The sequence below is a fragment of the Cornus florida genome, unplaced genomic scaffold, assembly GCF_030987335.1.
Source record: "Cornus florida cultivar Cherokee Brave unplaced genomic scaffold, ASM3098733v1 CherokeeBrave_3.0.0_Hap2_Chr06, whole genome shotgun sequence".
Lineage (NCBI taxonomy): Eukaryota > Viridiplantae > Streptophyta > Magnoliopsida > Cornales > Cornaceae > Cornus > Cornus florida.
The window spans coordinates 55990122-56062210 of NW_026775576.1; the positions used below are offsets into that span (position 1 = coordinate 55990122).

At 34.5% G+C, this 72089-nt stretch overlaps 3 protein-coding genes and 1 non-coding gene across 11 annotated transcripts; 3 read left to right on the forward strand and 1 right to left on the reverse strand.

The window, feature by feature from the left end:
* The first annotated feature begins 12914 nt into the window (after positions 1-12914).
* LOC132311566 (RINT1-like protein MAG2L) lies at positions 12915-18701 on the forward strand. 2 transcript variants are annotated; one of them, XM_059809521.1, is made up of 4 exons: positions 12915-13518; positions 13633-13731; positions 16179-16297; positions 16416-18701. In XM_059809521.1, the coding sequence occupies exons 1-4, from the start codon at positions 13203-13205 to the stop codon at positions 18363-18365; spliced, it is 2484 nt and encodes an 827-aa protein (XP_059665504.1). In that variant the 5' UTR covers positions 12915-13202; the 3' UTR covers positions 18366-18701. The 2 variants fall into 2 exon arrangements, with proteins under 2 accessions (XP_059665504.1, XP_059665505.1); XM_059809522.1 differs by lacking the exon at positions 12915-13518 and having other exon boundaries at positions 13657-13731; positions 16145-16297.
* Positions 18702-24108: 5407 nt separating this feature from the next.
* LOC132311567 (cyclin-dependent kinase C-2-like) lies at positions 24109-34659 on the forward strand. Of its 7 annotated transcripts, none has more exons than XM_059809530.1 (13): positions 24109-24302; positions 24470-24633; positions 28081-28162; positions 28322-28412; positions 28537-28566; positions 28775-28884; positions 28963-29035; positions 29121-29241; positions 29357-29474; positions 32068-32207; positions 32311-32359; positions 33664-33734; positions 33862-34659. In XM_059809530.1, the coding sequence occupies exons 2-13, from the start codon at positions 24524-24526 to the stop codon at positions 34409-34411; spliced, it is 1545 nt and encodes a 514-aa protein (XP_059665513.1). In that variant the 5' UTR covers positions 24109-24302; positions 24470-24523; the 3' UTR covers positions 34412-34659. The 7 variants fall into 7 exon arrangements, with proteins under 7 accessions (XP_059665513.1, XP_059665508.1, XP_059665510.1 ...); XM_059809525.1 differs by having other exon boundaries at positions 24494-24633; positions 32302-32359; XM_059809527.1 differs by having other exon boundaries at positions 24502-24633; positions 32302-32359.
* A 6029-nt stretch (positions 34660-40688) lies between these two features.
* On the forward strand, positions 40689-46821 carry LOC132311569 (disease resistance protein RUN1-like). Its single transcript, XM_059809534.1, has 6 exons — positions 40689-41580; positions 43066-44158; positions 44321-44605; positions 44706-45659; positions 45769-46396; positions 46554-46821. The coding sequence occupies exons 1-5, from the start codon at positions 41075-41077 to the stop codon at positions 46258-46260; spliced, it is 3330 nt and encodes a 1109-aa protein (XP_059665517.1). The 5' UTR covers positions 40689-41074; the 3' UTR covers positions 46261-46396; positions 46554-46821.
* A 19904-nt stretch (positions 46822-66725) lies between these two features.
* On the reverse strand, positions 66726-66832 carry LOC132315469 (small nucleolar RNA R71). Its single transcript, XR_009483661.1, has one exon. It is a non-coding gene; the product is annotated as a small nucleolar RNA R71 (small nucleolar RNA).
* Positions 66833-72089: the final 5257 nt, after the last annotated feature.

The following is a 72089-nucleotide window of genomic DNA, read 5'->3' on the forward strand; positions in this document are numbered from 1 at the left end:
AATATTGTTTCTATAATGATTTATGTTGTTAAATATTTCTAATTGATCATTTTATTCTATTCATATGTCTATATATGGTAGAATAGATGTTCATATGTTTATTTCTAGATTTTGTGTTATTGATGGATGTCTATGTGTATTGATGCTATGAATCTAGAAATTGTCAAGGCATAATGCTTAAATAGAATACTCTTGTAATTTGTTTGATGGTTCATACTCATTTCTTGATGGATTGTGCCTCTACCTTAGTTTAGTTAGTTTAATTTTCATGCCTCTAACTTAGTTGTAGTGTAGTTGCCTTATTTTCCTAGATAGGAGGACAATCCATGCTTGTTGTTTAATGTTCCATACTTATGAATGCAAATAGTATAATTCTTTAGCTTGTTAATATGTTTGATTATGAGCTTAAAGGAAGAAATAATGGCTTAGTTTGATATATTGTGCTATTCACTAGGTTGTCTAGACAATGTATACTAAATTAGCCATCCATGCTTGTTGATTCAATCAATCACACCTCTTTGTATTGCAACACATGTTTCCCCTCATTCATTACATATTGAGTGTTTAGAAAGGTGATATTTAGTGGTGACCTCTAAATCCGAAGACCTCTCACTCTTGTTCTCTACCCTTTATTGATTTTAATTGTTTTGTATTGAATTTATTTACATTATAGCTTAATTAACCAAACAAACAATATTTTGATCATTCGACCTACTAATCCAACCTTGTTTCCATATTAACATTGCCTCCAATCCCTTGAGACGATCCCTACTCACCCTAACTATATTAATAGTTAGAGGTAGTAGTGACATTTTATAAATTTAAACTTGGCCACACTTTTTATTGCAATTTGGGATGCACTGCAACATCGCGCACTAGGATGTTACGTTTGTTTGGTCTTTAATACAAAAGAAATGAGTCTTATTAGTCTTTAAACCAAATTCAATGCTTTTGTGACTTTTCATAAATCATGTTAAGGAATAGATGTGTATATGTCTTTCATTGCATTGGTTCGGAGGATAGAAAAAAAAGAATAAAGTTAATTTATCCTCATAATTGAATATATATATATATATATATATATATGATAACCCCTTCATATGGTAAAAGAGAAAGCACCCGATGAATCTCATCATTTTATATCTTTCTGGATAGTTTTTTTTCACTCATATAATGAAGAAGGGATTAGACTGGCAAATGCACTTTTTGTCCATACTAGGGCTCGAACACCTTCCATTCCTTCCTTTTTAATGATGAAGATATTATATTATTGGACTAGTCGTTGTGTTTATATATATATAATTCAATGTTATAAAAATAAAATAAAAACCCTCTTTGTGAGTTTTAAGAGTAATTTATAATTGGGTAGAAGGTAGGGAGAGTTAAGAGTGATCTATAATAACTTTTTTGAAATAATATATCATGGGACACAAAAACTGAATTGAGTTCTAGATGCCCCATCATTCAATCCTCATTTCAACAACGAGATATAGATTCCAGGAATTTAGATAAATAATTGTCCTTTTTATAACCTTTTGCAGTTAGAAAGATAATTTCTACTCGTGGTAATATTAGGCATCCATTTTGAATTATTTTGGTTTTGGTTTACGAGCTTTTGGAATGGATCAAAAGAACAAAACAAAAATTTATTAATACATTTATATTATTGGGTTGAGCATATGACAGCCTAGTTTGATTTGAGCATGCATATGGACTTAATATGAGGAAATGATTTGAGCATGCATATGGACTGGATGGTTCCCTTTTACCTTTTGTGTTGTCTTGAGTTATTGAAGTAATATATATTATTTTTGTTGTTATTAATCTGTTAGATGAATATGAGTGTTGAGAATGTGGAACAATGTGGTAATTATCTCACAATTGAAGGAAAAGGGGTGGCCGAAGTTACGAATGATGAAAAATTGTTATGGGATGACTCACTCATTGAAAAATTCATGAATATTATAGAGGACAAGTTAGGGCTGGTAATCGTACTGCCACAACATTTAATGCAAATGGTTGGAATAATATAGTAAAAGAAATGAAGGTTTAAAGAAGGAGAAAATTTGACAAAACCCAACTTCGGAATAAGTTTAACCAATTGAGGAAAATTTATATCGAGTTTAAGAAATTGTTGTCGAAGACTGGCGTGGGATATAACGATGAGATAAGCATGGTTATAGTTGAGAATGAGGGATAGGACAGGTTGAGTAAGGTTAGTAATTTAATTATTAATCCTAAATAAATAATAACATGTCGTATATTCTTTGTTATGAGGTTAATATTGTAACAAAATTTGTAGGTTGTTAGAGGTGCAAATAAGTTTCGCAGGCATGGATGTAAGCATTTTTACAAGATGTCAACTATATCTAGGGACACATATGCAACAGGGATGCATGCCCACCCCTCCACTATAGCACTCCCCGCAATCATTTTGCCCACTCCCAATGATGAAGATGATGAGGAAGAGGATTGTCAGGTCAATCCCCCACCTATACATAAAGATAAGAAAGCCAAAAGAGATGGTTTATCTTCCAGTATGGCTGCACTCTTATCAAACATGAATGAGAATTCTGCGAGGAGAACTGAGAGAATTGAAACTGTAATAAAGAAAGAAGTTAAAGCATTTTCTACTTCTACACGTGTATCTTCATGTGAGAAAAGAGATGATGAAGTTCTCTCTCCCTCTAAAAAGGATAGAGATGATGAAATGTTTGACGCTTGTATACTCCTTTTACAAAAAATACCTGGAATTGAGATGGCCAATTCACTAAGGTATCAAAGTTGTTACATGAGTCTGAGAAGTGACATAAATTTTTTCTTACGTTACCCGAGGAGATGAGAATTGGTTGGGTGCTGAATGTTTGAGTCTTTCTTTATGGATGATTGTGTTTTGTTGTTTGTTTAATTTATTACTATCTCACATTTGGATGACTGTAATAACTTAAATACTTTTATTTCTTGGACGACTGTTACTATTGCTATTATTTAAATATTTTTCTTATTAAGTTAAATGTTTTGCTTATTAACTTAAATGTTTTGTTTATTACTTAAATGTTTTACTTATTAACTCAAATGCTTTGTATTTAAATATTTTGTTTATTATTTAATTGCTTTACTTATTTACTTAAATACTTTGCTTGTATTAAATCTTTAAATAGGGCAATGGATATCTAGAACCATATAAGAAGAATAATTCAATTATATGGCGATGAGGAGGACAATGAGAGTGTCTTAATATTTGCTGCTCTTTTAGAAGAGTAGAACTTCTATCAAAAGAGCCGTTGTAGGGATTCCATTTTATAAGGGGAAGCGTATGTTATGAAGATTTTAAACGGACATAGAGAAAGATGTTATGAAAATTTTTGGATGTACCCTGAAGTTTTTAGAACATTGTGTAGTACCTTAAAAGGTATAGGGCTGAAGGATTCTAAATTTTTAACTGTATATGAACAAGCGGCAATCTTTTTGCTCACTTTATCTCATAATCAAAGGAATCGTGTTGTAGCAGAGAGATTTTAACACTTCACTGAAACCATTTCCGGACACTTCCATGCTGTGTTGCATGCAATATGTCAGTTGGGCACCTATATCATTGCCCCTCCTGATTTTTCTGTGATTCCGAATAAGATTAGAGAGTCTTCTAGATTTTACCATTACTTCAAGAATTGTGTGGGAGCTATAAATGGAACCCACATTCCTGCAACTCTGCTAGCAGGTACACAACTTCCATTTCGTGGTAGAAAGAGTTATACCACATAAAATGTAATAGTTGTATGTGACTTTGACATGAGGTTCACATAAGTGCCAGCTGGGTGGGAAGGCTCTGTTAATGATTCGAGAATCCTAAAGGAGTGTATTGATAATGAGGCAATGAATTTTTCAGCTCCACCACCAGGTAATATTATCTTACAAATTCACTTAATGTATGGTTAATTTATCATAGTATATATATATCTTTATATATTCTAAACATGGCAGGTAAGTATTATTTTGGTAGATTTAGGGTATACCAATAAGCTTGATTATTTAGCCCTATTTCAAGGTCATACTTACCATTTTTAGGAATATCGTAGGAGTAAACCACCCCGTGGTTTGGAGGAGGTGTTCAATTATAGGCATTCATTTTTGAGAAATATAATTGAGTGATGCTTTGAGTTGTTGAAGATGAGATTCGTTATTTCAAGGGCACCTTCTTATAAGTTTTCAACACAAGTATTAGTTGTAATGGCTTGTTGCACATTACATAACTTTATTAAAAATCAGCATCAGCCTGATGATTTATTTGATGGTGATGATCCTCCTTAAAGTGATGGTGAAGACGATGAGATTGTTGAGCATGTGCCTTCGGCTCAACTTCGAGAAATGGATCAGTTGCGTAATACTATTGCTGATCGAATATGGAATTCTCTTGGGCACTCTTGATCCTCCTGAAAGTGATGGTATGTTTTTTCTTTTATATGTAATATATTTGTTGCTATTGTGGGCTTGTAATATATATATGTAATATATATCATTTTTGCTGTTACTAATATTGCCTGCTATTTTGTTGTCACTATTACTGGCTGATGTTATTATTAATATATTTCAACTTAAATGCTATCATTGCATATATGAAGTGTGTTGATGCTCTCTTGAAGATGATATGTGCTGTGAAGAAGATGATGTGTTGTTGCCATTGTCATATACTTTATGAACATATTATCAATTTTTAGTGACAACTATATATTGTTAATGCTTTGTTCCAAACATTTTATGTAGAACTTAAACTTATTTAATTTGTTGGTTGAATATTTAAGCACTTGTAAATAGTATACACTCTATTCCAATTATGCTTTCAATTGGGTTTGTTTTTATTTTTAATATTGCGTTGGACTATACAGGTAACAAGATAATAAAATTGAAGTAGGTTATTGCAAACAACTTGTAAATAGGTTATTGCAAAAAAAATTTAGGGCTTTTATAGCCACTTATTATACGGTTATATATGAAAAACTATTGATAATATTTGAATTATTAAAATATATTTTCTAGACATTTTTTTAAATAAATTATAAAATTTAATGATTATTTATAAAATTTAATGACTATTTCATAAAATGTGACATTGAGTTCAAGTTTGGACAAAAAAAATTACAAATGTTGAATCTCATGTAGTATAGTAAAATGTGATTAGAAATGTTTTTATTTTTAATGTTGTGTTGGACTATATAGGTAATAGGATAATAAAATTGAAGTAGGTTATTGCAAACAAAAATTAATATATATATATATATATATATATTTATTTATTTATATTTATATAAATAATAAATATATATGTTTGTGTGTTCAAATTTCTCCATATCTATTAAAAATATGATAACTATTTATATAGAAATAAATTTATAAAAACAAATTAAAAACAATGATAACCAAACATGTTTTTTTGTTTCTGTTTTATTATTATTATTTTTTTGGCAACAGTTAGAATGACCAAATATGTTTTGTTTTCAAAATTTTTGAAACGCATGACCTACCAAACATATTTTACATGTTTTTGTTTTCGACATTTCCACAACAAAATATCGTTCCCAAACGTACTTCCGAATTTTTTCCAAAACACTCCTACAACAAAAACATTGTTTTTGTTTTAGCAAAAAATATAACGACAAAAACAAAGCGCATGTCAAACGAGCCCTTAGTTTTGAATTTCTGCACATAATGTAATACTTCAAGCCATTTGGAGTAAATATGAATACCGAACACGCCCAAATCAATTAATTTGACTGTGCACTAATTATTTATTATTTGGCCCAACTATAATCTTTTTTGATGATTTCAGAATATATAGATGACTTATATAAAGGAGTTTGAGAGAGAATTAGCTGAATAAAGAAGGAATTGGCCATATAATTTGTACTTTTAATGATAGTATAAATTATATATCAAAACAAACAAAGTTGTAATGGATCAAAAATTATTTCAATTCTCTCCATTTTTTGTGCCAAATAATAATAATAATAATAATTTAAAAATACCACACGCGCACACACTTCACCTAGAGGTTTGAGTATACTTCTTTTTTTTTAAAAAAAAAAATGTGAGAATTTTACAGAAGTCTCTGTTACAAAGTTGTAATGGGCGTTTTCTGCATTTTCTTTACCAACAAAAAACAAACACACTTCGCCTAAAGGCAATCACGGACCTAGTTAAGGGCCCCACTGGATTTTTTTCTATTTGCATTATTGTTTATACTTTTTGTTAAAATTTTGAAAATATCCCCTCTCAATTTGTAAATTTTTTAAATATACCCTCTATCAATTGATAAAATTATCACACTTCAAATTCTTGCCCCTACTAATTTTTTTTATCTAAAAGATAATCATCTCTTTTTCACTATCTACTACCCGTCGCATTCATTACTCAATTTTTTAATTCTTTAACAATGTCCCCCTCAAAAAAATTCTTAGGTCCGTCACTACCTAAAGGTTTGAGTGTACTTGAAATCTCTCTAAAAATTGAAAAAATGTGAAAATTTTATCCTGATAAAAATTTCTTGGATTGAAGTAATAATCACTGATTAAAAATAGACAAAAAGAAAAATTAACAATCCTTCTTATTAATTGAAGCCGCTCATGGGAAATACACACAGGCTTGCATGAGACTTCACATGCATAGTGCAAAAAACAATTTTTTGAGCTGAAAATTAAGGACAGAAAAAAAAAGTTAAATACATTTTTTTAAAAAAATACGTACTTTATATAAAAATAAACAGAGTTGTAATGGATTAATTTCAATTCTCTCCATTTTCTCTACTGAAACAAAACAGACCAACTAAGAAAAAAAAAAATCTTCACCTTGAGGGTTGAGTATACAACACTCTCTAAAACTGGAAAATTACCAAAACTTTAAGCTTCTTATGGGAAATATACATGGAGTGCATGCGACTTCACATGTTTGAGCCAAAAATTAAGGACAAAAGACAAAGTGAAATGTTATTTTAAACCGTTTTTATGAAAACAAACAGAGTTATAATGGACTATAAATTGTTCCAATTCTCTCTATATATTTTCTCTATTGAAACAAAATAGACAAAAATGGACAAGTCCGATATTTCAGAGTTTGGGATGTGTTAGATGTATTCAACCTAAATACTAGTCCAATGTATGAAAATTCTATTATTGTGGGTGTGAAGAGGACCGATGTATGCAGCCAATTACTTCTGCATTAATGCTTCTGCCCCAAAAAATAAAAGATAAAAATAATAATACTTTACCTGTAGGTTTGAGTGTATTTCAAAACTCTTTAAAAGTAGAGTAACAATCCAAAAAAAAAAAAAAAGAAAGAAAAAAAACAGAAGAAGAAAAAAAAGAAAGAGTTAACGTACAATCCCTCTTAATTTAAGCCTCTCATACGAAATACACACGGAGGCTTGCATGCCACTTCACATGCACAAACTAGGAACAAAATTTAGAGCTGAAAATTATGGAAAAAAAACAAAGTGATCACATAAATCTTGTACCTTAGCTAATAAATAAATCCAAAACTTGAAGAAAGGTTTGTATCTATCTTCTACAATCTCACCCTTAAGCATCTATGTCGGAGTTTTCTGACACATCCCCACTAAATCTGGAAATTATTGAAGACATTGAGCTGTAACCCCAAACATATCTTCATATATCAGAGCGAAAAAAGGTTATCAAGTTGCATACAAACAAAAAAGCTGAAGATTAGGTTACATGCATACGTACAAACAAGCATAATTACATACATACTTACATAATAGTAGTGTATATATGTGGTGTGTATATATGTTCAAAACCAATCCAATGGTCGGTTCAATATAATACCTAGCTTTCATGATTTCCAAAAGTTAGAAGCAAATGCGTACTCACCAACAACATTAACCTTAACAAGGCTGGCTCAAATATTCAACCTCTCATTTAAGAACGAGAGATCATACGATTTGAGCTACGGAATATGTATATATATATATGTGTGTGTGTGTGTCTATGTGTGTGAGTGTGTGTGTTATTGTCAACTTTTGTTAATTTAACTTTTTTTAAGGAGACGTATAATTAATGCACTCATTCCTTTTGAAATTACTAAATTGTGCATTTAAGTTTAGATATGTATATTACTAAGTTATTTTTGAAAACTTAAGGGTAATTGTGGAAAGATTGCATTTGTTTTGCTTTCATTTTTCAAAGGAGACAACTAATTTCAAACAACCCTAAAAGGAAAGATGGACTATTAATATCCACTTTTGCTAATTTAACTATTGTATATTCCCTTTTGAAATTACTAAGTTGTCCTTTTAAGTTTGCATGTATATTATTAAGTTAGAGATTTTTGAAAACTGTAAGAGTAATTGTGGAAAGATGGCATTTGTTTTGCTCACTTTTCAAATCGGGCAACGAATTTGGGACAACCCTAAAAGGAAGGATGAGCTACTAATGTCCACTTTTGTTAATCTAAGGGGACATGCAATTAATGCATTGTCCCATATTGAAATTACTAAGATGTCCTTTTAAGTTTGAATATGTATATTACTAAGTTGAGAGATGGCATTTGTTTTGCTCACTTTTCAAGCCGACAACGAATTTGGGACAACCCTACAAGGAAGGATGAGCTACTAATGTCCACTTTTGTTAATCTAAGGGGACATGTAATTAATACATTGTCCCCTTTTAAAATTACTAAGATGTCTTTTTAAGTTTAAATATGTATATTACTAAGTTGAGAGATTTTTTAAAACTTTAAGCCTAATTATGGAAGATAGCCTCTGTTTTGCTTTGACTTTTCAAATAGGGCAACTATTTTTTTTTTTGTTTGTTTGAAAGGTAAAGTTAAATTTATTAAGGGTAAACTACATTGACCTCCCCTGAGGTTTGACCTAATTGCAACTAAACTTGAGATTTGCTATTTTTTTGCAAAGACCCCCAATGTCAGATTTTGTTATGAATTTACTCCTCTACCCTCATTATTATATTATTAAAAATAATCAAAATATCTAGAAATAACAAATGACTTTTTTGCCCCCAAGCACTTACCCATTATTCCTCTTTCCTCTCCTTCGCCACCAGTTTTCACATTACTGAATTTTTAGGGCTCTTCACCGAATTTCTTATTGTTGAAGCTCTCAGGCTCTCGGTTTGTCTTCATGTTGCTAGAATTCTCGTTGAGGAAGTGCTTGCAGGTCAAGAGGTTGTGGAAGCAGCGGCGACGGACTAGACGGCGGAAATTGGGCGGCGATGGTCTGGACGATGGCGGAGCAGCACTGGTTGGGTCCGATTGCGTGGGTGTGGTCGCGTGAGTGTGGTCAGGGACGGTGATGGAGAGAGGGACGCGCCATCTGTTTCGAGACTCAAAGTGCGTGTAGTCGTGTGAGATGTTAGGGACGATGATGGAGAGAGGGACATGACGCGGATTTCCCTGAGAGTAATGGTTCTGTCGGCGGCTGCGCGTGGTTGTGATGGTGGTGCTGTTGCCCATGGTCGTATATGCAAACCCATGAAGAAAAAGTCTCGATTTGGGGCTTTTCTTCGCCGGAACTGGAACAGGAATCAGAGAGAATTAAAGATGGGTGGGTGGGTGGGTGGTGTGGGTGGTGCTTCACCGGAAAAATCAAGCTAAAACTCCAAGATTGATCAATCAAACCTCAAATCCATCCATATTGATTGATATGCACAAAATCAATATTTGTTTTCAAAATTAATCAAAATCAAACCCTAAAATTAATGCAATATATCATTACATTGGTACAATATTGAATATAAATGCATATACATATATGCCAGCTAATGAGAAAAAGTTAAGAGGAAAGAAGACTAGTTTGCTGTTTGTAGGCTTGTAGACAGTTTGACCATTTGAGAGGTAGTCTCATGAGCATGTCATTACACAAAGATACGCTATTATGTTTTTTCTGGGGTTTGGTTTTGTATTGACATTTTGTGGATTGTATTGTGAAGGAATGGCTACCAGGAGATATGGGGTATCTGATTGTGGGTTTAGTTTCTCTGTGGGTTTGTTTGGCAGTGACGGCGACTACCGGTGGAGTGGTGGTTGCTCTTGTTTTTAAGCATGATTTTTTTTGTTTGTTAGTCTTTTATACCTAGTTGATGGGCATTTTAGTCACTTCAACCAAATTTTCTAACAAAAATTATGAAATTTTGTACGGCGGGGAGGTCTTTGCAAAAAATTGCAAACCTTAGGGGGACTTGTTGCAAAAAAATGATAAAGTTCAGATTTAATTGCAATTAGGTCAAATCTGTAATTTGCCTATTTATTAATGCAATAGAACAAGCACCGTGATATAGGGCAACTAATTTTGGACAACTTTAAAAGGAATGATGTAGATGTACTTACTAATATAGGATAGATGGAGTATATTTTATTTATTTATTTGTACTTGTATTGGATCATTTAAAGTCGGAGAACGATTCCATAGGGGGAGCATACAAGAACTCGGTTTTTAATACAATCTATTATAAAATTTATAAATAACCTGGTCCACTTTGTTAGTCCTTTATCAACTCAAAATAATGATGATCAATCAAGCACTAAATACAATATTCTAAACCTTATTTTTCATCAGGGAATCCCAAAAACATATTTTTTGTGCTTATGCTATCTTTCATTTATTTCTTTGTCAAAAATTGTTTACTAAATAATGTTCTTAAAAACACGGTACAATTATAAAAGGTACTAATACTTCCATGTTTCTTAGTAATATTTAAAAATTATTTTTAGATTGTAATAATTTTCTTAATTCAATTTTTTGACTAGATAGGCACTTGAATTTGATGATATGTTTGGCAGGAGGAATGAATAAATGGATGAAAATAAGATAAGGAACAAGGATGAATGAAAATTGATTGGGTGAAAAAGAAGTTAATGAATAATTTGGATATAAATTAATACATTTAACTAAGATTACTATTAGTTTTTTGAGTTTATTTGACAACTATCAACTTTTTCCATTTTCTTCCACTGTTGGATAGAAGCAAAATGATAATCTTTTTCACCAAGTTAGGTGAATTAAAAAGCAGTATAAATATACATATATACTTAGAGCATACCTCAAGGCCCATACAAAATCAGGCCAACAAGCCCAATAGGCAAAGAGTGGAGGTCCCAATTACTTTAGCAAGGACCTACAGTCCATTCACAGCCAAAAAATTCAAAACAATCTAAAAACGGTCCAAATCAAAAGAGGCCCAATATGGTCCATTCATCCAAACACATAACTACCAAACAATCACACATAGAATAGGGCAGGAATCATCAACAAGAACAGAGAGAGCAATTATGGAGCTGGCTAGGTGAAGGAGAACAAATGGTTTGTGTGCGGAGGCTCAAAAAAGGAATTTGAGGAGGCTCCGTGATTGGAATTTGTCGTTGCAAAGGGAATCTCCTTTGCAATGGTCCCCTCGAGCAGTGGGTGAAACGTTGGAATTCTGGTGTTAAAATGGTCACATGCAACACATGTGATACACATACTTATTATTTTGATGAAATTGCCATTGTGCATGTCAATACTGTACAATTAATTTTATAAAATGAAAAGTTGAGGGTGTTTTTATCAAAATAATCAGTCCATGCGACGCTTAAGAGCAGAGCTTGCTAGGCTAGAGAACAAACCCCCACCAAAACAAAAACCCAAAAACCTTTTAAAAAGTTAATATAAATGACCTACAAGGACTTAAAGGTGCGTAAGCCCAAACATGGCTCCCAAAATTCACACACTGCTGCTCTCATTGGGCCTAAACTAAATTACTTTAGTTTCTTAAGCCCATTAATAATTATAAATCATCCATATAGTGTGTACACATCATATATATATATATATATATATATATATATATATGTATATATATTCATAATTGTGTACACATCATATTACTTTTTCTTTGTGTTTAAAAATAAAGTTAGAAGTTTCTAACTTTTATTTCTTTATGAAACCAGAACTAGTGAAAGTCTCAAACCTAAGAACAAGAACAAACTTTACAAAAAGCTTCATACTATGTTACTTTTCTTTGTTTTTCTAGTTGATATTTGATCTTTTAAAATTATTTATAGGGTTAAGTGTAAAAAAAAAACTCCTAAATTATTGTCCTTTTACAAATAACCCTCCTGAACTATTGATTTATTGCAATTAAAGACAAATCTATCATAAAAGACTATTTTACCTTTTCTCATTAAATTATTTTTATTGTCTTTTTTCTTATGTAAATTTAGGAAAAAAAAATTATGTAAATATAAATTATACTATTTACCTTAATTTTATTATTAGTATCAGTTTATCATAAAAATAAAAAAAATAGATAAATAAATTTGTAACTACCATTTTCTAAATTGATTAACTTATTATTAAAATTTTATTATTTATAATAAAACGTATTATAACCAATTTAACCATTTTTATTGTAAAAATATATCATCGTTTTCATACAATATATTGATAAAAATTAATAAAATACTTTTGAAAAAAATACCTTCTTTTCATGTAATATATTCATTAAAAATTTAAAAAATAATTAAACTTTTTATAAATTTAATACAAATTTTTTTATTTAAATAATTAATTTAAAAAATTAAAGATAAATTTATGCAAATTTAATGAAAAATACTTCATCAAATTAGTATGAATTTTTTCATAATTTATTTAGATAACAAAAATATATTAAATGTAATTCAATAAGAAGAGGTATTATGGCCATTTAATAAAATATAGTATAGTTCTTGTGGTCTATTGCAACAAAATGAGATAGTTTAAAGAGTTTTATGTACAAAATATAATTCAAGGAGATTATTTACAAATTCAAACATAAATTAAAAGTTTTTTATTTTTATTTTTATTTTTTGGTACTTTGCCCTTATTTATAAAATCTTTCATTACAAGTGTTCCTTTAACTAAGTCACATAAAATAGTTGCGGGAGAGAATGTGAAAGCTGCAAAAATTCAAGTGGGAGACAACTACAGCGAAACCAACAGCTTTTTTAATCCCAAAAGGCACCATGTTCTGTGTGATTCAAATACAAAAAAAAATCAGGAAAAAAAATATATATATAGAAAATTGAGAGAATTCAAATTGAAGCCCTCCAAATGTTCCCAAACGACGACGCATCACAGGTTCAGTCGAATCTGTCACCATCCTGCGTTGAATTTCTAAGGCCATTCACTTGCAAAACCCCCAAAACACGATTGATTCACAACAATGGCGGAACCTTGTAATCCGAGTGACGGAACTGTGTTGCCGAATCACATGGAGCTCTCTTCCTCCCAGTTAGGATTTCTGGATGACCATTTCAGCACCTGCAATGATCTATCATCATCATCATCAACCATGGCTTCCGATCTCGCCGCGATGTTGAACCAAATATGCGCTGAATTGGACTCAGATCTCCAGAGCCTACAGAGAAACCTCACAAAACTCACAGTCTCATGGATTTATCGGTCCTTTGCTGCCAAAACCGCTCTCCATAAGCTCAATCTCAACTTGCACAACCTAACCATCCACACAACATCACAATGTCAGTAATATATATATATATATATATATATATATATATATGCACACACATATATATATTAGAATTTAGAATTTCTGGGTTTGTTTAATTTTCTTTCTTTTGTTTATACTTCAGATGGGATTGGCTTGAAGAAAACCCAGAAGATATTAGGCGAGGATTTGCCTCGGTTAATGAAGGAAATGCTGCAAATTGAGAATATTCGCAATTATGCAGGTCAGTCTTATTCTGTGTAGGCTATAGTTGTTTGTTTTGAAGTAGTATGTTTAATTAATTGTTTTTTCTTCTGTAATTTTTTGTTAGCTTGTTGAAAACAATGCGATTTGTGTTGATTTCTATCCATAGAACTTAACTAGGATGATAGGAACTTGATTCAAGATTATTATGATCATTTTCTGAAAGTCTTGACTGAGGACAGTAAAGCTTATTCCTTGTTACAATGGGTTGGGTTGGTTAAAATATAATTTGAATTGTCATTTTTCTCTCTCTAGAGCTGCACCTTCCATTAGTTTTAAGCTATATTATTATCTTTAATACAACCTCAAAGCGTCTGTGTTTGCGCTTTTCGCCTAATTCTTGTAATCCTCCACTCCAGTTGTAATCCTCCATTCTTGTAATCCTCAAAGCATCAGTGTTGATGGTGTAGGACTAAACCATATTAGCTAACTCTAAATCCTCTCTGTTTGTCCTTAATTGGTAATTTGGTACTATATTTATCTTCGTAATTATGTTTTCATTTGCATTTCTTATCATGCTTACTCGTTGATGTAGGATAGCACTTTGAAACTTAGAATAGTGTGACCTATGATTGTTTTCATTTACTTTGAAACTTACTTATAGAAGTAAGACATTAGGCACGGCATAAGCAGAGATACCGTGATGAATGCTTATTAATGACCTTGGTGAATGGTCAAAAGGGGCTTATGTTGAGACTGGTGTTTTAGCATATATCTACTAACAAACAACATTTAATGCATGAAATGAACCTTGAAGTAGTAATCTCTCATCCAACCTTAATATATCTTATGGGCCTCCACAATAAATGACGAATTACTGGTGGAAGGAATTTGGTGCTTATCAAGCATGTATGGCAATGGAAAACATCCTCAAACATTACAAATCAATGGAAAAGCATGGGACTGACCAGCAAAAGTAAGTGAACATAACCGCTCATGTAATGATTAAAAATGAAAAATATCTGATTATGAGTTTTGACTCTGGTGTTGTAAGTTTGCCGTTCTATTTGCAAGTTGGAGCAATCAAAATATTTTATTTTTTATTTTTCCCTGAATGGAGCAATCAAAATTGGTGTGTTGTCGTTAAGCTATCATACGTAGAATGCCTGTTCCCAAGAGTTTCATAGGTTGTGACTTGGGTTGTTGCGCCTTTAGGGCATGGTTGGATTCCCAATGTTTGTCTTTATTATTTAAATTTGTGGATTAGGTGAGTTATCCTTTTGGACTGTGACAGTTATTTTGCTGTATGCCTATGAGTGTGTATTGACTTGGCTGATTGGTGGACCAATCAAATGAAAAATATGGTCAAGAAGCTGATATGGGTTTCAAGATGGATATTTGGTATTATGTGGTTTATTAATTTTTCCTTGACATACCAATACTGTATGTCCACTCATTACCATAGAATAAGATCTATTTCGTGTGAAATAATATAGTCTAAACTAGAATGGCCTAGCTGATCATTTATGCACTGTAACAAATTTTTTTGAATTGTTCCTGAATTTTCTATGGCTTTCCTTAATCTTCATCAAGACAGCACATACCAAAATTCTGTAATATCATTCACTGATCCTCTAGTTGTCCACAGTTGTCCAACCTTTAAATATCATTCTTGTATTATTTATAAATACACCTGGCACTTTTAAAAATACTAGAATATAACATGTTTTTCCACTTTAAAATGCTTTTCCTTTTCCATTTTCAAACTCGTTTCCGTGTCTTCTGCAAAGATCCCTAGTATTTTATAGCTGACTCTCAGATATTAAAGTACATAATGCAGAATAATTCTGAATTAGCCAGCTGTGTTGTGCATCCTTGCTTGTATGGAAGTTACATATTCCTACTGCCACTTGTTGAGTGCTCAGTTTTTCTTTTTCTTCTTTTCTCTTAAAAAATATTCGATTATGTTTCTTCTCTGCATATATTACCAATTAACTCGTAGATTACAAATCACTTTGGTGCTGAGTAATCCTGATTTTCCAATTTGTCAGATGTGCTTCCATGTGCATTATCAAAATGTGTGGATCTTCTGTTGGCACTTCTCCTTTGTTGGACAAACATGCATCTATTTTGCAATGATTGTTTACTCTTCAAACAGGAAAATGATTGCTGTGCTCAATAATTGTTCTTTGATCCATATGTTGTGATTTCTGCCCTTGATACTAGTTATTTCTGCCCTTCTACTAGTTATTTCTTTGATTAAATTTAAGATGTAGATGTTATGCCGATCCCTTGTGTAAAAAAAATGATTTGGTGAGACGGAAATAAAGATATAAAATTTCTACCAAGATAACTGGAAATTCCAACCAACAAGTAAAAAATATTTAAAATAGAATTGAAGATATGCATGTATTTAATATTTAATATTGACTTTTTATTCCTTTGCCTACCAGAATGCAACCTATATTTATCCGTCTAATCTTTCAGAGACTACACTGAAGGTGGAAGCTCTGGTTGGAGATCTTGAAGATGCAGTTTTTTCTGTTATGAAGAGACAAAATCGAAATATTTTCTCAGCAATTCTTTCAAACTCATCAATTTCAACTGTAATGACTCTGTTCAAGTGTTTCTTTTTACTTCTTTTTTTCCTGTATTTTGAATGCTTGTTGGAATATTCCACTGATAGGTAAGAGCCCAACCTGGAAATGCATTCTTGGTGTGCAGGACCTTGGAGCCAGGCAGGAAAAGTTGCTTCAAGCTCTAAAAGCCATGAATGATATTGAGGAAGTATTGGTAACTGTTGTGAAAATCCATCCTGATTGGCTTTGTCTTATGAAGTCTGTTGATACTAGAGTAGATAAAACTTTAGCTGTTCTTCGGCCACAAGTTCTTGCAGACCACCGAGCTCTGCTTGCATCTTTGGGATGGCCACCTAAAATTTTGGCATCAAAAATAGAAAGTGGAAAGATCCAAGACCTTCCGAATCCACTAGTTTTAATGCAAGCAGACAAAAGTAAGACTTACTCGGAGAGCTTTTTAGCCCTTTGTGCTTTGCAGCATCTACAATCACGAAGGGACGAGCGTCAACTTAATATTTTGAGACACAAGGAGCGTGATATAGGGCTTTGGGCCATTGATGAATTAGTATCTCCAATTGCATCTCGCACTGAATACCACTTCTCAAAGTGGCTTGATCAGCCTGAGTTAATGTTTGCTCTTGTCTATAAGATTACGCGGGATTTCATTCTAGGAGTGGATGATGTTCTGCAACCTCTGATTGATAGAGCAAGATTGGTGAGCTATAGTGCTAAAGAAGCTTGGGTGCATGGAATGATACAAATGCTTTCTGGATTTCTGGAGAAAAGAGTTTTCTCAGTTCTTGCTGAAAGGTACAAGGAAAATCAAGCGAGGCAGGAGGTTATTTCTTCATGGCTTCATTTGATTGACCTTATCATTAAATTTGATAAACAGATGCAATCACTTATGGTTACCGAAGCTCAACTCTTTGGGGGGTCTGAAGGATTCTCAAGAGGCATTTCGGTTTTCTCAATATTTTGTGATAGGCCTGATTGGCTCAAGATTTGGGCCAAAATAGAGCTCAAGGATGCCTGTAAGAAACTAAAAGTAGAGTCAAAAGATAAGAGAGCATGGCTAGTTGATAATAGACATGGAACTGAATTGCATATTGCTGGAACAATTGAAGAATTTCTTCTCTACTCAAGGGAAGACCATAAAGCTCCCTTAATTGCGGAATCTGCCCTTAAAATTGCCTGGGAAATGATTGAACGAAGCCAGACTTTACCTACCATATTACCACGAAGCCAATTTATTAGATTAACTTCAGCTCGATTTCTCTGGTACTTCTTTGATGTCTTGCTTTGGCACTGCAAGGGAACTGAATTTCATTCTGACGTTCTTGATGATGACTCCTTAACAAGAGTATGCATATCGGTCAATGCTGCTAGATATTGTGAATCTAAACTGCAAGAGTGGAGCGATGATGTGAGCTTTTTGGAGATGAGAATTACTGAAAATGTTTCAAACTGCCCTACAGAAGATGATGCAAGTGATAACCGTTGCTTCTTTGAAGAAGAAATCAAGATCTTGTCTGAGCTGGAGACTAGTTGGCTGATGGAGATAATTACTGATCTTCTTCAACAGTTTGAGACTCTTTCTTGGGAATACGTCCAAATTAATGAACATGGTGGTCGAGAGCAAAGAGAAGTTGAAGCCGTGAATTTCACCATATCTGTTGAATTTGTCGAAGCATTGGATACCATTAGAAGTCATCTTAATGTTATCAGGACGAGTCTCAATCCAAAGGACTTCTCGGATCTATGGAGAAGTGTTGCAAATGGACTTGACCATTTCATTTTTCGGAGCATTCTCATGAGTGATAATAGATTCTCTGACCAAGGGATCAATCAGTTTGGTGCTGATATGCAAGCGTTGTTCGTGATTTTCCAGCCTTTTTGTGCTCGGCCTGAAGCGTTTTTTCCTTGTATAAGAGATTCACTTAAGCTTTTAAAAATGGATAAGGAGGATGTAAGACATTTGAAGGTAATTTTACTCGGAGATGAGGACAGAATGAATTATTTGCGTTGTAGTGGAATTTCACACGTTTCTTTTGATCAAGCTTGGAGGATTTTGAGGAATAGCAAGTTCAAAATTTGATCTAAATGAAAGGTAAGAAATAGTGTTTGATATAAATTTCAAAGTTCAGTTTGTTTTGGCTCAACTATGTATGACAACTGTCTCTCCAGTTATAGTCACCGGTGGCTCATATAGCTAGATATAACTATATGTGTGTGTGTGTGTGTGTGTGTATATATATATATAATGCAGCAATGGAGACTATGCAATGTCAAAATGGTTGAGAAGGCATGCTTGAATCCATATGCAGCCACTCTGGTCATTACTGGATAATTGCTATTTCTTTTTCAATAAAATGTAGCATTGAATTACAAACATGAAATGGATACAAATGCAGAGAAGAAGTAAATTGGTTTATGTCCTGTACTTGGGTTTCAATTTTTTTTTTTTTTTTTTTAATGTTTCTCACAGCATGAGAGAGAGTCAACAACACCTACTTAGGCTCTTTTCCTGTGGGTGATATTTTTCTATAAAGCATTTATTTATTTTTAACATCGAGGTACTTTTTAATCTGGTAACCTTTGGTACACGATGTTGCAAGGTAAAAATCAAATATAAATAATTACTTGCAAACCACAAATGAATTATGATTTCAGATATTGTATAGCAGATATTTTAAGCTCAAAAACAATGACAATTGCAGTGTATCCTTAGGGTGATTCTTTCAGTGCATTCACAATTCAGGTAATTAAAACAAAATTCAGAAATTCAAAATTTTTCTTCGAATGAAATAGTGCCTTTATTTTTTCAAAAATAATTTTCCTTTTGATAGCATAAAAGTTATTTTCTTAAATGATGCAATAAAAATGTGGCTCCAATCTTGAGAAAACATTACAAAGGTTCACCTCTCATTTGGGAAGAAGAGTTCGTACTGTGTTTATATTTATTGCTTTTATGAAAATATTTATTATTTCTAAGACAAAAGTTAAATGTTGTTGTACAAAATCGATGCCAAGTAATGTACACATATAATATACTCATATATCAATATGTTAAATGGTAAGAGCAACTCCAATTGGCTGCTATTTTCAAAATATAGTATGTGGGTTTAAAATGGGTTTTCTAATGACATGTTAAATGTGCTGCCAAAATATAACTTTGCCAAATATTGTGCAAAATATAACACAATATATAGTTATTGCCAAATCTGCTATTGCATTCTTCCTACTCTCTTATCTCTTGCATGAGCTGCCAATTTGGTGTTGGACTTGTGTATATATATATATGTCAATTGTGCTTGTATATATATATATATATATATTTATATATGTCAGTGTTGTGTTTATATAAATGCATATGTCTGTTGTGTGTATATATATGTGTGTTGTGCTTGTGTGTGTGTGTGTGTGTTAGTGTTTTTTATTTATTTATTTTTAATAAGGCAAATAAGCTAAAAAAAAAAAAAAACCAAAGGTTGTTGAAAATTATAGTTGAAAAATAATGGTTGTTGTATAAAAAAATAGCATTTTAGATGAAATGCACCATTGGAGCAGAATTGCTAGTATAGCATTTTGACACTGTAACTCCTCTCAAAATATAGATTTGGCATGTAAAAATGACATTTTGCATTGGAGATGGTCTAAGAGCAAGTCCAATGGTGCTTTTTCGAGCGAGCTCAACCCAATTTTGTCGACCCAGGTAACCTGCGGGCCCTCCTTCATTTATTTAAAAAAAAAAAGGAGGTCCACCAGTTAGTGTAGCAGGAGATTTTGTTTTAAGGGTCTGTTTGGCTAAGAAAAATTGCCAAAAAACACTTTTTTGGTGTTTTTTTTTTTTCTCCAAACAAAACTGAAGTAAAGAAACCTTCAGGCACGGTTTAGCGGACATAAATAGGCATTTTTGGCACAAAAAAGTAAAAAAAGGACAAACTCAAATATATGTATTTTTATTTTTTCTGCACAAGTACTGCAATTACAGCCATTAAGGCACTGTTTGGCCAATACAAACAGTGCCTTAAAGGCTATATTGCCCGAAAAAATTATTTTTCAATTGAATTAAATTTTTTTTTTTTAAATTTACCTTTGCTTTCATCTATATAATAAATACATTATACATCAACCCATAATGAATATTTTATTGTTTAATTTTTTTAAACACATATATATAATTTACTAAACAATTTAATTATTTTTCTAAAAAAAAACATTACATAATAAATATTCTATTATATATAATTTCATAACATATTAAAAACAAAAAAGGGAAAATAAATCAAACGTTTTCTTAACCAAAGCGGTTCCACAAATTTTCAATTAAATCTTTCCTCAATTGTGTATTTTTGTTGCGAATCTGAACTTGGTAAGAGTAGATGTGTGCCGCTAAGACCGATGGGTTTTGAATTAAAGTGGGGAATCGAGATTGTCTCCTTCGATGGCGGAGTCCATCTTTCAACATCGGCATGACGCTCATCTTCAATGATTGTGTTATGAAGGACGATTAACATTTTCATTACGAGACACAAATCCCCTTTCTCCAAAAACACACTTATTCTTGCATTATTACCCGCTTGATGTGCGAGGCCCCAAAACCTTGTTACACATATTTTCATCAGATCTCTTGTCTTTGAACAAAATTTTTTCCCTTTCCAATAGTTAGGTGCGAGAAGGTTTGTATCAAATTCCCTACTTAGGGTATATATCATTAGACAGGTAATTCACCCTTCTATGGTGATGCGCATTCACCACAAAATTAATCGGAGGCATTTGGCTAGTTACGATACTGTTGAATACTAGGGAATGATCTAACACATTAATGTTATTGTAGGAACATAATATTCCAAATAATGTATGTCAGATCCATAAATCTTTTAAGGCTACGACCTCTAATATGAGCGCAGGCTTATGGGAAGCATCCCTTTTGCATGTCATGCCGTGACACTGGGCAATTCTTTCACTCCCAGTGCATACAATCGATAGAACCAAACATACCCGGAAATCCTTCCTTCTCCCCTTATTGAAGCAATTATGTTATGACAGTTTTGGTGGGTGGGTGCATGTACTCCTCCCCATGCATACCAACAACAGCCTTGTAAAATGTCATTAGGCTTTCAATGGCAATGCTCTTGCTGATTTTAATATACTCGTTACAATGATCGGCTACATAACCATATGCAAGTATACGTATTACAGTTGTCATCATAAGCTTTAAAATTATTCAAGATATGAAGAAATAGTTTTTGTCACATCTTTAATCATCTCTGGAAGAACTCGGGTGGATATGTGCAATTCTCGTCAAAGTCGTCTTTCATTAGCCGGCAATGGCTTCCCTCTCGTTCATAATGAATGTACCACCTCGTATGCGGTTTAAAGACTTGTTCTACTATCTCTGGCTTCACTAAATTAAAAAGGGAATTAAAGGCGTCTTGATTATGTTGAATCAATGTGGCAACAGGGTTATCTGATGAGTAGGATGACGAAGAAAATGAAGAATTAAAGTTTGACAAAGAAAAAGATTTGTGATGAGAAAAACCATTGAAATTTTGAGATGGAAGGAAATGGAGAGTGATATTTTATTAGAAAGATAAAGATGAATGCAATGATGAGATGAGTAAATGATTGTTTATATAAGTTGGAAAGTATTGTCGTTAGAAGTATAGCCGTTGGGAAAAAGTAAAAAAAAAATGCATTAATAATTTTATAAATATTAAAATGTTAATAATTTTGGAGAGTGAAAATGCACCATTGGAGCACATGTGAACAAAGTTCGCAGTTGTGGTATCGGTCACAATCGCGGTATAATAGAATCGAATTTGTATCGACGTTACGTAACAGAATCAGTTACTACAGTTCGTGATTTTTTTTTTTTTTTCAAACTTGCACATAGTAACCACAATGCACCTATACGCTACTTTTTACAACATAATTCAATAAACATGGTGTTTTTTTTTTTAATTTTATTGAATTTTTAAAAATCATTTACCAAAATAAATGACTTAATTTTGAATTTTAAGTTGTTGCCATTATTAATTTTTTTTTTTTGAAAATATTTTTATTTCAATGTTTTTTTTTAGTACCTTTAATAATAACAACTTTTGTTAAGCTTCAGAGTTCAGCCCCGACCTTCCTTCAATATATAGATGCTTTTCGAAAAGCCTTCAAGCTGCACACACTTTTGAATTAGGCTGTGAAAATTGAATGAAGCTAGTTTAAATATATTTGTAACTGTTTTATGTAAAAAAGGAGTTTCTGATCCAGCGAATGGTTGTTTCTCCTTGTTGCCTAAGGCAGCTGGGTTAGGCTCTTCCCACCCCGTAACTTAAAAAACATCCGGTTCATCCAAATATTGGCCGGGCCACTTTTTTTTTTTTTTTTTGTATAAAACACATTTTCGGCCTTCGGGAGTGGGTCGGTTCGAGCTTGACCCGTTATTTAAAATACACCAGATTCATCCTATTAGCCGGTTCAGGCCGGATCACTTGTAAATTTGTACACAATCCGGTATATAGGGGTGTAACAGAATCGGAGACCCGAAAAATAGTCCCGAATTAGTTCGGTGAACCATGCATGCGCTCTTAAAAATGATGATATTTCTCTTGGTAAGCAAATAATCATTTTATGTTACTAGTACAAATGCAAGTGCTATCAGTCAATTTTAATACAAGTATATTAAAAAATAAAATTAGAATAAAAATATAATATTAAAATTAATAATATATTTATAAAAAATAAAATTAAAAAATTGAAGTTCCTAAATAGTAATGCTATATAAAATAGTAAAAAAAAATTATAAAAAATATAATATAATTATCAAACCTTTAAGGAATGTAAATTTATCATTATTTTTTCCTTCCTTTTTCATTTTTCTTAAATTCTGTTTAAAACACAATACTACTATTTATTAAACCTTCCTTCCTTTCTAATATAATTATCAAACTTTTGAGAAAAGTAAAATCATCATTATTATTTTTTCTTTCTCTTTCTTTTTTATTTTCTTTCTTAAATTCCGTTTCCACTGTAATTCTATTTTTTTTTTTTTTTTCATAATTGTTTCCACTATAATTCTATATAAAACACAATACTACATTTTATTAAAGCTTCTTTCTTTTTTATGATATGTGATAGAAACTCTTTTAAAAAAAAAATGTATTCAAATATTATACTACATAATCAAGTATACAGGAAAAGATAATTCAAGAGTATAGTTGATATGAAATTCTCTATAGGTTTCATTTATTGAATTTCAATATTTTCAATTATTATATTACTAGTATTAGTATTTCATTTTTTGATTAGATTTCCAATCGAATTAGTCGAATAATTTTAAATTGAAAACGTAATTGGTATTTTATTTTAGTTAAAATTAAAATTAGTTATTTTAGTTATAATAAATTAAAAGTAGTAGAAAAATTTTGAATTAGAAACCCAATTAAATTAGTAGAATAGTTTTAAATTGAAATTTATTTTAGTTAAACTTAAAATTAGGAGAATAATTTTAATACATAAAATAAAAAATTCAAATTAGTAAAAAAATTTGAAATTGAAAATCCAACTGATTGAGTGGAAGAATTTGAAATTGAAAACTTAATTGGTATTTTATTTTAGTCAAAAGTATATATATTTTTGTATATGCTATTATTTGTTTTTTACTAGCTTATTTTTATTTAGGAAAAACATAAACTTGTTATAGTAATTGGTGGAAACAATTTCAGAAGAAAAAGAAAAAAAAAAAAAAAAACCAATCTGACATAATAGAATAATATTTAATTGTCATTGCTCTTTTTACTCCGTAATTTGAATAGGAATATCATTTAAACTTTTTACTTAGTGACCACGTATAATTCTAAACCAGAGAAGACCCGTGTGTGTAATAATACACACTGTCACACAGTGGAACCCCGATCAAAGCCAGGTTTTCGCGTCTTGTCGGTCTTGAAGCTTCAATAGTCGGCGACGATACACTGATTCTCTCTATTCTTTCAATTTTCTAAGCCCTTGCAATAGTTATTTCTATATTTTCCAGGTTGGTTTCTCCTAATTGCTCTTCCTTCTTAATGAACCCTAGTTTTCTCTCTCTACTCTTATTTTGGAACAAATTGCTTGTTTCTGCTATTCGATTCGATCTCGTTGTTGAATTTTTCTTTCCTTTTTTGACACGATTTTATCTGATATATATCTGCATATAAAAAGTGAAGCAGTAATTGCTTATTATAGTTTGATAGAAGAAACAGAAAAAGCTGAGGAATGGCGATAGCTGGTCCAGGTCAACTCAACATCGCTGAATCCCCTTCTTGGGGATCTAGAAGTGTCGATTGTTTCGAGAAGCTGGAACAGATTGGCGAAGGAACTTATGGGTAATTCACATCAACAGTCATTGCATATGGTATTATGTATATGCTTCAAACTAGGATTAGTGTGTGACCCTTATTCCTGATTTTGTATCTGTGACTATTGTGTTCTGAATGTTCAAGTAGCCATATAAGTAGCAATTGAGAAAGTCCCAATTTCTGGATTTGTTATGTTGGCCCAATTTGCTATCGGGTTTTGATCCTCTTTCCGGGGCATTGGAGGTGATGCTTGAGAAAAAAAGCACAAATTTTAGTACACCTGCAGTTTACTGTAGGAAATAAGTTAATTGTGTTTTTATCTCAAACTGGGATAATGGAGATATGTATTCTGAATTCTATATTTATGAGTGTTTTTTTTTTTTTATAATTGAATTTAATTTTTTATTAATGCTTCCCCTTTTGTCTAAAAAAGGGTTGAAAAGTCTGCAAGAGATCATCATAAAAAAACTAAAAAACTCAAGCAAGTGATTGTAATTTTAGAACTGAAATATTTTGTTCTGTTTGTGTTGTAGTCTTTTAAGGTGCAATGGTGGTTGACTATGTTATGTTTTCTTTGAGTTTAAGAATTAAGAGTCAACTGACTTTACCTGGACATAGTTATTCTGATTTTTTGTCATAAACTTTAAGCACGAAGGGATTTGGAAGCCGACTTGGGGTTTGACATGAGATGGGGGAAATCATGGTCTGGTTTGTAGTACATCGTTAAGAGCAATTGAAATACAGAGCCATATCTATGTTTATAGTAAGTATACATAGCTTGCGTTATTAGATTTTTTGTTTGTAACATACTCAGAGGCTGTGCTACATTTATACTCTTCAAGTGTTGGCACACAGATGGTCCACCATTATCTTTCGTCCATCAAAGCGTGGATAATGAGGCTTGTTGTCAAATTGGCAACACTTTGGAAGTTAAGCAACTTATCTATATGTTGATGACATTTGTATTCCTTCAGCTTGTGTTGCCTATGTGATCTTCTTAGATTGTCCAGCATTGCCATAATCAGATTCTACGTCATGATAATTCTTATTTGAAACACAATCAAAGTGGGAGTATTCTTCTCCCGATCCTTTTTAGCTTTTTCAACAATTCTTTAGGGCCTTAATCCCCAGGGGTGTTTCTGCCAAGTGATTGGCCTCTTTTCCACTTTTATTTCTAAAAATGTTTGCACATGTATGCTCCACCAGCAATTTTGGTCCACTGATGTGTGGATATTGAGACTTATCTTACATTTTGGCAACACTTCGAAGTCGACCATCTTACATTTTGGAAACACTTCGAAGTCGACCATCTTATCTAGATGTTAATGACATTGTCACATTCCTTCATCTTGTTCTGCTCATGTGACCTTCTTAGATGGGCCAGCAGTGCCATCACGGTCATCACCAGATGCAGCATCAATATTTTGCCCCATGTCCTTACTCTCATTGCTAGAACTGGAGATCACCTTCTGTTGATCTTTACTGTAAAGCTGTCTCCTCCTCCTGTTAGTACCTTGCATGCGTTAGTTTTGTTTCAAGTTTGAACCATCAGATAGTGGAGATTGTCTTTCACAAATTCATTTACCAAATATGTTTTTGTTCTTCAAAATATATTAACTCTATAGGTTTTACGCCTGTAGGCTATAATAGACCTGAGAAAATAAAAATGTCACCATAATTTCATAACCAACTGATTGGCTAATCTGGAGATCAGCCAAAAAGCCCAATATGTCTTTTATTTTGTTATTTAATTATTCATCTATTTAGCAAGTGAATGAGTGTGTTATTAAGATACTTTACTGCAATGGTTATTAGGCAAGTCAATCCTCAATAAGAAAAATAGATGAACTGATTTACATTTTATCTTGGTACAAATGATTTATATTCTTCAGTATCTATATAAAAATAAAACACTACAATCAGGAAGACTAATTTCACATGTACTTCGATATATGTCCTAGCCAAGCTCTTCTCTGGGTACGTAAAAGGTTTTAGCAAACGAGCAGGTCTTTGATCAGATTGATCGTTCGCTCCGCTCTTTTTCTTAGAACACCTGGGCAGAAACCCTCAATGTGGTACTTGGTAATTTGAAAACTTACATAAAACAGAATTTGTATCTTGATACTGAGAACTAATATGTGTCTTCTATTGCTCTCTCATTGTTTTATTCTTTTCTTTTTTCCCCAATTTTGGTTCTCCTCTTGTATGGGAACAATGTTTTATAAGCCTGATCTTTCGAGAAAACTTGTAGCTATCTGAAACCCTATATAATGGAAATAAACTGTCACTTATTATATTCAATCTTTCAATGTAAAACAACATTTTTAATACAACTCTTCCAGCTGTTATGTATAGAGGTATCCTAGTTCTAGTCTCTGACATCCTCATACCTCTAGTTCAAGTGTATCCATACCATAATTGTGAGTTGTGCCCTATCCGTTGCCTTGTGAATTGTATACCTTGTTGGTCATGGCGTCTTATCATATCTATAAACTTTGAAGATCACTTGATGTTGGACACACTAAACTAACTTATTATTAATGTTTTCACAGTCAAATAATCGGGTGGCTTCTTCACGGTCTTGATTGGATAGGTTTTTTCTGTCAGTAGACTAGTTTGAGCAATCCTCCAACTTATCTTAATTCCTTTTGCCTGGGAGATTTTTATCATGCTTTGCTTATGTTGAATAGTGAGGGGCTGCAAAGGGGTAAATGGCTTTTCAGATTGGAAAATGTAGGGATGAAGCTGGATGAGAATTTATGCCAAGTTGAAGCTGGTGTGAGGGAAAGAGAAAGGCTAAGATAAGAGAGGGATTAGGTTGTGAGCAAAAGACATGATGGCTAATAATTTTAAAAATTATATGGTTTACCCATTTGGAAAAGATACAGGTTAGGTTGTCCTTTTTGTTTTAGGTTAGGTAAAACCGCAAGACAAGTCATTGAACCATATGACCTTTAGATAAGAGTCATAAGACTTACCAGCAAACCGATTTATGTAGTTGATTTTATTTTTTTCCCTTTTTGGATAGGAGAACATTGCTGCTTCTAATGTCCCTGTGGATAACTCTTATTTGATAACCTCCATGAAGGTAGGCAAACCCTTCTGCTGCTCCTACAATGATATCGAACTTCTGGTTCTAGTTGACAGCTTGAATCTTGTTCTTATCCGCATAAGAGAAAAGGAATTACTAGGCGCCCTTTGGACTCGTGGCTATAATGTAAACCCCAGATATCCGCAATCACCTGCAAACCACCGATATCGCGTAAACCAGGACTTGAACTTGATACCTCAAGAAAGTAACCCTGAGATCCAGCCATCCAACCCACCCATGTTTTATGTATTTGAATTTAGTAGGTGCTTTGTAAAGCTTTGTTGAGTATCTGAGAAACTTATTGGTTTCGAATTATGTGGCCATATATTACATTTGATGTAAGTGGGACCTCATTGTTTTTGGTTGCATTTTTGTGCTTGCAGTCAGGTGTACATGGCAAGAGAAATTAAAACAGGGGAAATTGTTGCTTTGAAGAAAATTCGAATGGACAATGAAAGAGAAGGGGTAAAGTTTCTTTCCACGTACTTCGCTTTTGATTCTAATAGCCATTGTGACTTTTGTTCTTAATGGCAGAAAATCTTGAAGGATCGGTTGAAATTTATTTTTATAATAGCAATATTCAAATTCTTATTCTAGAATAAATTTGACTTGTTGGCTCTGCAGTTCCCTATAACAGCCATACGTGAAATCAAAATTTTGAAGAAATTGCATCATGAGAATGTAATTAAGCTGAAAGAGATTGTAACTTCTCCAGGTAATGTTTTGAACTTTAAATTTATTTTTCATTTCTAATATTTTCCTGGTATTATGTTCACTGAACAACAGCTCATGTGCTTATTGTTTTGTCTAAATATTTTGAGCTTTGGATTGTTTTCTAGGTCCTGAGAGGGATGATCAAGGGAGATCAGGTGAGTACTTTGTTGTGCAGATTTAGTGTATTATTTTCATCTTTTTATTTTTTTCTAAAAAAAATAAATAAAATTGTTGGAACAGTGTCATTTATGTATAGTTGATTTCATGAACTTTGAAATTCTTTGAAGTATTACACTGTTCATTGGTTCATAGTCACTTTAAAGCAGATAATTCTCTTACATGTGCATCGTGCTTGAACTGCAGATGGTAATAAGTACAAGGGCGGCATATACATGGTTTTTGAATACATGGACCATGATTTGACTGGGCTCGCTGATCGTCCAGGGATGAGATTTTCAGTTCCGCAGATTAAGGTAACACACATGTGAACAAAATGCAATAATATCTAATTACTGATCACCATCATCACCGACTTCTTTTTCTTCTTTCAGTGCTACATGAGACAACTTCTGACAGGGCTTCACTATTGTCATGTAAATCAAGTACTTCACCGCGATATCAAAGGTTAATATAAAAGGAAGTCCTTATCATTAGAGCTTGGTTTTATTTATATGAAGCTATGGTGACCTGTCCAATACTTGTGCTGCAGGGTCTAATCTTCTAATAGACAACGAGGGAAATTTGAAGCTTGCAGATTTTGGCCTTGCCCGGTCATTCTCAAACGATCATAATGGGAATCTTACAAATCGTGTCATAACTCTATGGTACAGGTAAACTTTTCATATCAGCTTCCCAATAAAATAATACTCAGCTCAACACAGCAAAGTTGATGACTATCTCTACTAAAAATGATTTGATTGATTTTGAATCATAATTGTTCAACAGACCACCAGAGTTACTTCTTGGGACCACAAAGTATGGTCCAGCTGTTGATATGTGGTCGGTTGGTTGTATATTTGCTGAGCTTCTACATGGAAAACCAATATTTCCTGGAAAAGATGAGGTAATTTGTTATTGATGGACTAATGTTGGCAAGTGTGCCGAACTATGATATAAGACTTATGAACATGGGAAAGTTATGTTGTGAGACCATAACAAAGGACTACTGTTGTTTAAGCATTTGTGGACCCTATGTGGAACTCGCATTAAATTCCAGAATCCTAGTGATGGTTCCAGATTGTGATGTTTGCACTGGATATTTTTCCCTGACATCGAGCCAGACTTGGCGATATATTGTTTTTGAGAAAGCATATTTTTGCTTGAATGATTTATGGATGATTATTGTAGCTTTGATTATCTGTGTTACTTCTCTTACATATATTTAAGTGCACATGTCACATCATTTGGTGTGAGTGGTATGGATCCATAGAAGGTTCAACCTTTTTTGAAAGGAAAAAAAAACTTTTCGTCAGAATTGAAAATTTAAACTGATTGTATACCTTAGTAGCATTTGTACTCACAAGGTCTTGTTGCGGAAGTGCAGCGAGAACTTGAACCCTCCATCCACTTTGGGAGGCAGAGGAGATACCATTAGGCTTAAACGCCCTTGGTGCGAGGACTGTTTTTTATGTTTGTAGTGAGCCTCCTAGAGTTCTACTCTGGTTAGGTAGAGGCAGAATGGGGTGTTTGTGCTCCTTTCTCTTCCCTTCTCATTATGTTATCTTTTGGTATAACATTGGAGACTTTAAAAATGATGTGAAACTGAGTATGGTGTTTTTGACTTGAGATTGATTTTGTTTCATGATCATTCTGTTTCTTTATCACCTTAATTTTAAGTGTCTTCTTCACAAACTTTATACTCATATAGTTTGCCTCTTAATTTGAAACGATCATGGTATTGCTGAAGTACCACAACCTGCAACTCAAATACATGGCTGTGAGATTTGATTTTTGTCTGTTCAATTTCTTAGTGATCCTCTCTTAGTCACTTGGTCAGCTAGGCTGTCCACTCATTTAGCTAAGTGGATATGCAGTTAGTTCTGTGCAGTCTTTTGGTCAATTTAGGAATGTAAGATTTCCCAGTTTGAAAAATGCCACTCTAGCCGATCTGACGTTGATTTTCATAGGGAAAATAGCGTCGTGTCCATATGTCAGCCGATATGGAGTGTTTCCAGTAGTCCTTATAGAATACTATAGGCCCATAAAGCCTCAATATGGAGATATTTTAGAAACAATGCAAAATAGAAATGGGTCTTCAGGATTATGAAAGAAACAAAAGCATAAAAGCGTCTCAAATTGAGGTGTTTTACCTCGTTTGAACCAGAATGTACCTACTGTTTGATCTTGTTGCAATTTTCACCTTGAGGATTTGTATAGCATCTCACACACAAAACAGAAGATCCTTTGAAATTCTTTTTTATTAATCATTCCTTTCAAAGAGGCACCCCTCCCTCCGCTCCCCACGGGTGGTCCTTCAAAAGTGGAAATGAATCACAATTAAGGACGTTACTTTGTGGCAAGAACTTAGGGTCCAAGTGATCAAGGAGCTTACTTAGTGTTAAGTAAGCAAGGAGGTCTACACGGCCTATTTATGGAAGTAATTATTAGTTGAATGAGGATTTAAATCTTTTTTTCCCGGTAAGGTAAGTATTTAAATCTTTCATTGAAAATTACAGAATTACCGCCTTTACCAAAAGTAATATATTATCTGATACTTGTTTCTAAAGTTCATGCAGTTAAAAAAATGAAGATCATTCAATCTTTATATATGAGGCAACCATGGTGTGGCAATGGAACAATCAATGCAATCCCCACTCAAAATTTCATGAATTTCATATTTATTGTCTTTGTTATTGCCACTGGCCCAAAACAATTCTGTTGCTGTTACTTTGGAAATTTGAATTGCAACCTTATATACTCCCTCCGTCCCATAATAAGTGTCCACCTTTCCATATTTAGCTGTCCCAATATAATTATTCCAATTCAGAAGTCAATGTACTATATTTTACAACATTTCCAATTTACCCTTCTTGCATTGAACTTATAAAAATAAAACATCATCACATCACGTGGACCCACCATGGATAGATTTGGTAATTCATTCACAACCAATACAATAAAAAAATATTAAAACCACTTCTTGAAAAGTTAATCTCCCAAAAAGGGACACTTAAAATGGGACAGAGGGAGTATTACTTATTTGAAATTGAAAAGATTGCCTTCTTTTTTTTCCCCTTCCCGTTTTGTCCTTTCTTTTCTATGGCTGTGGATTGTGCTATAGGTGATTCCACTAGGGTGTTTAGACTTTTAATATTGTTAGACGATCTTGACAAGCGTTATTTAGTTATTTGACTTCCACCTTCAGTAAATTATAGATTTGTTCTGTATAGTACACACACTGGTCTCATTATCTTCTGAACCCTAATTTGACAGTCTGGGATTTTAGGTTGTTATGGAAGGTTTATCCATCTCATGGAGGCTTTATTTGGCAATGCCATTTCTTTTGTTAGTGGTTCTGCTGGAACTTATACACCATATAAAAAAAAAAAATTGAAAAGAAAAATATATCTATGTTGATTTCATTCTTTGTTAATATTTATAGTGGAAACATAGTATGCATTACTTTAATCTTTTTTTTCCTCCTTAATTATTTATAGCCAGAGCAATTAAATAAGATCTTTGATCTGTGTGGAACCCCTGACGAGGTTAATTGGCCTGGGGTTTCTAAGATTCCTTGGTATAACAATTTCAAGCCAACAAGACCAATGAAGAGACGTCTCAGGGAGGTTTTCAGACAGTAAGTAACACGTGGTGTTCATAGATGCATTATTCATAATTTTCACTATTGTTAGATGCTTCTTTAATCTGTTAATTGACATTTTTTCTTTTAGCTTTGACAGGCATGCTTTGGAGTTGCTTGAGAGGATGCTGACTCTTGATCCATCTCAGGTGTCACTTTGACAGATATGCTTGTCTTGAATTTTCTAATATTTGTTGGTTTTTTTTTTTAGGTGTGTGTGTGTGTGTGTTACGTGGGTTTGGTGTTGGGAGGTTTTCCTGGTCTCTATATTATCTCTTCATTTATCTACTTTGGGAATCTAATCCATATGAGCTTGTCCTAAACCTTCAACATGGATTTGTGGGCAGACCTTTGTGGATGTTACTGGGCTACGAAGTCCTTGGACAAATGCTGATTTATTAAGTCCCTGCACTGAATGTCAATTTTGCTTCTGCTTAATATTTCTGAATTTTGATCTCCAAATTTGTTTTCTGGTTTATTTCGTTAAATGTATAGCAGTAATTGCTGTTGTCATTTAAACTTAGTTATACGCATTAACTGCCATTTATACTCATGTTAGGATGTTATAGTATGGTGTGAAGAATTATATAATTTTTCTTAAAGTTCCATTTTGGAGGTTCGTTTTAACTATTGTGGGACCTTGTGGATGACTATGTTTCAGTTAATTGGATAGATATTTATGCTATTGGTATTGTTTTTGGTAGATTGATTATAGGTCAACATTCTGGCAAATACTGAGCACGTTTTTGTATAACAAATAATACATTCACTGGTTCAGCCAAACAGTTCTCTCTCTCCCTACTCAGATGTTGGTTCAAATTTGACCAAACAGTTATATCATGAGTAGTCTTCCCTCTGATGAACAATTTTGACAACCTTTATTGAATTATACACATCTGTAAGAAATATGAATAATATAATTGGTTAAGCTAATTAAATGTCACCTCTTTTTCAATACTCATTGAATGATTCTTGTGCTGGTAGTTATAAGATTATTTTCTGTGGAGGATTTATTGCGACTATTATAAGAGATATTTTTTATATATGGAGGATTTATTGTGACTATTATAAGAGATATTTTTTATATATATCTTAGTTGAACTTAATAAAAGCCTTCTGCCATCTATTTGAGGCCGGCTACATGAATCTTGTTTCACCATTTGGTCTTCATTTCACACTGTCAAGCCAATCTTAATTGATTCTCTCATAGTCTCATTTTATCTCTGTTGGATATTTAAACCGACCACAAATTCATTTTTCATTTTTCGCTTCTTGTCTTGCCACACATTCATCTCAAAGTTCATATTAGCCTGCATAAATAAATATATATGATATGAAAATGTGTTTATATTCATGTACATGCATACCATTTTCGTGCCTCAAAATTTATAGATTTATCTATTCGGATTACATTGTTGTAATCCCTATTATGGTATTTTTATTTATTTTGTAGAGAATATCAGCTAAGGATGCTCTTGATGCTGAATATTTCTGGACTGATCCATTACCTTGTGATCCCAAGAGGTTTGAAAACCATGGTCCCTTTTCTTCTTTTTTGTTGGGTTCTCCCAATCTTACTCTTCTTAGATCATCGTATGCCTAAATCACTTTATTGTCCTGCTTAATATTTAATGTACCCATGCCATATCAGTTTGCCAAAATATGAATCTTCGCACGAGTTCCAAACGAAGAAAAAGCGCCAGCAGCAGCGGCAACATGAAGAAACAGCAAAACGTCAGAAACTACAGCACCAACAGCAGCATGCTCGTCTTCCACCAATTCAGCAGTCTGGACAAGGACATGCCCAGATGCGGCCAGGACCGAACCCACCCATGCATGGTTCGCAACCGCCTGTAGCTGCAGGCCTTAGCCACCATTACGGGAAGCCTCGTGGACCCTCTGGAGGGCCAAGCAGATACCCTCCAAGTGGAAACCCTACCGGGGGATACAACCACCCAAATCGTGGTCAAGGTGGTGGAGGAGGATACAGCAGTGGGCCATATCCACCGCAAGGACGGGGACCCCCATATGGTTCTACTGGTATGGGCGGTGCTGGTCCTCGGGGAGGAGGAGGTGGTAGCGGTTATGCAGTTAATGCTCCAAATTATCCTCAAGGTGGTCCATATGGCGGTTCAGGTGCTGGTCGTGGCAATAACATGGCGGGTGGGAACCGAAATCAACAGTATGGTTGGCAGCAGTGATGGAATTAATCATATGTTACTTCTCGGATTATTTGCTTAAGATGAGATTGAATATTGGTAGGATTGGAAAAACACAAACAATTGATATATATGTATACTTTTTATTTCTTGTAGGCATGCTAAGTTTTGCCCTAATGGTTATTGCCAGAAAGAATGGCTTGTAGGCCTGTGTAAAATTTGTTTATGTAGAAGGTTACTCTTGTTGGGGGGATATACAATCTGAGCATGGTTTATATTTTGTATATTCATATCTTGTGTGTGCTGTGTGTCTGAAATATTAAGTTGTTTCATTTTTTAAATTAAGAACCTGGCAAATATTAGCGAGAATTGTTTTTTTATTGTCAGTTAAGTAAACTGAAGGGTTATACCTAAGTTATAATGTCAAATAATTGAATATATTCTTTATTATTGTAAATTATGCTTCTGGCGTACTAAACTAGGGTTTGTGACACCAAAACATAACTAAACATTTCATGACTTCTGACCCTTACAAGCCAGAAGAGGCTTTTGTAAAAGCCATTCCAAACAGGGCCTTGTTTTTGGTTTAAACATTTTCCTTCGCACTTTCAAAACAAGGCCTTCCAAACAGGGCCTTGTTTTTGGTTTAAACATTTTCCTTCGCACTTTCAAAACAAGGGACATTAGACATTTTTTTTCTCTCTCTCTCTCTCTCTAGATGGCTCAAGCATCGCGACAGTACGAATGATAGGCAAGTGTGTTGAATTTATTTTTCAATCATCAACTATAATGGGTTTATCTTCACAGGTCACTCTGAGATTCTTTCCCTAATTCACATATACATAATGAGTATAATTTATTCTGAATCGTCTCCACACACACACACACACACACACACACACACACGACATGAGTTTTTTGGTTTTGTTTCAAGCCTTAGTTGGACCCCAGTTCAGCTTATTGGCTTTGTATGTCACATATAATATGTTTGAATATACGAGTTTAATTTATTCTGAATCGTCTAATACACACACATACACATAGTATGAGTTTTTTTTGGTTTTGTTTCAAAGCTTAATTGGACCCAGTTCAGCTTATATGTGAGTTTTTTTTGGTTTGTTTCAAAACTTAATTGGAACCCAGTTCAGCTTAATGACTTCATATGTAATTGTGGAAAGAAAATTGATGTATACTACCATTCAACATTTTGTTTTCGTTTTTTCCATTTTTCTCAGCAACCAAACAGATTCCAAAATAATTGGATAAGGAAATACCTAGTTTAGTATCAACTAATGAATGGATTTGATTTTAAATAGGATTGATCACGGATTGTATCGGTTCGGTTTGGGGGTAAAGTTCAATTCAATCCCGTCCCTGTGGATTGGTGAAATTTGAAACCGAACCGAACCGATCCGATCCGTGGGGACCTTCAATCCGAACCGATCCGATCTATAAAATAACGGATCGGATCGGTTCGGTTTATACGGATAGGGCTTTTCAAACAGCCTAATTTTAAATTTGGGTTAATTACACTCACACTCCCTGAGGTTTACCATATTAACAGATAAATATAAGTGAATCTATTTTTGAACAAGGACATCCCCTCTAAAAAATTTGACCCAAACAGGCCCTTAAAAAGTGGAAAAAAACCATATTACCCTTCAATAAAATATTAATTTTAATATGAAATATCATCATTTTTAAATGACGAAATTACCCTTGTTAGGTTTCTCTCTCTACCTTTTCATTCAAAACCCAGAACTTTCTTCCTCTATCTACCCTCTCACCTTCATCAAAAATCCACGACCACCCACTGCAACTTCCACCACTACAATATTAATCACATGTCTGGATTTACTTTCCAGAAATAAATTGATTTGGGAATCAAACACACATACATATATACATACACACACATCCCCATCATGTATCTCCAATCCAATTCAAACCCATCTACGTCAAGCTCTTCAACAATCCTCCTATACTGGTGAAAAAAATAGCATTCAATTACTCTTCTTCTCCGTTGATCCTCCTCCACACATGCTAACCCGAAACCCTAAAATCAAACCAATAAAACCTAATCAAACCCTTTGGCATTGCGGTGATGGTGGATGAGGTGGTCCGACGACGGCGGCTATTATGGACAAGGTGGTATGACGGCGGCGAGGAATGGAGGGTCTCGTCGCCCGCTCACGGCCGGTAGCGCCTCCACCATCGCCTCGTCTGGTTTGCTATTTTCAAGATTTTGAAACTGCTCCAAAGAAGAGCACTTTGTGTGTGTGTTTTTTATTATTTATTATTTATTTATTTTATATTTTTTATTTTTTAAGAAAGATGTGGGTCTCTCTTCAAAATATATATACATGTGTTCTGAAGCTTTTTTATTTATTTATAATATAAAAAACCCAAGAAGAACAATATATGAAAACAATTTTAATTTCCATTTATATTACATAAGGGATCTGCTTCCAAAATTATTCAATTTCTCTATCCATACTCGTTGTTGGATTAAATTGGTTTTATATCTTGTTCTTCCCCTCCTCTTCTTCGTTCTCTTTCTATATATATATATATATATACATATATATATAGGGTAAAGTGCAATAAACCCCCCTAACTATCAGCTAATAACACAAAACTCCCCTAAACAAATTACCCTTAAAAAAAAATCCAATTAGAGAGTGACAAACCCTAATTACACGCCGCCGGAGGAGATGACGACAACTACGGCCAGAGGAGAGGTTGCGGAGATCAGTGCCAAGCCCAGACCAACGTTGCCATGATGTGAAGAGGAACATCCTTAAAGTGGCCAATCATCTCCAATTTTACTGCAATCACGGACCAAACTTCCTGCTTGCTTCAAAACCCAATCAATCTATGCATCTATACCTTCATCTGGATCATCCATGGCGTCGGAGAAGAGATTGTAGCCGTTTGCCGGAATCCATATCCGGCCGTCAATGCCCAACGTCCCACTCTCTCTTCCCACCACCATCTCTGCCGCAATTCCACCACCGCCACCGCCACTGCCGCCATAGTCTCTCACAAGCACTCCATCGTATTGAAAACTAAATTACTCAATCAAACCTACTGCTGCCACCACCATCATCGCCGAACCAATTAAACCACTAATTTTTTTAAAGGCACGCCACCATAACATCAACTAATCAAGCAAAAATCTTCTCTCAAACAATTTTACCCAATTGAACCCTACAAAGCCACCGTCATTGCCATCATCGCTGAACCAATCTAACCATAATTTTTGGAAACTCAAATAATTCATATTGAACCACCCGAGCCACTGCCATCACCCACCACTTCTACAACCACCATCACCCTCACCATAACTTCATCGCCGGAAAAAATGGTGAATCAGTTCTAGGGTTTGGATTTATTCTCCATATGATTTGAGTATTTCCTCTGTTCAACTATATATATATATATATATATATATATATATATATATATATATATTACCATAGTGACGGTCGGCCATGAAAGGTGCCCTCTGTTGAGTGGTGGTGAGGGGAGGCGATATTGCGCCGGCGTCGACGGGCCGGTGGAGACTGGCAGAAGAGAGAAATTTTGGAGGCACGTCAAAGAAAGAAGCAAATAGGCAATTTTGAAAAATCAGAAAAAGATTATTGATCTTGCGATCGAAGGTGTATTTGAATTTTGTGAAGGGATCCATGATATGGGTCTCAGGTCTGTCAGGTCTGTGTAACTATATATATTTATATAGACACACATATATGACTTGTATACTTATTTCCTCTCTGTATCACGGTTTCAAGAGGGACGTTACTGATTGTTTAATGGTTGGAGAGTGTTTACAGAGAGTGAAACCTTCATGAGAAAGATGGCGTTTGGGAAGGAAGTTATGGGGAGGTATGGTTTACTGTAGATTGAAAAAGGGTTCAATTTGGGGATTTATTAAATAAGGGTAAAATTGCCATTTTCAAATTGCAGCATAGGCCAAGTGCGCATCTTACGGACAAAACCTGCCGGAACAGTGTTGCTTGGTGTTTATTGCAAAAATTGAAATAGTTTAGAGGGTTTATTGTTAAAATAGAAGTTCAAGGGGGTTTTTAGAGAGAGAGAGTAAAGTTTGGGGGGGTTTTTTTTGCACTTTACCCATATATATATATGTGTGTGTGTCTAAGTATAACCGGAGAAGATGATATATATCTGTATATATATTCTGAGGAGGTTAGTTTGCTATATTAAAATTAATTAGAAGGTTAAACTGGTAATTTAGCATTCTAATGGGTCAATTGACAAGTCAAAGGGTTTTCTAGTCATTTTATCACGTGTCAGAATGCTAAGGGGTGTCTTTGTCAATCGGAGCAAACTTGAGGGTGTGTTATTGTTCAAAAATAGGCTAACTTTTATCTGTTTGTCAATAGGGCAAACCTCATGTATTAATTTTTTCAAAGACTTATAATTTATAATTCATATTTATTCCTTGTAATATTTGTTCTTTAAATTCATATTCCCATTAATATAAACAAATAGGCCTATCCCTCTGGTTCTATACTCAAAAATTTAAGCCGCCCAGCCCAGCAGTGTCTTGTTAAGACTAGACCGTAAACAACTTTTTGCATTGAGCAGTGATAGGGGAATCGAAAGGTATCCCTCGAATTAATCACCGAACCTGACGTGGTCTGGTAACGTCAGATTCTCACCCTTTTTACATGAGGGAGCAAAAGAGTCCATCACGTGCAGGTAAAAGAAAAAGAAAACAAGAAAAAAGAAAAAGTGGGAAGGTGATCGTGAAAAAGGAATACCGGCTCACCGAAAAGTTCAGAAGTCTCAAAAATTAGAGAAAATTTATTTTTATCCTTTTTTTTTTTTTTTTTAGGAATCGACTTATCTTTATCTTGTTATGTAGTATCTTTTAAAATTTTTTTTCTTCATAATTGATATATTTTAGAATTTACACTGACTAGATATATCAAATTAAATCACTATACCGATTGAATTACTGTTGGAGGAGAAAACTTATTCAAAACCCTAGATAGAGAGAAAGAGCCAATCCCGAAAATCAAATAGTGATGTTGTGTGCGTGATTTGAATATAAGATGATCATGTAATTCTTAAAATTAGATCATTGAGTAATACCTAAATCTATTGAGAAATTTGTAGAAAAAAATCTTTGAATATTTATGATTTATTACTAACATATATGTAATTGTGTGTATATATATATTTCTATTTGTATATACCCACCTTCTTCCGGTCATCTTCACAGTGTTTTTCGCTACATTACTTTCCCAAACAAATTTTTTTTTTTTTTTTTTTTTTTTTCAATTTATTTTAGGGGTGAGCAAAGCAAGTGATGGGTTTTTTACTCTTCACGCGTAAGAAGTTTTAGAGAATCTGACTTGTCAAGCCACGTTAGATTCAATCGTTTTTTTGGGGGTTACCCTTTGGCCCCCTTATCATTTTCCTTTTGCATTATGTATCGTTGGTGTTTTTATTTTCCTACTTTTTAAAAAATACAACGAATTTTGAAAATTTTATGTTCCATTATCCTTCTTACTCAACTTTTTAGGTCCTAAAATATTTATGAGTTTGTGAAAACGTGTGTTCAATTACCCGCTTTAATTCAAGACTTCTTTGTTGTAATTCTCTGTTTATGATCTCAATTATTAGATTGCTATCGTATATCCACATTAAATCTCTTGCATCTTACTTTTCTTTTTTGTAGGTGCTTGTTTAGTAATTTAATTATGTATTTCAATATATTGTCGTGTAATTTTTTGTCGATTTGATTTGTTTGAAGCATATGTCTTACTTGAGATTTCCAAAATTTTATAGGAAGTCATTTTTCAGCAGCCTAATTTGACCCACCCACACCTTCCACACGGTCTGTTTATAAATTATATGTTAATTGATCTTTATATGCATATATTGTCATTACTCATAAGCTGTATATAAAGATTTAGATTTATTAGGTTGCTATATAATTTAAAATAAAGCTACCTCTCTCTTGGTTGAGATTTGATGCCCCAATAAGGTTAATGACAATTTACATATGTCCAAGGATTGTCATTGTCTTAAAAGAGTATGGACACCCTAGACCAATAATAAGGCTCACGACAATTTACGTACGTCCAAGAATTGTCATTGTCTTAAAAGAGTAGGGATACCCTTGACCTCACGACAATTTACATATGTCCCAAGGATTGTCTTTGTCATTGTCTTAACTTCTTTATATGTTCCCAAGTAGAGAATCATAGAACAAGGAAGGAAATTGCTTGGATGATGCTTAATTAGAAATTGTTACATATATAATAAAGGGGCAGCGAGACTTTGAAGTACACAATTTCTCCAATAGATAATTCATGAATAATTCAAGCTTTCATTTTATTAATCACGGTCATCTTTCTTTGATGACTCATCTACATGTTTTAAAATCTTTCTTCAGCAGCCTAATTCGACCCACCTACACCTTTTTCACACACTGTTTTGTTTTTTCCCAGCTAAAAAGGTATTTTCTTTGATCAATAAAGTTCATGAAAATTTACCATCAACTTACACATACACGTCCATGACCCAGAAAAAAGATTGAAGTTTCTTAGAAAATAACCTGCAACTTCTTATCATGTGCATTCTCTCTCTAAATAGTACAGAGGGGGAGAGATATTTGTAAGTATCATAATCACACCCATAAATTTTGCATTCACAAATTAGCAAGCCTCAATGGATGCATTTCCTTCTTCTTCATCTTCTTCTTCTTCGCCTCGATGGAACTATGACGTCTTCTTGAGTTTTAGAGGTGAAGATACCTGCAAGAACTTTGTGGACCATCTCTATATGGCTCTGCAACAGAAAGGAATTCACACCTTCAAAGATGATGAGAAACTTCAAAGAGGAAAATCGATTTCTTCAGAACTCCTCAAGGCAATTAAGGAATCGAAATTTGCAATCATCATTTTTTCGAAAAACTACGCATCGTCCTCTTGGTGTTTGGATGAACTCATACAGATCATTGAATGTAGGAATAAAGTGGGACAAACAATTTTGCCAATTTTCTACAACGTCGATCCCTCACAAGTACGGAAACAAAAGGGAAGTTTTGCAGAAGCATTTGCCAAACATGAGGAAAATTTTGGAGAGGAGGACAAGGAAAAGGTGCAAAAGTGGAGGGCAGCTTTGGTAGAGGTAGCAAATTTAAGCGGGTGGGATTTGAACGATGTAGCAAATGGGTAATAACTAACTCAACAAATTTTATTTTTCTTCTATATTGCCGTATGAAATATGTGCACTAGTTTAACTAAACGACTTTGCAATACTTAGAACCAAATATGAAGCACAATTTTATATTTTCAATTGGCATTCTTTTTTTATTGAGAAAAATTGCACAATATTTTATACTAAATTTTAATTGTTATTATTATTGAATATCTTGGTAAATAACACACGTATTTTTGCTCTATTGAGTTAAAGCCTCAACCTCTCATTCTGGGAGGAGAGAAGATATCATTATCCTATTAATTCAATAGTCTATTTGCTATATTTTAATTTTAGCAGAGTGTTTTAACCTTTAAATGAATATATAGGTTAGTTGTAGATTTATTATTCGCACTCAATTGCGTGTCTCCATATTTTATTTTTATTTTTATGCCAAATTAGAATCAAACTAATCTGATTAAAGTTGAATATTTATTATTTAAAGTTATTATTAAGTTTTAGATGTTTCCTACCAAAACTATAAGTAGGAAAAAAATTGTGATTTCAAGTTTAAATGATAGGTGGGTTAATCTTTTTTTTTTTTTTTTTTTTTTTTTTGGGATGGTAAAACAAACACACACACACTTTTATTTGCCCACGCCGGGACTCGAACTCTTCTCTTCTTCTTTGAAGATGGGGAGGTTATAGCATTGGGCCAAAGACCCTTCGGTAGGTGGGTTAATCTTAAGATTGCCATGCTAATTAAGTTTTACTTTATTTCTTCTTCTTCTTCTTCTTCTTCTTCTTCCTATTTTATTTTATTTTATTTATTTATTTTTTTTTGCTACTAATTTGGTCCATAGAACAACTAAAGACTTTATTAAAATGGTATGGGCTGCTGTTTTCAAATGTAAGTCCATAAATAATAGACATGTTTGAACATGACTCCTTTTTTTTTTTTTTTGCTCGTCTTAAAAAAAAAAAAAAAAAAAATATTAATGATTCATAATTAAAATAACTTTTATTTATTTGTGTATTTCAAATCAATTCTTATATCACTTGTATTGTAGTTTGAAGTGGATTTTAGAGGGTTGGACTGAAAATTAATACTTCCCCAACTGTCAAAACTCAATTTCTTTTATCTTTTTGTCCTTTATCTCATTAAAGTAGAATTGATTACATTTGCGAATTTGGGTAATGAAAGTTCATTTTGATTTTGGATTGAACCGATTATATATATATATATATATATATATATATATATATATATATAGATGTATTGTTGAACTATCACAAGAAATAAACACAAGCAGCCTTGCTGCCTTGCTACTAGAACCACTTGTGCATCCCCATGACTTGGGTTATCAAGTCATGAGTAATCAACATTTTTAAGATGCATTAGTCTATTTCAATCAATTTAGTTTACGAATTGAATAATTTATGATTATTATTATTATTTACCCATAAAATATTTTTTTTATGACTCACTAGTTCTTCTTAATGTGCTTTGTACTTCATAGGCATGAGGCGAAATGTATCCAAAAAATTGTTCAAGAGATTATAAAAAAATTGAAACATATACCATTATATGTTGCCAAGTATGAAGTGGGGATAGATTCTCGTGTCAACAAAGTGATCGCTTTGCTAAATAATGGGTCAAAGGATGTGTGCACTGTGGGAATTTGTGGAACTGGGGGAATAGGAAAGACAACCATAGCCAAAGTTGTCTTCAATCGAATATTTCATCAATTTGAAGGTTGTTGTTTCCTTAGTGATGTGAAAGAAGTTTCAGAACGACATAATGGTCTAACTAATCTGCAACAACAACTTTTGAATGACACCCTAATGGAAGAAGATATAAAGATGTCTAATGTTCACTACGGGATCAATGTGATAAAGAGAAGATTACGTTACAAGAAGGTCCTGGAAGTTCTCGACAACGTGGATAGTTTGAAGCAATTAGAAAGTTTGGTTGGAGCAAATGATTGGTTTGGTTTTGGAAGTAGGATCATTGTAACAACCAGAAATGAACGTTTATTGGTGGAGAATAAAGTAGATGAAATGTACAAGGTTGAGTTGTTGAATGACGATGAATCTCTTCTACTTTTTAGTTGGTATGCTTTCACTAACAACCATCCCTTGGAGGATTATTTGGAACTCTCGCGAAGTGTGATAAATTATGCCCAAGGCCTTCCATTAGCTCTTCAAGTTTTGGGTTCTTTTTTATTTAAAAGAAGTCTAGAAGAATGGGAACATGAATTGGATAATTTGAAAAGAATTCCTAATAAACAAATTCATGATGTTCTTAAGATAAGTTTTGATGGCCTTAACGACACAGAGAAGGATTTATTCCTTGACATTGCTTGTTTCTTCAAATGGTATGATAAAGATTATGTAATGGATATATTGGGTAGTAATGGGTTTCACCCACGGATTCCAATTCTTATTGAACGGTCATTGATAACTATCTCATCATACAATAAGCTTTGCATGCATGATTTGTTACAAGAAATGGGTAAGGAAATTGTTCGTCAAGAATCACCTGATGATCCTGGCAAACGAAGTAGGTTGTGGTTTTATGAAGATATCTATAAAGTGTTTAGAGAGAATACGGTATGTTCTTACTCCATATAAGTTTATTTGCAATTTTGATATTCATGTTGTGTAAAAAAAATTAGGTTTCTTTATCTTTTTTCCATCTAAACAGTTGTAAACTTGGATAATTTTAAGGTTTTAACATTGCATGGTAACTTACACAATGTTCTTGGTGATCAGGTGACCGAAACAATTAAAGGCATTATGCTACACATGCCTCATCGTCATCTACAAGAGATATTATATGTAAATGTTGATGTCTTTGAGAAGATGAAGAAACTAAAACTGCTTAAACTCAGTGGGATAAGACCTTGTGGACACCTTACATATATTTCAAACGAATTATGTTATCTCGATTGGGATGAATATCCTGCAAAGTTTTTGCCATCAAATTTCCATCCAAAAAATCTTGTTCGACTTCGCCTTTGTCAAAACCAAATCAAAGAAATATCATCAAGTATCAAGGTATGATCAGAGTTTATTTATACAGTTATTTACATATGAATAGTATTGTCAGGTTTTATTGAAACGGATTGATTTATTTCATTGCTTGTTTCCTTTCCAGTTTCTAGAGAAGTTAAAATACCTTGATCTCGGTCTCTCCTTAAATTTGTATAAAACTCCTGACTTGTCTAGTCTCCCGTATCTAGAGAAATTAAATCTTTATGGATGTAAAAATCTAAATGAGGTCCACGAGTCGATTGGAGTACACGAGAGGCTTGTTAGTTTGGATCTGGGGCACTGTAGAAATTTGAGGAGTCTCACAAAAAGCATCAAGTTGGAAAAGTTGGAATCTTTGAATCTATCAGGATGCTTAAAACTTGAGAAGTTTCCGGAGATTCAGGGGCGTATGGATCGTTTGCGGAAACTTTATTTGCACGAAACTGCAATAAAAGGTTTGCCTTCATCAATTGAGCATCTTGAAGGGCTTCAGAAATTATCGGTAGGTGATTGCCGAAGGCTTAAAAGGGTTCCAAGCAACATTTTTTCTAGAATGAAGGATTTAAAATCCCTTCGCATGGGAGGAACCGCTGTAGAACAGTTACCATCGTCCATTGTGCAGTTGTGTAACCTTAGTAACCTTAATCTAAGTGATTTACAAAAAAGGTCTCCCAAAAGGCCAAATTCATTGGTGCCATTTTCATTGGTGCGAAAGAGAACTCCTCCTGCTTCAACTAATTATTTGCAACTGGATAAACTGCTCTCCGCTTTCAGCCGTACTTTATCTATTTTAGATTTAAGTGGAAATAATTTGTCTAGCTTACCAACAAGCCTCATTCAACTCAAATGTCTGGGATACCTTCATTTGAAACATTGCACAAGCCTCCGAAGGTTGACTTCACTTCCGTCATCTATTTATTATGTGAATGCACATGGCTGCAAATCATTGGAAAGGTATTGGATTCCACCAAGTGGAATTAGTCCAAAGAATCGCCAATTCAGATTCACTGATTGCCACAAATTGGTTATGGATGAGATGGATGAGATGCCAAATATATCATCACAAACTCAGCTTCAGGTTAATTACTTTCCCTCTCCCTCTCCCTCTCCCCCCCCCTCTCTCTCTCTATATATATATGTATGTATTCAAAACTTGGGGATCTTTATTGTGTGCGTGCTTGGAACAGGGAATTCGATGGATCGTTTTTCCAGGAAGTGAGATTCCGCAATGGTTTAGGCATAAGAGTGAAGTTGAGGGGTCTTCTTTGTCTTTGGTGGTAGATCATCTATCTTCTTACAATAACGTCAAAGGAATTGTCATCTGTGCTGTTTTGGAATCTGATGCAATTGACTCGTATATTGAATTTGATCTCAAAATCAACGGTTATGGCGTGAACTGGGTGGAGGACTTTTGGAGGTGTAAAGGCAATCACGTTATTTTGACGAGCGTAACTAAATGTTACGATGAAGCTCAGCCCAGGCCCACCCAATCGATTAAAAATTTGATGAAGAAGAGAACAAAGCTCAGCCAAGGCCCTCCCAATATTTGTGATGATGCCAGCTGTTACATTCAGGCTTCAGTTTTCTCAAAAAACTGCATAAGTGGCACTAGACAAGACAAGAAGGTGAAGAAAATGGGTATCCATCTAATTATGGAGGAGCAAGGTGAAGGTGAGTAGACCCACCCAATAATCATCATATCATTCTTTCATCACATACGCGAACGTGAAGAAAAGAAGGTGAAGAAAATGGGTCTCCATCTAATTATGGAGGAGCAAGGTGAAGGTGAATGTGAAGGTGAAGGTGAAGGTGAATGTGAGTAGACCCACCCAATAATCATCACTCTCTTCAAACTCAATTTCTCAATTCTTAAAATCATACCAACAATTTTGAACTATCATATTTTTCATATATAATGTTCATATATACAGCAATTAATTAATTAGTGTGTTTGATTGTTGCAATTTTGTAGGTTAACACAGAGAAATCCTAGAAGACATTTGTATGTTTGTGGAGCACCATCCTAGCATTAAGAGGCAAAGAAAGGATCATTTGGATACTTTTGATTGTCATTTTTGTATACAAGAAGCTCTGTCTGTTGTAATAACAATTTCGTGATTGAAAATGTTTTGTTGGTACGTACCAAAATCTTTTTGGTCATATAATTTCACATTGACTTCTGAAATTTTTTATTTATAATGATCACATGTCATATTACAAAGGGTAAATTACATAGAGACCTCTGGAAGTTAGAACTATTTCAGTTGGATGAAGATTTTAGTTTTAGTTTTCACTTATATTTGAATTAGTGGTTTAGTATTTCATTCACACCTCAAATGTCATTTTTCATGGTGGGCAAAATACTTTTACATGCAAAATGACTATGTTGCCCTCTTTGACTAATTGTTGACTTACAAGAAGGATGTTACAATTTTTTTAGGACAAAAATACCCTTCACCTACCTCACGACTCTCTATTATACGCGCTCATCTTCTCCCAAACCAATCAAGAATGTTACAGACCCATGGCCATCACCTCCAAAACCAGTCACCACCCCCAATCACATACATATATACACACTCGCACACATATACAATCTTTTCCCCTCCCTCACCAAACCCTAATTTATACACAAAATTAATAAATACAGTCAAACACACACATATACACTATATATCTATATCTATACACACACTATATATCTATGTGGTGGTTGTGTTTTCAAGTTTTTTGGAGAAAATGGGTTTCTGCAACATTCAGAAAACTCACTGGATTGAGAAAGAGGAGTCTAAAAGCAAGACCCACCAAGAGAATTAAAACCCCTAATTTCACAAGCAAGTGGTTATGTTTCTTCAATAAAATTGTTAATATTATTGCGATTTTTTTTTTTTTTTTTTTTTTTTTTTTTTTTTTTTTTCACAGGGATTTACCGGAAAAGATGACGGTTTGATGGGTTTTGGGTTTGTGGTCGCCGGTAATTAATTTGGTTAACAATGGTTCGAAGATTTGGCAAGTTCTCGTGAATTAAAGTAATACAATCGGTGAGTGATTGGCACAACAATTTGGGTTTGATTTAGAAGGGCCTTCAACACCACCCACCCAAAACCTCCATCACCACCACCACCACCCATCCACCTAAAACCTCCATCACCACAACCCCACCCAACACCTTTATCACCACCGCTCCCACCCAAAACAAAACCTAAAGCCACAAGACCCAACTGAAACCCAGCCCATGAACTATGTCGTTATGAACCTGCCATCGCCATGAACCACGTTGTCGCCGTGATTAAACCTGAACCTCGTCGCTGCCGTGATTAAACTTCGCCTCCATGAGAAGCTAGGGTTTTTGATAGGTCGACGGCGAAAGAGGTGAAGATTCTGGCGACCTAGTTTCAGTGATTGCAAACACCCATGGCGGCATGAACGACCCAACGGTAGTGACAAAACCGGACGGTGAAGAAATACCCAATTGCAGCTCCATCAACGTGAAAACCAGCGGAGATAGTGAAGCGAACTGAGTCGCGTGATGACCGACGACTGATTTTGCCAACGGTGAGGATCTAAATTTTGAGGTTGGCGGTGATGTACGGCAGTGAGCCAGCGATTCAAGTGGAGGCAGCGCTGCACAGCGACGATCACGATTTGGTCGGTGACGATTTGGGCCTGTACAAACAGTGTTTATATATGCACACACTATATAGGGGCCTTTTTGTCATTTAGGATTATATATATTTTGTATTAAAAAATTGAGGGTAAAAGGGTTAATTCGCATGTGTCATAGGCCAAAAAGTAAATTGGGGTGTAAGTGAAAGTTAAAATCAAAATCTTCATCTAACTGAAATATTACCTAACCTCAGGGAGTGTCGGTATAATTTACCCTATTACAAATGACTTCCTAGCAATACTGATGGGTCACTTTTCATGGTGGTCTTGCCGGTGATCTTGACCAAGGGTGATGAATATCTGGTGGTAATGGCAGCAGCAATGGTTTAATCAGTGACAATCTAGAAAATTTTGTGAGGGGGGTGGCTTTTTAATTTGTGGGTACAAAATTATATGATGGGTTCATTTTTGTAATTTTAATATGGTTTTTTTTCATAAATTTTAAAGTATAAAATGAAAAAAAAAAAAAATCAGTGGGGCAAATTATAATTCTAGTGGGGGCATCTTCATAAATTATCAAAATTTGAAGTATAAAATGCTAAAAAAAAAGAATCCAGTGGGGGCGAATTGTAATTTTAGGGGGGGGGGGCATTTTCATAAATTTTTAAAAAATTAGGATATAAAATAAAAATGTTAAAAATCCAGGGGGGGCATCTGCCCCCTGGTCACATGCTGGGTGCGTCCCTGGGTTCAATGATGATTATAGTGGTGAGAATGAAATAATCTTCCCCCAATAATCCAACACGTACAATACATTAGTTAAAAAGACATAAGATGTGCTCACTTCTCATAGTATAGCACTAGGAATTCCTTTCTAAGCCACCCTCTTTTCCTTTCTTTTCTGTCAAATCAAACTAAAATGCTAGAGTGGAAAAAGGCATGTTCAATGTCCTTGACACTATATAATAAAGACAGTACTCAAGAGTAAATTAATATCACGTACTTTAGATAAATCACGTCATTGGTAAGTTCACCTAATAAAATTTGTGGCACTTGTAAAAATTGCTAACAAATTGATATGGGACATTTTCATTGGCATTTCTCCGACGCACTCAATACCTTCTCGGGGCAGAAATATTTTTAGACAATACATATTTTGGTGAATTGCACCATTAGTTGTTTACCTTTCATATTATATTTCTCTGTGTTGAAACTTTAGTAGACGTTACTTGATGAAAATGCTCAAGGGTCTTGTAGATCATGCCTGGACGGACTATTTGTTCATCTATATTCAACTACTAATATAAGAATTAGTCTAATTATGTTTTTCTTTTATTTAGTCTATTACATATCACATTCAATGAATGTGCAACCAAAACCTTTTTGAATCTTGTAACAAATTTTACATACCTTTGTAATGAAAAACACTTAGGACATCATTGAACCATTAGCCTACCTATTATTACTTCTCTCTTAAAGCAGAGGTGTGAGGGATTTAACTCTTTCAGCGAATATTTGTGGATATGAGTGTGAGTTTTTTTTTTTTTTTTTTCTCCAAAAAATAAAAATTTTAAAATAAGGAAAAACGTATATATATATTTTTTCCGTTAAATATATTGCGAAATAAAACGAATAAAATTGTACAAAAGAACAAAAGAACAAAAGAAACTCTCAAGGTCAAGGAACATACCCCTAGACTCGGCTTAAGAGCAAGTGGTGTGGGCACACAAGTTATCTATCTACTTTTTGAAAAGTAGAGTGCCACGTAAGCTAAAAAGTGATGATGTGGTACTCTATTTTTTTTTTTATCCATATGTTCCATGGTGTGGAACCCAATTATCTCATTCTTTATTTATTATTTTATTAATTTAATTTAAAAAAAATAAAAAAATTGAAATTGAATTTAATAATTTTTTGTCTTCTTCTCAACAGCTATATTCCAACGGCTATATTCCCAACGGCTATATTTCAATTTCTATATAAACCACTCATTCTATCTTCTTTCAATTATGAAATCCACTTCTTTGCATTCTCAAGTCCATTATTTGTTCTTTCAATTTCTATATAAATCACTCATTCTATCTTTTTTCAATTCTATCTTCTTTCAATTATCAAGTCCACTTCTTTGCATTCTTAAGCCCATTCTCTATTCTTTAAGTCTTCATATTTCTTATACAAAAAAACCAATGGCTTCATCGTCACGAGATATACTCGTCTCTGAGTTTATTTCTCCATTGAATTCGTCAGATTCAGATGGGGAAGCTATTTTTGAAATCTATCAAAAAAGGATGAACGATGTGAGTAGATTATTATCACCTGATAGGGTGAGGGCATTCTCTCAACCTCGTAAGAGAAAGTATATTAAACGTGATTGAGAGGAGACAACACAACGGCTATTCCAAGATTACTTTGCTGAAAATCTGATTTATCCACCAAACATATTTCATAGAAGGTTTCAGATGCGACGAGAGTTGTTTCTTCGTATTTTGAACGGTGTTACAACATATGATGAATGGTTCATCCAGAAACCCGATGCCCTCGGTCGTATGGGGTTCACTCCTATACAGAAGATGACTGCTGTAATCCGTATACTCGCATATGGAATTTCAGCTGAGCATTACGATTGAAAGCTTGAAGAGGTTTTGTGATGCTATAATTGTTGTGTATGCGGAGCAGTACCTACACTCACCAAATGCAGATGACATTGCACGTCTGCTTCGAGAAGGGAAAGAGAGAGGTTTTCCAGGTATGCTTGGCTCTATAGATTGTATGCATTGGGAATGGAAGAACTGCCCCACAGCATGGCATGGCACGCACACGGGAAGAAGCCATAAACCTACCTTCATATTGGAGGCCGTTGCATCGAAAAATCTGTGGATCTGGCATGCTTTCTTTGTATGGCTGGTTCACACAATGACTTGAATGTTCTCGATCATTCCCCAGTATTCAAGAGCATGATCAATTGTTCAATGCCTCCAGTTAATTACGTGGTGAATGGGCATCGGCGTACAATGGGGTATTACCTATCTGATGGTATATATCCTAAGTGGGCAACTTTGATGCAGACCATCTCGCACCCAACAACAGTCAAAAAGAAATTATTTGCTAACAAACAAGAAGCTGTTAGGAAGGATGTAGAATGGGCGTTCGATGTGTTGCAGATGAGGTGGGCTATAACACATCAACCGGTACTTTATTAGAATACAGAAGATCTAAACAAGATAATGAGAACGTGCATTATATTACACAATATGATCATTGAAGACGAGGGCGAACACATTTTGCAATGGACACCTCTGATAGATGACCCAATCTCCCTTCCACATTACGTTCGAAACCCATCAATGTTGGCGGCACACATTTCCTCTCGCCTAAATAGGATTCGCAATAGATCAGACAATACCGATCTTAGGAGAGATCTCATGGAACATTTGTGGAATCAATTTGGTAATGAAGATGTTTAAATTTGTTGTAGTAGAATAAAATGTAATTTTCATATTGCTGATGAATATACAATATTTTAAAAATTATTTGTTTCGATTAGATTTGTTAAGAAATTTAAAGAAATATCCATTACATATATAAAAAAAAATTACATTAGCTTCCCACAGATAGAAAAAGAAAATTACATTACATTAACTTCCCATAGATAGAAAAAGAAAATTACATAACATAGCTTCACAAACTACCCCTTTTACTGAAACGTGCATAAATTTCATTTTGTTGATCAATGATCCATGCTTTTGTTGCTGCTGTTGGAGCATCATTTGGATTTTTAAGCATCATTTTTGTTTTGAAATCAAGTTGCTTCCCCTTAAATTCCAACTTTTTCGTTTCTTTTTGCGCCTTAATCTCCATTCTTTTTGTATGTTCTTTCTCTAAGCCTAAATCGAATGTAGCTTTCAATTTCATTTTTTGAGATTCGACTGCCAAGGCATTCATCAACTCACTTTAATGGGTAAAATCTTTAAATTGTTCTAGAAATAAGTTATGTTGTACCTCCTCTTTGCTTTTTTTGCGACCCTTCTTAGATGCTTTTCGTCCAGGAGGTCGTACAATGCCATGCGAACTTTCAACACTAATTGCAGGTGAATCATCATCGCCAAGGTTTACTGAACCCGGTGTTGATACTCCAGGTGTTGACAGAGTAGATGGATTGGTTTAGACTGTTCACGAAGTAGGTTGAACAATTTCTGGCCAATCCCCAGGCTCATTCATATCGATCTCCCCTGCTCTTTTGTTTTTCCCTTTATCATTGCTGTTGGAAGTTGAATTCCATTTTGACGAATTCTTTAAAATACACCAACAGTGGTCCAACTTAAATGACTCATTTTCTGACGCTTTAAATAAATTTCTTGCTTCAATGAGCTATAAAAAATAAAAAATAAATGAAATTAGTTAGATTGCCAATAATAAAAAAAAAATTTAAAAAATTTACAAAGTAAAAAACTTACTGCATCTTCAACGTTGAAGCCACTAGGAGTGTGATGTTGAATCTGTTTGTAATATCCAGAAAATTTTCCCACTTTTGTTTTAATGTGTGAGAAACGATTTTGCAAACCTGGTACATTTTGGGATGTCGTGCCCCCTGGTTGCCGAATAAAACTTTCACGGACTCGTCCCCAATACGTGATTTGCTTCTGATCCGAACCTGTTATTGGATCTTCCCGAATGTCAACCCATGCTTTGCATAATGCTTCATCTTCTTCAATGGAACAATTTGTTTTCAAACACCTAGAATTACATTGGGTTTCAGATGGTTGGGATTGAGAAGGTTGGGATTGAGGTGGTTGGAATTAAGGTGGTTGGAACTAAGATGATTGGGATTGAGATGGTTGATATTGATAAGGTTGTAATTGGTAATGAGGTTGGAATTGGGGATGTGGTATGGGTTGGTATTGCGTAGGTTGGAATGGGAAATAAGAGTATTGGGGTTGAGATGGATTTTCGGATTGAAAAAAAATTGAAGAATCCAAATTATAATTGGATTGCGGTGGTAATTCGGAGTTATGAGATTGGTTGAGATGTGGGCGATAAAATGGAGGTTGAGGATCCATAGAGATGAATGTTAAAAAAAAATATTAAGAGAGAATTATTGAAGATGAAAATTATTGAAGATGAGAATTAGTATTTATAGGCTAAATAATATAGCCGTTTAAAATTGTTTAACACTAGACGTTTTATTACCGTTTCAACACAAAAAAAAAGCGAATAAAGGAAGCCGTTTTATTTGTACAATTCAACACACGAAAAAGCAAATAAAGAAAGCCACAAAATTAATAGCGGTACTCCAAATAGATCTTTGTATGCAGAGAAGGTGATAGAGAATATGATGTGGGGGCCACCAGTGGAGTACTAAAGATAACATGCACACCGCCCCTCTCTCTCTCTACTTTTCACAAAAATGAGTACCGCCCTAGATGATCTAAGTACTCACTATTGTTGAAATTTAGTTTAGATCTTCTTAAGTTGTGATGTCACAAGTCATTACTGATTCAATGTTGATTTAATATTTGTTGATTAAATAAAGGAGTTAAATGGGAATATCACCTATGAATTTGTCTATTAAGCAAATTGACCTTAAATCGCCCAGGACAATATTTTTGACTCATATAATAATTTAATGAAGATGGACTAAATCCTTTTAAAGCATAATTTTGAAATAAATTCATCAAAGATATATAATAAAATTTTTAGAAATAATTTGTTTCATGAACTCAAAATTCAATCTGTATCAAATTGTGCAAATAATCCAAATTAAGTTCAAATTAGTATTTTTTGAAAGCACAGTTTTATTCTTGAATTTTATCTCCAAAATGCCTCGAACCATTTAGAAATATGTGCTATATACATATCACTTCCTCTTTTCACATCTAGGTGTGGGATCTAACCTCGGTTCATCATTTGAAGGAGTAAAATGACCATTTTGCCCTTGGTGTCCTCGGGTTCGAGTAAAGACCTAGTTAGCGATTCGGACCCTCGGGTTCGGGTCGTTACAGTCCATGTGCCGTTACAATAAAACCAAACTTTCTAACTTTTGATAGCTTATCCCGAAAAGTGATACAATAACTTTTATTTTATTTTATTATATTTTTTCTACTAAAAAACAAAATTTTGCTAAACTATCATTCACTAGTACAAATATATATATATATATATATATATATATATATATATATATATATATTTTAAAAAAGGGAAAATACGGATATGGTCTCCTTTAATATAATTTTAATTTTAATTTAATTATATAAGGAAGTCTTTTTAGATAAATTACATTCCCTATATGTAACGACCCAAACCCGAGGTCGTCTAAGGGCACTATGGTCAATTCTAAGGTCGATACATAATATACGTGCCACCCCAAGGCTTATATAAAAAAAACATGAGATCACAGCTGCAAAAAATGTCAAAACAGTCCATTAACCCATCTAAACTTGTGGAATAGCGTCATCCGCCACTTCCTTCCCGTGACCTAAAAAAATAATTAATATAATGGGGTGAGCACAGCCGCTCAGTAGGAGGTGTCTAAGACACACCTCTTAATGACTCCGTGGATCCATACAAAGCACAGGATAAAAGAAGTACGGGATCATATCATTCCAGGGGGGGGGGGGGGGGGGAACACAACAACGACAACAATACCATCAAAATTACAAAATAAGTCATCCAACCATATGTATACAATGCATGCCAGTGTAATGCAATGACATGCCAATGTCGTTCCCAGTTTCCAAAACATTTCCGTTTCACCGTTCTAAACCGTTAATGCAACTCGACCCATAACACCTTTATGGCGCCACGAGAGAAGGATTGGCTAGCTATCCCCGATCACATGGCACCTCTACGGCGTTATTTCGGGCCTAGGTAGCTCAACCATGCTAGAGTCTCTCCCTAGTTCTCTCTAGATCACATTAACGCCACAGACCACTAGACACCTCCTAGGCGTTCGGGTTTTCGCGAACCATTTCAAAATCATTCCCCAAAAATAATTCATTTTCTTTTCGAAACCAATGCCATGCATGAATGTAGCATTTCCTTCAATGCAATGACAATACATGATTTTCCATGATTTTCATTCAACAACAACAATATCAATATAGCATGCTTTGGGGAATAAATCACACAATAATTTCACATAATTCATATCATGGTTATAGCACATAAACAATACAAGCATGTGGCACCTTGAATTTAATAAGGTCTTTCATACAACTCAATTAAGCATATATATGAACTTATATTTTCACATAATACACAACTATCACATCTAACACATAAAACCCTCCTAACTATAAACAATTTTATGAAATTAAAGTATGCTAGGCCAAATTATAGAGAAATAATTTACCAAGTTCAAAGAATGTATGCATTAGAAACCCCTACCTCACAAATGAAGAGCAAAATCCACAAAACCTCCAAATTCGAAAATCACAAAGGTGGTCCAAATGGCAATTTGCTCCGATCAAAACGTAGGCCTTGACGTGCTTGTCGACTTTGCCTTCAGTAACAAAGTCTAATTCTTAAAGGTTAAGTGTAGATCAAAGCTTTAGTTGCAAAAAGAAAAAAAAAAGAAAAAAATGAATTGCAGAGGGAAAAAGAGAGGACGCAGCAGAGAGGAGAGAATATGAGTGTCATTACAATGAATGAAACAATGGCGGGTCCCACGATTCTAATAAAAATATTTTTTTAACATTAATATATAACCCCTCTGTCCAAAAAAAAATGTCATGTTTGGGGAACTGTGATTCACAAATTGTGAGTCACGGTTCCCCAAACAGGACATCTAATTTGGGATGGAGGTAGTATATATATGTACATACACTAAACCCACCACAACACCTGTATAAGCACATAGCCACATAAAATGCATTAAATAATAATGTATGAAATGCAATGGACCCGAAAAAATAATCCCCGTGCTCAACACTACGGTAGCGAGTCCCGCTTGGGACCTCCCGACTTGAAAAATAGAAGAATGCTGAAATGACAAACGATGCATTTTCAAGAGTCCTAAACTCAAGGAATTGCTCCAATCAACTCTAGGAACTCACCCGTCACACCTTACAGTGTCCGACACGCAAAACGAGACAAGGATTAAAATAATTCAAAATATTCAAAAATCCCAGAAAATGAAACATTGAAAAAATCAGAAATATTACAGTATAAAATTATTGAATGACTATTAGGAATTCTTTCTTTAACTGCCTAATTTTGACCCAGCTACAGTTTCCACACAGTGTCTCCCATCTTATATTCGGTTAAGTCTATTTATATTTTAATTAATCTTTATTTGCATATAATTTATACAAATTATAAATTATAATTTATATTTGGTTGACTCGCAAGGATTGTCTTTGTCTTAACCTGAAAGTGTTGGGATTTATATGCCATGGCATAGCAAATTCCTATTTGGATTATAGTGACATATGTTCCTGACATATCTGAAATATTTATGATTTATATAATTGGTAAATTCAATGTATTATATTTCGATTCATTGTGGAATTGATAGTGTCTACTTGATTACAAGAGATATTTATATATGTATGTAATGACGATCAATACATGAACATAAATAGCAATCATAAATAGTTCATAGTCGGTAATTATAGATGGACTCATTATTAACTAATACTTGAACTGGATCCGCATTAGGTTGAGATATATTGCGAGAGCCGTCGTATGCAATTGCTCCCTATCTTGTCATGGCATTTGACTCTTAAGCATGATAGAAGTATAAATTCTTTTATTAATTTGTAATTACTTTGATTTGTTCGGCGGATACTTCGGGATCCTTAGACCGACATTTTGGGTAGTTATGTAATTAATAGTTAGAGGGTTACATTCTCAATATTTGCATCATTGCTACTGGTATTTATTTTATATTGATTATGGTTGATCACAATAATAATTCGAAGACCTTCGTGTGTTTTTAGACAAAATGATTTATTATATATTTATTTATTTAAATTATTATTTTTGTCAAACAAATGTTTTATTGTGATCAAGCCGGAAATAATCAAAGGTACCAAAAAAATATTAATTAAGTAGTCGGATTGACGGCTTTATTTATCCGATAACTAATTATGTACAGAGGGGTCAAAGTGCAACATTGACTTAGAGATCATTTACTATTTAATTGGAGTGCAATTAATTTCTTTTAGTGGAGTAGAAATTAATTTATGAATTAATTGAATTGGGTCCATGGTTTAATGGACCAAATCAATTATTAATTTATAGTAGCCAAGAAAATAGTAAGCCCAAAGGATTCTCACCCATAGCCCAAGTTGATATTGGAGTCCTACTAGAATTGAGATATGTTAATTAGAGATTGAGAATGAAATATTAATTTCTTTCCTTATCTTTATTTTGCCTATATATACATGGGTCTATGTGTATTTTAGGTGAGACTTTTGGGGGAGGCTACCACAAGCCTTGCCTCCAAGGTAATTCATCGAGGTATATCGGTGATTCCTAAAGGGAAGAATACTATCAAGAAGAAGGAGAAATGATCTTGCTAAGGGATCTACACTAAGTGAGAATATTCACTTTAGAGGAAAGATTTAAAAGTTTACTCAAACCTTTGATGTAAGTATTCAATCTATTAATTGAATAATACATCATATTTTATTTTTGCATAAAATTTGTCTCTATGTGATGAATTAAGATCTATGTATGAAAATCCCTTAAAAAGTTTTTAAAACTTGCACGTTTCCCAACAGTGGTATCAAAACATGATTTGATTCATTACTAGAGATCATATTTTTTTTATTTATGAAAATCATCATTCATGGATCCAAATTTTATATGCATATATACATATTTATTGATGTATGTTGATGTATAATTTAATATGTTGATATATATTGATACATGATGATGATATATGTATAATCGTGAATGGATGATGATGTATTTTTTGGGCCATTGATGAAGCTTATAGGTTTAATGTAATTTTATTTTAGGATGAATGTAATTAAGGCTTTGATTTAGCCATTTGAAAGTTCAATGATGTAATTTAATTATTTTTCATTGCATTTCATATGTATAATTATTTTCAAAGCCAAGTAATCTTCATCAATGGGTACTATGAAGCCTCAAGAAGGTCCAACAGGGTTAAATTATGCTTCAGAAATTTTTTGGGATTTTAAAGAAATTTTTTAGGGCCTAATTTAATTTTCTAGGATTTTTTATATTTTTCCGGTTGCCGGAGTGTTGCTGGCGGCAAGGGTAGCGCCGATTGATCCAATGCTTCGCGGTGCACCATCTTTTGGCGCAACCAGATCCACATCCGTCGGATCAGCGATGGCGGCTGGAAGGAATCAGGTGTAGCCGAATCTATGGCGCGCATAGAGTGCACCTAACTACAAGGCGCGTGAGGAACACACGCTAGTAAGAGTGGCGCCATCAGGCGCGTACCAGCGCGTGGAATGCGTTGGCCACTTCTAGATGTGCGTGGCACGCGCTGCAACCTCCCTCCAGTGCGTGCAGGCGCGTGACACGCGCTGGGACCTTCAGAGGCGCGTGCTAATGCGTGCAGGGTCCTCCGGGCGCGTCCCAACCGCTGTTTTGCTTCTCCAGGCGTACCAGCTCCCTACAAGTGTTTACAAGCCGTTAGTGGACGCCCGTACAATAAGAATAGTATTTAAATGTTAAAAGCTGATTTCATTGGCCATTTTTTTTGCTTTTGTTTGTTATTTAATTATTTATGTGATGCATGAAATAATTAATTACTAATTATTATTGTTCATGCATTGGATCCATGAATTTTTATCTAAATGACTTGATTTATATTAATTAAGTTATGAAAATTAATTGGATTTGATTACTAATTAATTAGAGGACACTTATTGGGAAACGAAAAATTATTTTTGTAAATTATTTTTAAAGTGTGCCTCAAATTAAATATTAGTGAATCATTTAAAAGTCTAGATATTTTATAACTTTAATTGGATTAAAATTATGGCGTTTTGCATGCATTAAATCATGAATTGAAAACCCTAATTATGAATGATTAAAAATTGAGTGGGAGAGGGGATTTTTATGCATTACCCTATGACCTTCGTTATTATAATCATTGTGATTAGATCTTAAAAAATAAGGCCCTATGCATGATTTGAAGAGTCTGAGATTACAAAAATGGTTGTCTCATGAAAATAAAAAATTAAATATTCATTGTAATTAGATCTTTAAAAATAAGGCCCCACGCATGATTTAAAGAGTCTAGATTATAATAACAAGATATTTAATGTTTTATTTTTTGTTGGAGCATTAATAACATTATACAGTCAATCTAAAATCAATAGTGTTAGCTCCCCAACAGAGTGGTCTACACCAGGTGATTTTAGAAAGGCTAAACATAATCGGGAATCATTTCGTATATATAGACAAGGCATTGTCTTAAGAGATATGAAAATGATGGAATTTGCCCACTAAAAGTAATAATGAACTTCGCCAACCGAATAAGTCATTGGCGTATTAGTTATCCGATTTTTCATGCAAAGTGGTTAAGGGACCCACATATTATTATTTTAATGGAAGTGCTTGCCTAATAGCAAATAAATCTCAACAATAGTAATAATGAACTCCTCCATCAGAATAAATTATTGACGTATTAATTGTGTGATTTATTATGCTACAAATTTGAGGGACCCATATTAATTAAAAGGGATTGTTCACCAATAGTGAAATAAACTCTTATTCTATTAAGATTTATTATACTATGAGGTTGACAAACTCATTTTAATTTTAAATATGCATGATAATATTAATAATTCACCCTGCTTATTGTATGAATGCATTTATATTCAGATTATTTATCTCCAATCCATTTAATCCGCTTGCTAACATATTCAGTGTTACTAGACCTCATTTATATGGACTGAAAAAAGGAACTTAGATATTTTACTCACAACATAAGGGTACAAAATGTATTTACTACTCCTATACCTAATCCTTTTACTTTAAGATACCCAATATGACATTAATGCTTTTAATAAGTGAAATAAGACAAATGATATGGCTTGGTGCAAAATTCTAGAGTTTATCTCGAATACGTTCCAAAACTAATATTTGTATTATCTTATTTGCTTCAAACATCATATTATATCTCAATGAGATGTTTTGGTGAGATTAGATAGAGCGTATGCCTAAATACTATGTCAGACTTGAATACCATCAAGATAGCCTAAAGAACTCCAGTATGAGATTGTATTTTGGAAAATGATTTTTTATTATTTAAAAATTAACTGGAGGTCAATAGGGCTGACTTAGGTGGTAAGTTTCAAGTTGACATGATTATTGCCTTGTTACCAAACTCGTTCGACTCTTTTAGAGTGAACTAAATAAAGAACTAGTTTGAGTTCACACTCGCTGATATTCTTATAGAGTTGGTAACATTTGAAGGGATAATTAAAAGTATAGGTATTCCTATAAATCTAACATAGTCTATACCATCTTCTTCTATGCCTAAGTGGAAGGGCAAAGGAAAAGAAGAAGGATGACAATATGACTAGGCTAGCACAAAACATGGGCATCCAAAAGGTTAAAGGAAATAAGTAAGTGTATGTTGAGGGTGAATGAAACTATTTCTTTTGCGTCCAACTAAGACACTCAAGGAAGAACTATCTAAGCAATGATGTGGTATAGGAAATTGTATATTTAATCATTGAGCCAAGTTATGTAACGACCCAAACCGGGTTTGGATCACTAACCGGGTCCTTAACCAATCCCGAAGACACACTAGGGGTAAATTGGTCATTTTACAATGTGAAAGGGTAATCCAACCTTAAAATAATCAAACGAGGTTTAAAATAATTATTCTTAATCATTCCATGATACTCGGGGAGGTTCCACGGTCATTGGATATGAATTCCCAAAAGTACCCTTACTCGGTTCAAAGAAAATTCTGACACTATTCGACTAAAATAATCATAACTCCCAACATGGATGTAATTTGAGGATTAGGTTGGTCCCATTGGAAATCTAACTCAAAATCCTTGAAAATGGACACAAGATTGACCCTATTTGGGTTCCGAACGAAGAAGTTATGACCGTCCGAAACCTGGTGATCAAAGCTGTCAAACTGATGAGGCAAAATACTGCGCTGAGGGACTTGAACCGGTTCAAGAATCTTAAACCAGTTGAAGATGGTCAGAATGCTCATTCTTGAACCCAAGGTCCTCCCTTGAACTGGTTCAATGGGGCTGAACCGGTTCAAGATGCCCATAACCTCAAATTCGCCCCAAACAGCCTAAAATTGAAATCTTATGCTCCTCGGCACTACTTTGGTCCTTTGGTGACCTTACTCAAGGCCCAAACCTATCCCAATTCTTTCATTTAATGGTTAAACTAACACAATTAAGTAGTATTAAAATCAAATAAAGTCATACATGAGTCCGATACACCATTAAAATTAAGTAAACCCGTCATACATAAAAAATATGGCCTTAAGGCCTTACATGGGTATTGAAATCATGATGAGACTATAAAATACAAATGAGTGGTCTTAAGACCATTTCCAACCATGTGATATATATAAAATGACCCTAATACTATTTACAACAAAAAGGGGTGAAATAAACATGAAGCACTAAAGAGTCCAAGTCATCAACCCGTCTACACCGGTGGTGGATTATCGTCCGCCACTACTTTGCCATGTCCTGAAAAATGTTAATAATAAAGGGGTGAGCATAAAGCTAGTAGGAGGTGCCTAAGACACACCTCTTGTGACCCCGTGAATCCAAACAATGAATAGAGCAAAAGAGAACGGGATCATATAACTCAGGGGAGAAAGATAACTATAATATCAACAACAAACCATCTAAGTCATAACAAGCCATGCCGTGCAATGGGATGCAATGTCATGCATGTCACTTCCCATTTTCCAAAAAAATCGTTAATGCAACCCGTCCCATGGCAGCTCCATAGAGGCATGAGAGGAGGATTGGCTAACTGTCCTTGAGCACAAGGGAACTCCAGGGCATCATTTGGGGCCCAGTTAACCCAACCATGCTAAGGTAATTTCCCTACTCTCCTCTAGGCCACACTAACCCCATGATCCTTAGGCAGCTCCTAGGCGGCCGGTTTTCGCAAACCTTTCATCAAAAGCCTTTTTCCCAAAATCATTTTCTTTCCTTTTCAAATCATTATTCCCATTTCTTCCCAATGCTTATGCATGAATGTATCATGCCATTTTATGCCATGCCAATATTCATTATCATGCTTTTAATTTAAGCTTAACCACCTAACATGCTTTACAATAACACAAATAACATATCATGCTTCTAAGTAAATAAAAATCTAGCATGTTAAGCACAAAATATATGAAGACAAATCCACATAAGCATGTTTCTCACAACAAATCCACAACCCACTTACACATATATCATCTTTCACATAGATATACAAATCATTGACAATAATATAATGATTCTTTAAGAGTTAATAACAATTAAGCATGCTATACACTCAATTATAGAGAAAATTCACAAAAAATCAAAGAGTCTTTGTGGATTAGGACATCCCTACCTAAAATGAGAGAAGCCCCCAAAATTGCCCAATTCCTAGCCCTAAATTCAAAATTCCAAGGTGCACCAAAACCTCCTTTGTTCCGATCAAATCAAAGATCTCAATGCGCTCTTTAATTTGCCACGATCGACACTTAAAAACTCCAAAAGATGAAGGAGGAATCAAAGATTGAAAATTTGAAACAAAAAGAAAAAGAAAATTCTAGAAAGAGAAGGAGAGAGAAAGACTTGCGAGAGAGAGACTTGCAGGAGAGAGAAAGTGAGATGAGAAGAGTGAGCCAATATTGGCCTCTTGGCCCTTTTTCTAAAAATAAAGCGGGTCCCACCAGAATTAAAATATTTTCTTTTTTATTTTATTTCCACCACTAATTTTATATGTGCACACACTATATTATAACCACATAGAACACATAAAATAAATAAAGTGAGGTGCAACTGGACCCAAACAAAACTCCCGTACACAACAATCCCGGTAGTGGGTCCCACATGGGACCTTCCGGTTAGGAAAACTGAAAAATGCCGAAATGGAAACCCTTAAATTTCAAAGAGTCCTGAACTCAATGAAATACCCCAATCAACTCTTGGACACACTCGGCACAGTCCACAGTGTCCGGCACGTGAAACAAGAAAAGACGAAAATACCCTTACGTAAACGGACAATTCCAGAAATTGGAAAATGGTAAAAACAGAAATATTACATGTAGGTAGTTGTATCTATTAATTCCTGATGGATAGATTCTGGAGCCACTAAAATTGTTTGCAATTTGTTGCAAGGATTTCAGGAATCCAGAAGCCTTAATGATATGGATATATATTAGTCTTTTGACCTAAAGCCAATGTTGTAGCTAAGTCAGTGGGAGTATTATATATGAAATTAGAGAGTATGAGGATATTAGTATTAGATAGCTATTTTCATGTACAGATGTTAGACGTAATCTCATTCTTATTTCACTTTTAGTTTATAAAAACTGTGCTGTTTCTTTTGGTAAAACTATTTTTATAAAATTGAATAGATGTGCAATTGTTTCTGGTGCATTGAAGATGGTTAATATACTATAATCACAAGCTCTTAATATTTGCATAATGTAGAAACTAATGTTGCATCTTCCAGTTTGAATGTTAAGAGAAAATTTGTTATTCTTGACTCATTGTATTTTTAGTGTCTATTATTGGGTTATAATAAGTTGAAATAAGATTCAAAGATTGGTCAAAGAAAGTTTATTACCTAGTGAGGCAGGGGAGCCTAAACTAACTTGTGAATCCTGTTTTGAAGGATATATAACCTTAAGGGCTTTAATCTGCCAAATGAAATAGACATTAAGAACAATTGGAGTCGATACATGATGAACGCTGAATATATGCATATTCAAGTCCCTAAATACGTATATGTTAAGGCCTAAAGTGATATTTCTATCCGTAATTAGCCTAATTTATGTTTAATGTGTGTTTGTAGGTACTTTCCCATATAAATGGTTAAAATCATGACTTTATGATGATATCGAAGCTTATAGAGTCGTTGCCGGTCATTCAGAGCAAACTGAGAGTGTAAATGGTGAAGTTTGAAGAAATTCAAGCCTTAAAGCTCAAGCCCAAGTGTTGAGGCTCAAGCATCACAACAAAAAGAAGAAGAAAAGTCAACAAAGGCCAAAAGCTCAAGCATTGTACCTTGATCCTCGAGCCTTATCAAGGGGTGCTCGAGTCTTAACCAAGGGTGTTCAAGCATTAACCCTCAAGCTCGAGCATGAGGCGTTAGAAATTAATGAGTTGATTTTAATTGAAGCTATGCTCCCAGGTCTCATACCTCACCTCCATGATCGAGCACCATCTATTAGGGATCGAGCATCATCCACTGATGCTTAGCCTTGAATCCCAGATGCTCGAGCATGGTACCTAGTGCTCGAGCGTATGAAGCTTCGATCGAGCAATGTTAAAAGAGTTCAACCCCAAAAATATTTTAAGTGTTGAAGAAAAAGATGCTTCGGAAAATATTGGAAGAAAATTGGCTAAGTGTTAAAGTGAAGATCGAGCACCTTTTATTAAAGCTCAACCATTCATCTAGATAAGCTCGAGCATTGTTCCTAATGCTCGAGCATGAACCCTAAAGCTCGAGCATTTGTTCCTGAAGCTCGAGCCTTCCATGACATGTCAGATTAATATTGCGGGATTGCTCTCTTTAACAGTTGTATCTTATCCCAGTTGGGTCAGAAGACCTAAAAGCCCACCAAATAGTTATTTTCTTCTATAAAAGAAGGCGTAAGCCTTGATTGAAGAGGTCCGAAATTTCAATCTCTTTTACGGTGCTATTCAGAAGGCTGAAGGTGTGGTGGCTTTTAGGGTTCCTTCAACCTTTAAAGTGAATATCCTGAGAAGAGAAGTGCTGTCCATGACGATGAAGATGAACTTAACACAGATGATATCCAATTTTGTCATGAGTAGCTAATTCCTCTCTTAGGGCACTGATGTAACCCAACTTAATACTATGGTTTGATTGTTTTAACTTTGGGATTATTTTTAATATATGTTTTTTTTCTTGATTAAATGACTACAAGCACTTGAGACAACTCAAGTGGTTTTCATGCTTTAATAGCTTATAAACTGTTACTACCTTGTCTTAGATGTAATAGTCTGTTTGCTATTCTCAACCTACCTTATTGGACAGTATTTGGCGGAGCCCTGCCGGCCATAAGACTAGAGGTCATATAATGGTGTTCCAATGTACTTTGCAAAAGAATGTTTTCATAGTCTATGCTTAGGAAAGGTGAATTGTTTGCAACATAGTTAAAGTAGGTAGGCGGACAGTCCACGCTAACCGCAGATAGGTTATAGTTAGCTAAATTTGTAAAATATCTTTCTTTAAAACCCGAATTGAACGAATGTTATTGAGTTCAATTCATTTGGAGAATATCATTGTTAGATTCCCAGAGTTATTATAATTAACTGTAGTATGATGGTTGTGGTGAAGTCAAAGCCCTAAGATTCCTCTCTTTAATCATTCAATTTATTTACTGTGCTTTTATTTAATATTTTGTTTAATTCTAGTTTGTTGAATCGTGACAACCAACAAACTCTCCAACCAAGTTATCTGTAAACCATGAAATTAATTTAAAGACTAATACAAAATTCCATCTCCCTATGGGTTCGACATCCTCTTTACATAGAGCTATCCTATATGATATCGTGCTATTGCGAGAGAATATCAACAATTTTTGGCACCGTTGCCGGGGAGATTAGATTTTGTTTAGTTTTTAATTAGTTATTTTGGTTTACCAGTCTTCGGACTTTCTGATATCTCACCTTACTTCTTTTTCTTTTTAGGTGCAAATTAGCAGTGAGGATAAAGACGTTTAAGGGAGAAAAACTTCAGTTTATTAAACCTTTTGTGAGTCCTTATTGTTTTTCTGTTACTTGAAATACTTTATTTTTGCTACTGTTAGGATTAGTGGAACCAGTGCATGTTAACTCGCCAAAATAGGTCAAAACCTTTAGTGCATGATCTTGAAATAGAGAGAACTTTGAGTCAATTAAGAAAACTTAAAAAACACTTGAATAATATTGATAGTTCCTTTGATAACATGGCTAAGCAACGTAATGCACCGAGTAATAATGGTAATGGTAATGGAGAATGGGATCCACCTATTCCTCCACCACAACCACAATTGAGGGATCATTTCATTCCTACCACATATACTTCCCCTTCGTGCTTTATTTTTCCGAATGTTGATGCAACCCATTTTGAGATCAAGCCTGCTATAATCCAAATGCTTCCTACCTTTCATGGGTATGCAATAGAGGATCCTTATAAGCACTTGGATGTGTTTTTGGAATTATGTTCAACTACCAAGTTGACCACTCTAACCAATGATTCATTTAGAATGCGTCTTTTCCAGTTCTCTCTCAAAGATAATGCAAAAACTTGGTTATAGTCCCTTCCAACAAATTCCATATCTACATGGGACATGTTGCAACAGTAGTTCTTAAAGAAATACTACACTATGGGTAAAACCACACTAATGAGAAGAGAAATCATGGCATTTTCCCAAATCCCGGAAGAACAGCTCTATGATGCATGGGAGAGATATAATGATCTTCTAAGAAAGTGTCCACACCATGATATTACTCAATGGCACTTAATACAGATATTCTATGATAGTCTTACAGACTCATATAGAAATATGGTTGATGTTTCCAGTAATGGAGCTTTTCTGCGTAAGAGTCCGGCTGATGCTTGGGAACTGTTTAAGGCCCTAACTGAAAACTCTGTGCAACATGTTTCTTCCTCTAGGTCTAGGTCTTCACTTGGAATGCATAAGGTTGAAAAAATTTATGAGGTACATAAATCTAGTGAGTTAGCCGCTCAAATAGAAGCCTTGAACCGTAGGTTCAATCAAATTTTATCATCTGGCTTCCCTCTTGTTGCTAATCCACAAACTGCCTTGCCAAAGGAATTTTGTTCCATCTGTGTTAATCCTAACCATTTTGCTGATGCTTGCCTGCTGGGACAATCATCTAAGATCCCACAGGAGTAAATGAATGCTGCATTCTCTAGGCCAGCTTATAATCCATATTCTTCTACATATAATCCTAGCTGGAAAGATCATCCCAATCTGTCATGGCGTAATCAGAATCAAAGAAATAATGTTTCCCAATCTCAGGGGCAGTATCAAAATTCATCCAATCCTATGCCATAAAATAATTCTGTCAACCAATCTGGTATTTACCATCCACCTTAGTTTAGGAATCAACCCACTCAAGCTCCAAATCTTCCACATCCTCCTAGAAATTCAGCTTTTGAGGAACAAGTACTCAATGCTCTTGGTGAGATTAAATCCAATACCCAACTTCTTAATTCTCATTCTCAAGCCATAGCAAAGCTAGAGGCACAAGTTGGGTAAATGGCGAGTACTTTATCTCGAAGAGAGGATGGAAAACTGCCTAGTCAGCCAATAGCCAACCCAAAAGGGCAGACTTACATGATTGATGAAACTAATTCCTCAAGTATTCATCATGAGCAAGTTCAGGCTATCACTACATTGAGGAGTGGTAGAGTGGTTGATAACCAAGTTGAAAAAGGACAAGAGGAAAAAGAAAAGCTTAGGATTCCTATTGGTCCTATCATTAATCCACATCCCAAGGATGTTTCCTCAAGTGCTATTCCACAATCCACAAAAGGAGTTAAAGGTGAAGTCACTTCTTCATCTACTCCTAACCCTGAGATAACTTATGAGCCAAAAATACCTTATCCTGAATGTCTTAAGGAACCCTCCCACTTTGGTAAGCAAGGGGAGAAAATTCAAGATATGATAGAGGTCTTTAAATAGGTCAAAATCAATCTTCCTCTGTTCGATGCTATAAAGCAAATTCCAGCTTATTCCAAATTTCTAAAGGACTTGTGCACTTTTAAGAGAAAATCAAAAAGCCAAGTTCCTAAGAAAGTTTGTCTTACCGAGCAAGTCAGTGCTATTCTTAAGTACAACACTCCTCTAAAGGTTAAAGATCCTGGTGCCCCTATAATTTCTTGCATCATTGGAAACAATGTGATAGAGCGAGCACTTCTTGACCTTGGAGCAAGTGTAAATCTTATTCCTTAGTTAGTGTATGAAAAGTTAGGTTTGGGAGAGTTAAAACCTATGTTGGTTGTTTTGCAGCTTGTTGACAGTTTTGTCAGACAACCACGAGGTATTGTTGAAGATGTACTCATAAAAGTGGACAAGTTCTATTTTCTGGTCGATTTTCTAGTTCTTGATACAGAACTGGTCCACGATTCCAAAAAGTATATTCCAGTTATTCTTGGGCAACCTTTTCTAGTGTTACGACCTTGTGGGCAGTGATGAGTGCTGAATATTAATCGACGGATCGATTACAATTATACATCAACCCTTTTGCAATAGCACAAATCATTGTAAAATAGGGCTATTGGTGGGGTAAGTCGAACCACTGGGACTCCTAGTTTATGGCAGCCTAGGTGTCTAGAATCATTTTTAGAATGATGAAGGGGGTAAATAGAGATTTGCTGGTTTGTTACTAAAATTAAGAATTAAAATGCATAAAACACTAAAGTAAAGAGGTAGGGATAAATAAGAAGGTACTAGGGAAGTGAATCCACCTTCAACCCTATACACATGCTAGACAAAGACTAAATTGGGGATAGACAATATATAATGGTCAAGAATTATATAGCAACACATGATTGTCGTATAATCATCAAGAAGTTTATTAAATCAAAAACAAGAATGATCCATCAAAAGTTTATACATTTGAACTACCTAAACTAGGGTGTAGCATTAAGCATACTCTCTTAAGCAAAAGATCATCAAGCCTTTAATCAAATGATGAAGCACATGAAACTAGGAATCAAGCATAAACCATTAACGAAAATACCTAAGCATTGGACTATCAAGTTTCTCTATTAACATGCCATGAAAACCATTCTATGATCTTATTTCCATTGTCACTATGGAAGTGCAATCAATATGATTAAGAGAAGTAACCATTTAAGACAAGATGAATAACTCAAAATAATCATTTATAGACATTTAAAATCCATTACAACAATTATGGGGCTCTAGATCATGAAATGACCAAAGAGTATACATTGTTATCCCACAATAAAATCTAAATTAGAACATGCTTACAAGGGAGGGGCTTCATCAACTCCCTAGATGAAGGTTTAGTTACCATAGATGCACTAGAGGAAGGAGGAAGCTTGGAGACTCCTTCCATTTTCGAGCTCAGCCCTAGCCACCCAAGAACTCTCCTCTCTAATCTTTCTCTCTCTACAACTTAACTAATAATTATGAGATATGAGATATTACAAGCCTGCCCCCTTATCAAGCCTAAAATCCTCTCATTTTCCCCCCCTTTTCGAGCTTCAACTCCCTAGGATGAAGCTGGACCACACAAAAAATGATAAGGGGACCGAATGCAGCACAAAATCAAGAGCAGTTAAACTGCTCTCTACAGATCGGCGGGCGCCCGTGGGTGCTTGCATCCACGGAGGTGGCTACTGACAGGTTTGGCAGGCGCCCGTGGTGGGGTGACGGGGGCCCGCGGAAGCTCGGCGGGGGCCCGCGGTGGGGTGGCGGGGCCCCGCGAGACAAGGCAGTAGGCTAGAGCATTTGGCAGACGCCCGCGGTGGGGCGGTGGGCGCCCGCGGGTGTCCTGGCTTTAACACCTTCAGCATTCTTTTTGACAACTTTTGATGGCGTTGCGACACGGTCGTCAATTAAATTCAATGCCATAGAGTTCAGACATATGATGGCTTCAAAAACTTTGCTTCACTAACAGTCCCCAGCAACGGCTTACTTTGGTTTTCCAACAGCTTGTTAAAACTGTTCTTTTAATCAATTTTGGAGCAACCATCCTGAAAGGAGACAAAAAATATACAAGTAGAGCTAAACTGTACATTACACTCCACTAATGGACTTAACTAATGCAAGTAAGGGCGCTTGAATATGTAATATTCGGCGCTTATCACACCCCTAAACTTATATTTTGCTAGTCCCATAGCAAAACCAAAATATAGAACCTAACCAAAAATGACAACAAATGGAATGCTGAGCACATGCATCAATCATGCTCAAATATAACTTGGAACAACAAAAATTTGGAAATAGACTCATTAAGCAAACTACCTTACATATATAAAGCCTTGATACTCAAAATGGCAAAATAAGTTTCAACTTTTACACACTGCTCATCAAACCCTATATAAACACTTAAATTGTCATTTCTAAAATGGAATTTAACTCTAACTTCAGTGAAAGTGAACCGGATTCCCAATATGCGGCTTTTACCCTCTTTTTCCAATCCCAAAAACACAAGCTTTCAAATCCTTAAATCTCCTTCTAAATGAGGTCCCCAAGGCTTAACTTTATTCACAAAACAACTTTTGTTGCTTAATAACGATTTTATTGATTAACTCAAAAGATCACTTACTATGGTCGTGCAATGTCAAAATCCTTTAAGCTTTCTAACCAACCCATGTAGCAAGTGTTAGGCCAATAACTCCCAAACCAGACGGCTTTAGGGTGCTAAGTGTAGAAACACTCCTAGGGCTTAATAACTCGAATTGGAAAGGCTACGAACTTTGACGAACCATATTTATTTATTTTTGAATGACCGTGCAATGCCTAAGTTCTTTAAGCTTTCTATCCAACCCATGTAGCAAGTGTTAGGCCAACAACTCCCAAACCAGATGGCTTTAGGGTGCTAAGTGTAGAAACACTCCTAGGGCTTAATAACTCGAGTTGGAAAGGCTACGAACTCAAACTGGTCATTTTATTATTATTATTATTATTATTATATATATATATATGCCAAGGGTATCCATTCATTAGGGTCATCAATTCAGATCAACTGAGTCTTGGTCAAGGTCAATTGGGTTACATACCTCACAGTTGGGTTTTCGGTGTGTATATGTGCAATGTGAAGCGTAAAAGAGTATGAAGTCCCGTGAAAATCTAATTGAAGTACTTATACAGACCGATACGAATCAACATGCTTATTTCAAAATTTTTCTTTATTTTCAAAAATTTCTTGGCTTCTATATGCTAAGTATTAAACACATATTTCGATTCCAAAAGTTCTAAATTACACTATTATTGCTCCCAACAACATGATTTTATTAATTAACATGCATAAAAAATGAACAAAAATCATAAGAATGTAAGCACATGCATCCCCAAACTTAAATGTCACATTGTCCTCAATGTGGAAGACAAAGGATAGGAAAAATAAAAATAAAAATGGAGAGTGTGAAGAACAGTAGTACCAAGTTGAGGAGGAACAGAGTGGTGGTGCAAAAATAGGCCACTTTGTGAATTCCATGAGCATACCCCTAAACTTGAATTGAAAAACCTGTCAAAAGCATCTATACAGAGCAAGAATCATATGAATCCAAAAATCACTAACGATAACTGCAATTTATTTCAAAGCTAATATCCATGCAAATAAGCAAAATGGAATGCAGCTATAAGTTCAAAAGAAACTGGAAAATAAATGCCAAACGCGGCCCAAAAGAAGTCTAAAACAGTACTACTAGAAAAGGGAAATAAAACTGAAAGTATAAAATCACTCCACCGTCGGAGTGGAGGAGGAAGCACCAGGTGTGCCAGGCGCACGGTCAATCAATGACTGGAGCATAGCCTGTAAAATTTCTTGATTCTCTTGAGTCTTCTGGACAGTGCCCTCTATGGCATCAAAGCGCAAGCTAAATGCATCAAGACGAGCATTCTGGGTGAGATAGTCAGCTCGGGTCATGACATCTAACGGTGGAGGTGCAGGGGCATCATGAACAGGCGAAATAGGAGCCACAGGGGGCTGGAGCACCCCAATCCAACTCACCCCTAATGCGGGCCTGATGGGACGTCTAA

Bases quoted from the DNA above. Each gene is read 5' to 3' on its own strand.
- LOC132311566 (XM_059809521.1), top strand. From the start codon at position 13,203: ATGGCGGAACCTTGTAATCCGAGTGACGGAACTGTGTTGCCGAATCAC. The intron at 13,519-13,632 runs GTCAGTAATATA...TTTATACTTCAG, and splicing joins CATCCACACAACATCACAAT to ATGGGATTGGCTTGAAGAAA. The intron at 16,298-16,415 runs GTAATGACTCTG...CTTGGTGTGCAG, and splicing joins CAAACTCATCAATTTCAACT to GACCTTGGAGCCAGGCAGGA.
- LOC132311567 (XM_059809525.1), top strand. From the start codon at position 24,524: ATGGCGATAGCTGGTCCAGGTCAACTCAACATCGCTGAATCCCCTTCT. The intron at 29,036-29,120 runs GTTAATATAAAA...CTTGTGCTGCAG, and splicing joins ACTTCACCGCGATATCAAAG to GGTCTAATCTTCTAATAGAC. The intron at 32,360-33,663 runs GTGTCACTTTGA...TTTATTTTGTAG, and splicing joins TGACTCTTGATCCATCTCAG to AGAATATCAGCTAAGGATGC.
- LOC132311569 (XM_059809534.1), top strand. From the start codon at position 41,075: ATGGATGCATTTCCTTCTTCTTCATCTTCTTCTTCTTCGCCTCGATGG. The intron at 41,581-43,065 runs GTAATAACTAAC...TGTACTTCATAG, and splicing joins TTGAACGATGTAGCAAATGG to GCATGAGGCGAAATGTATCC. The intron at 44,159-44,320 runs GTATGTTCTTAC...CTTGGTGATCAG, and splicing joins AAGTGTTTAGAGAGAATACG to GTGACCGAAACAATTAAAGG.